Here is a 71921-nt window from a genome sequence, read left to right as displayed (position 1 = left end):
TCTACATACACTTTAACGTGTTATAATTACGTTACACTATATACAATATAGTTTTGCATGGAAATGATGCACCAAAAATACTTTATATTATAGCACACACCTATACATATGTCAACGTTCAAGTGTTATGTTTTCCACCTTTTCATATTGCTATGTAAACCTTTTTATTTGTAAGCGTGTGCAATACTGTGTACCTTTTTATATATGTTAGCTTTGTTTTATGTGCAATTGTATACTCAACAACGAGAATAATAAAAGTTTTGTTATATTATATATTTATATGTTTAGAATTTTTGGTCTATGGATTATTATTTTTGTAATCAATTTAAGTATATGCTTTAATACGATTAAAGTATGTATACTCTTGTGATCAGTCAAAAAGTTGAAAAGTTTTTTCCATCATTTTTTTTTTCCTGAAAAGTTTTATTCTATGTAGCAATTTTTTTATTTTCCTCTTTTGCAATGTTCTACTCGTATTTAGCAATTGTGGTTGCGTTAAATTCTAGTGAGTCATGCAAGCCTATCTCAATCCCTTAATAATATTGGGATGTTGGGGAGGTAGGTATGGATTGATAATTGTTGAAACCCATTGTATTCCACTTGTGAGTGTTCCACATTGGAGAAATAGAAGAGGTGGTTCCACTTTATAAGGTAGAGGAGTTACTCCTACTATTGCCAATTGGTTTTAGTATGGAAGCTCCAAAGCCTTGTTTGTGGACCAAACTCTCCTCCTCCTTGTTCGGGTTGCCCAAGCCCTAAGAGGATTATTGATCTGGCCTTATCCAGTTAGCTATGAAATTCTAAGGACACTAGCTAGGTACTCATATATAATTACACATGGATATGTAGCGATTGCATCGGGTTGCTAAAAAAAAGGATTGGATTACTATCTAAACAAGAAATTTGCCTAAGCATAAAACTCGGGTGTAAAAAAATAACATATATCTACGTAACATATAGTAATAGCTACTATTGATCCAACTGACCCTCCCTAAATTTTTTTTTTTTTTTTTTTTTTTTTTTTTCTAGTGGAGTTTATGTGATATTAGACAAATTTACATATAGTTCATATTTATAGTTTTCTAATGTGGCTTTGTAACTATCTCTTTGAGAGGTTTTTCTTTAAGAAAATTGTCACATCTTGTTTTACTTATCATTTGAAAAGTTGAAAGCAAATAGTATTAAGAATTAGCAAATCGTCATGCATGGCGGGTTGGCTTGTGTCGTGTCACTAATGAACAATTTGAATATATCTTAACCAACACTCATTAATTTATCGAATGAGTTTGAAAGACTAATCCCTAACCTAAAGCTAATAAGATCAGATTGTCTAATGACTTGTTTAACCTATTGATTAAAAAAATTAAAAACACAAATTTCTTTATAGGTAAACATAGAAGTACAAACTAAGTAATAATTAACTCTGTATTTTTTTAAAAAAAAAAATATATATATATATACTTGGCATATGTTTAAAGAAAATTCTACATATAGGAACACTATCTTAAAAATTTCATCTATTTTGACCCACACTTCTCCTTGACTTAAAGTTTTTTAGGAGATGGCACATAAAGCCATTATATGTGTCTTAAAAAGCTAAACTAACTAGGAGATGGTATATAAAGCCATTAAAGGTGTCTAAAACTAAACTAACTAAACCGATCAACCCGATTTTAAAAATCCCTATAAAGTTTGACTTGTATGAACAGTAATTTAGGGCATGTTCTCATTGACTGAACTCAGCTGAACTGAGCTGAACTGAACTGAACTAAACTGAACTGAACTGAGCTGAACTGAATTGAACTGAACTGAATTTCAACGTAAGAGAGCAGGCCCTTAATCAACATGACATGAATTTGCGATAGACCTAATTGACTCAACCCAACCTAATCAAATTCAACCAGTTACCTGAATCTACATTTCTAATCATGCATGCATTAATGGGTTTGACTAAGGGCCTGTTCTCTTCCGTTGAAATTCAGTTCAGTTCAGTTCAGATCAGCTCTTAATTTACGTAATTACGTCTAATGATATTGCTAATGATATAAAACCAAATTTCATTATTTTAAGCTCTTATTACGACGACGACGACGACGACGACGACAACAACAACAACAACAACAACAACAACAACAACAACAACAACAACAACAACAACAACAACAACAACAACAACAACAACAACAACAACAACAACAACAATAATAATAATAATAATAATAATCAATAAGTAATAAATAATAATAATAATCATCAATAAATAATAATAATAATAATAACAATAATAATTGAAATAATAATAATAATAATAATCATCAATAAGTAATAAATAATAATAATAATAATCATCAATAAATAATAATAATAATAACAATAATAATTGAAATAATAATACTAATAATAATAATCAATAAATAATAATAATAATCATCAATAAATAATAATAATAATAATCAATAAATAATAATAATAATCATCAATAATTAATAATAATAATAATAATAATAATATTATTATTATTATTATTATTATTATTATTATTATTATTATTATTATTATTATGTACATTTGTATATACACATATGTATAGTAATAAATAATCAAAGATCACTAATCCGTAGTTAAAAATCACTAATTAATAAGTTCAGTTCAGTTCAGTTTAGTTCAGCTCAGTTCAGCTCAGTTCAATTCAGTTCAGTTCAGTACAGTTCAGCTGAGTTCAGTCAATCGGAACAAGCCCTAATTACTTCTGAGTTGAAACCTGAAAGGAGTTTAAGAACACTTGGGGGGAAATTTTGGAATTGAAAGAATGAATGGTTTTTTAAAAGTTTTTTTTTTTTTTTTTTTTGACAAATATAAATAAATAAAATAAAAGCTTTGATTTTTTTGCAAAAATGAATTACTGAAATTGCATGGCATCAAAATGGATTTATATTGTTTGATTATTTTGTTGTACTATAATAAAATAAAAAATATTAGATTTCATAATAAAAACCGTGGAAATCTAGCTTAATATGCAACCTTAATTTCTCTTGCATTAAACTTAATAGGGTATTTTTTACAGATTTGTAGTCCGTACATTACTAGAGTTGGACATGAACCAAGTCGAAAAATACTTATCATTCTACAAGCTTACGGCTTTATTAAAAAATTAAAGAGTTTCTGAGAGTGAGGGATAGCTCAAGTGGTTAGAGCTTTCCTCCCGATTCCAAGAGATCTTGGGATCGATTCTCATTCCCCGCCCTTGTAGCTCTCTAAACAACAACAACAACCAAAAAAAAAAAAAAAAGATTAAAGAGTTTCTAAAGATTGAAGCTTTAATTAAATAATAAGTCGACATATTTTTTTTTTTTAAGACAGCTAAGTCGACATTCATTTAGATGTTCCATTTGTTAAGTTGTTCGTCATTTGTTCCATCAAATATCGATGGACGTACTTTTTTTTCTTTTATTTTCTGTTTGCTCAAATTATGCTGTTTTTGCACGTCTGTTACAAATTTATAATATCAACACTTCTAATTTAGAGACATTTGACACCTGGAATTTAATTGGATCCACAATGTTATGTAATGTTTGAAGTTTCTATGGCATTATTTGAAAGTCCAATACTTGTTATATTTCCAGCTAGATTTTTTATTATAATATTAATATCTCTGATTTATAGTTATTTTGTCTAGATTTATAGAAACTGATGAAACTAAGGCCGGTTCACTTCACCTCAAAAAAAAATAATATTAAGTAAAATTAATTTCAGTTTAGTTCATCGACAATAATTTTAGTTCAATAAAAATCAGTAAACTTATTGAAAAAATATAACAGAAAATCAGTAAAAAAATAATTTCAGTTTAGCAAAATAATTTCAGTTCGGTAAATTTATTTTTAGTTCAGTAAAAATAATAAAAGTTCGTTCAGCAAAAATAATTTCAGTTCATGAACGAGGCCTAAAGTTACTGATTTTTATTGAACTGAAATGATTTTTTTTAACTAAAATTATTTTTACTGAAATGAACTTATTTTTGCTGAACTAGAATTATTTTCACTAAATTTTTTTTTAAAGTGAAGTGAACAGGACCCAATACGGAGTACTCCATAATTTCAGATGAAGGATCTTCGTTGAGACTCAGGATATCAATAATTGATCCAACCGGCCTAAAAAAAAAGAAGAAAAAAAATCAATTAATATTTTGACTTGTATGGATGCATAACATAACTCAACTTTAATTTGGAATAGACCCGACCTCACAAAACCTAACCAATGAATCCAAATAGACACACTTCTAATCCTCATAATAAAAAATAAAAAAAAAATGATTTAATTATTGCTATAAATATTGATGCTAAGTTGTGTACTTTCTTATAGTTTTTCAACACTAGTATTTTTAATTGGAGGTTGAAGGTCTAAACCTTGGCCCCCTCTTACTTTGTAGTCCAACATTCTCCACTTATACACCTATGTATTTGGTCTAATTTGTGATGTTCACACACTCAAATGATATACATCGTAGGTGTGTAATTAGTCTCCTCATCACACCAATACTAATACAATAAGATTAATTATTCATGTTTAGGAAGATGATAAATGCAATTCTTATAGCTACAGAATAAGAAGCTTTGTAAAAGAAAAGCTTAATAACCATTCTCGTATTTATGTATATATTTTTCTTTAATTAGGTCCAGGGTTACCGATCTAGCTCATACTTTAAATGTGAAATCACCTTTTTTTTTTTTTTTTTTTTTTTTTTTTTTAGGATTTTTTGTGAGAAACTACCTAATAAAATTAACCTAGATTTTGTGAGAAAATACCTAATAAAAAAATGTTGTAAGAAACTACCTAATAGAAGGTAAAATATTGTAAGAAACTACCTTTGACCGAGTTTCCCCCGTTGACTTAATTTTACGACGTATAACAACCCCTCCCCCCCCCCCCCCCCCAAAAAAAAAAAAAAAAAAAAAAAAACCACTGTGATGGACGATGGTTGGCTTATTTTGAAGGTGGTAAGGTTATTTTTGGGGTGGTTGGAGGATATTCCGAGTTAGTGATCAGGGTCGATCTGCGCTTCGGGGTGGTGGTTTTTGGGGTTAGAGGTGGTGGTTTTGGGGTTGAAAGGTGGTTTAGGTGTGGACGTGTGGTGGACACGATTTCAAGCAAGTTGTGTTAGTTTTGGAAATAAATTAAAAACGGTGGTTTCGAGAATGTTTTGAAGTCGGTCAACGGTGAAAATCCGGTATAGGTAGTATCTTACAACATTATTTTACCTTTTCTTAGATAGTTTTTTTACAACATTTTACCTTATTAGGTACGAAGTAGTTTATTACAATGACATTTTTTTTAAAAAAAAATAGGTAGTTCTTTACAAAATCTGGATTTTATTTAGTAGTTTTTGACAAAAAAATCATTTTTCTTATAAACTCACAATTGTGCACACATCAGACAACCCAAATTAAATATACCTAAGTAGAACACAAATAATAACCATGTATCATTAAAGCACAACCAAATCAAGTATTCCAAACTAAAATATACGTAGGTAGTAAGAAAATGTAGTTGTCATTATATTCAACAAATTCAGAATGTTCCCTATGTAAAACAGACACAACAAATTTAGTCAGGCAGTAAACTTTTCTAATTCAAGTGTTGTAGGTCGGTTGGTTTGCAACCTAGTTAACAAACAATTAGTTATGCAAATTAACATGTTAAACTAATTATATATTCTCTTTTAGCATAGCCTAGTGTTAAGCAAGTAATTTACACCGACAAATACTTTTTTGACACTCTATTATGCTAAACTAATTAAAGAAATCGAATGTTTAACATCGGATTTAGGGATTAATAATTTATTTTAACAAAGCCTTAGCTAGGTTTCTTAACCTATGCTTTTATAGGGATATGGTAGACCGTACTTAAATTCATACCTAATTTATTAGTCTACATTTTCTTAATTTTATTGTCTAATGTTTGCCTCGTATTGATCGACCTCTTTTTTTTTTTTTTTTTTTTTTTTTTGAAATATATTGATCGACCTCTATAATACAGTCTAATTAGTTGATTTTCCATTCCAAAGCGAATTTTGATTGCCTTATGTTATGGCGCTTGCTCATTATAATGCTTCTAATGAATATTAGGTTAAAGTGTGGTTTAGGTGACTAGTGGCGGATCCAAAAATAAACTATGGAATGTTGGAATGCTAACTGTAATAAGATTTATTTATTACATGTATGTATAGAGTAGGAAACACTTTTTAATTATTTTAAAAGTGCTAAGTAAGTATTTCAATATAATTAAATCACGATGATCCTTTATAAATTACAAATTTTAGGCATTTTGCTTGAATAGGTTTGAATTAAATTGGTGTATTTTCAAAGTAAGGAAAAAGATAAGAAGAGTTGTACATTCTAACTAATTAAAGTGAAATTTTAAATGGGTCAATTTGCAAATCCGTGTTAGCATGCTAGAACTTAGAAAATTTGGAAAGGGGAGAATAAAGATAAAATAAATCTTCTCCCTTAAAATACATGTTTTTCTGATGGTGATTAAACTCTGAATCTCAAGAATTTAATATTAGAAGGTACAATCTTTATCACTAGACGATAAATCTTAGATTATTGAAAAGATTTAATATACTTGTTGAAAGTATGATTTGTACTATTAAAAAAAAGAGAGAGAGAGAGAGAATCATATATGGATATGGGTCAATCTTTGCACAGCTAACAATAACAATTAAGGATTAATTTAGTTGTTATGTCCACCGACTAACCTAAGATTACGTAGTTTCAATGTTGATGTTTTTTTCAACTGTAAAGCTAGCTAAGTTTGGTCATGCATGCTTTCTTGTTCCCTAATGTCATAACCTCGATACTCTTAATCAAGTTGACTAATCCAACACTTAATAGATTTGACTATTAGAGGAATAACAAACTAACAACTTTTTGTTCTAGACTAGTATTAGGTAAATTAGACATTTAGACCATGTATTATCTGACAGTTTTACTTGTCGTTGTGAATCTTGTACGATTAATATTTATTGTGTAATTGTTAGTCCATTTTTCATTAAGGCCCTGTTTGGTTAGGCTGAAAACCATTTTCAGGAAAACTATTTTCCTCATTTTACGTTGTTTGGTTTGGGCCGGATAGAAAAAGGAAAATTTGGGCTGAAAAACTATTTTCCTAGTAGGCCCTGTTTGGTTAGGCTGAAAACCATTTTCAGGAAAACTATTTTCCTCATTTTACGTTGTTTGGTTTGGGCCGGATAGAAAAAGGAAAATTTGGGCTGAAAAACTATTTTCCTTGTACAAGAAAACGTTTTCCCCCAAATTAGAAGGGAAGCCGTGTTTTCAGATTTTCACCCTCCTTCCATCTTCCCCCTTCTCCTTACGCTGCTAGCTACGAACTCAGGTAGATCTTCCTCACTCAATTTTTTTTTACAAATTTGGTAATATTCTCTCTCTTCTTGTCTTGATTATTAATCTAGGGTTTAATTTGATTTAAAATTCGATTGTTTTTGGGTATTTCTTGTACATATTTTGATTATTCGATTGTATTTTTTTTTACAAATTCGATTGTTTTTGGGTATTTTTTGTACATATTCGATGGTTATAATTTGGAAATTTGTTGTTAGATTCATTCTACTTGCTGCAAATTTTATTTTCTTCATATATATTACATGTTTTTATCATGCCCACAAAGTGTTTGATAAAATGCCTCACCTAAAATTTGTTTTATTTTGATGATTTTTTTTGAAGATTGTAAGCTAGTATGATGTCGGATCAAGGGGTAGCATCTCAAAATTCACTTCAGATATATAATACATCTCTAATGGTTTGATTTTACTTGCTTCATTATGTAGAGAATGTAGGAAAATTTCTGTCATATTCTTCTGGAATCTGGTAATACTCATTAGTATGTTACATATTGTAGAATAAATCTATAACACATTCACATGCATGTTGTTTCAGTAAAATAAACAAATTAATTAATACCAACATGTTTATTGAAATTATGTCTGCAATGTGCATTTGTGCTGTACATAGATCCAAGTAGTCATCTGACCTTCAATGTACTTGGTAGAATATAGTCATATTGCACTTCTAAATGTGTCTGATGAAATGATCAATTAGTACCCATCCTCAATTGCATTAGAAAAAGCACATTTGTTCGCTGGTTAGCCAAATCCAATCTGATTTCAGATTTTTTTGAGCCAAATCCAATATGATTTCAGATTTTTTTTTAGTACCCAGCTGGTTTAATTTTGTAATTATTGATATATTATGCTATTTTTGTATATGTTATGGCTTATTATTGAGATAATTTGCTATTTTTGTATATGTTATTGTAGATGACCCATGAAATGAAAGGCATGATTCTTGGTTCTGTGGCAGCTATAATTGCTTCTGTTCTTTCTCTTGTTGAAGAGTATAGGTTAAGGAATAAAAGGCCTAGAATAATTAGGCAACCTTATGTGAATAGAGATAGTTTGAGGGAGGCAAATATCAATAGTATTTTACATTGTGGTGACACTCATTGTCTAGGACAAATTCGTATGAGGCCTGCTGCATTTTATAGCCTATGTAATATTCTAGTTAGAAAGAGGACTTTTGCGGGAAAGTGTTCGGATGAGTGTTAAGGAGCAAGTAATTATATTTTTACACTTATTGGGGCATAATGTAAGGTTTCGTGTGATTGGGGGAAGATTTTTTCGGTCAACATGGACCGTACATTACTATTTTCATATTGTACTTCAAGCTATCCTTCGATTGTATCCAGAGGTAGTGAAACCACCAACAACTTCAATTCAGCCAGAAATTCAAAACAACCCTAGGTTCTTTCCATGGTTTGAGGATTTCATAGGGGCTATAGATGGAACACATGTGCGTGCCTCCGTTCCCATTGAGATACAAGATAGATTTCGTGGTAGAAAGGGCGGAACAACGCAAAATGTGCTAGCTGCTGTTGATTTTGATGCCAAGTTCACATATGTTCTAGCTGGCTGGGAGGGTTCTGCACATGATTCAAGGGTCCTTAATGATGCGCTAAGTAGGGGTTTCAAAATTCCAGAAGGTAGTTGTCTCTTTTTTGGTAGTTGGCTAGTTGCAAACTGAAGATAAATTGATTATAATATGCATTTTTATTTTTGTGTGCAGGGAAGTATTATCTTGCAGATGCGGGTTTTGGTAGTCGCAAAGGTCTTATGCCTCCATACAGGAGAACCCGTTATCACTTGAAAGAATTTACAAACAATCCTTCAGAAAATGAACGGGAGTTATTCAACCTTCAACACTCTTCAATTAGAATGGTTGTAGAGAGGGCGTTTGGAATTCTAAAGGCGAGGTTTCGTGTTTTGGATGCTGAGCCTTTTTGGTCATTTAAAACCCAAGTTGATGTGGTTTTAGCATGTTGTGTGATACACAACTTCCTTAGGGGTGTGGATCCTAATGACCAGATAACTAGAGAGGTAGACTTGGAGATGGATTCACATGATACAAGAACATTGCTTACTCGAAGGGAAATGCGAGAAGAAACAAATGAGTGCATTAATAAAAGAAATGCCATAGCATTAGCCATGTGGACTATTATAGTATTAGTAGTACGGTATGAGAAAGAAGTGATAAGATCTTCCTTATAAATAATATAGGAAAGACAAAGAATAATTTTATTTTAAAAAAATGTTGATTTTCTATTGAACCAAACGACGGAAAATGCTTAAAAAGGAAAATCAGTTTACATGTAACCAAACAAGGGAAAATGTGTAGGAAATTACATTTTCTTATGAAAAAGGTTTTTCATGGAAAATCTTATTACTATTGTTTTCAATTTTCAGGGCGATTTTTTAAAAATGTTATTTTGAGAGTTACAAGGTCGAGTATGAGAATCAAGGCGAATATTGACTACTAGTTTCTACTAAATATATCAATTTAACATATTAGTAGAATCTTTATTAATTTTTTTTTTTTTTGAACGGAAAGAATAATACCGTTAAATAAAAGTCATACGGCATTTACAATAATAAGTATCTGTAAACCACAGATTTAGAGAAAATATCATAACTTTTACTATCAAAATCATAACTAATTTGCATATTTGGCATAGCTCATACTCCACCGCTTCAAGCTTGACGCGAGCAATGATTTTCGATGTCTTTGCATCTTTCCAAGTTGAGACCTCCGCAATCTGCGCTGATGTTTTAATCGACCGGTTGATGACAAATCCCAGACCCATAAGAATCCAAATCACCTTCAATTCCCAATTATTGTAAGAACCCTAAAAATAAAATTCTCATCCATAGATGAGAATCAAAATCCCAGAAAAATTGGAAAAAACCCAGAAAATTGGGACAAACTCTCACAGATGGAGAGAACAAAATAAAACAAATAAACCAAAAAGTAAAACAAAACTAAAAAACTAAATTGAATTAAAGAAAAAGGGTCGACTATTTCCGGCCTACACGGTCAAGAAAATTAAAACCCTAGAAGAGAGAAGAGAGAAAAAGGGGCGGCATTAGAATCTTTATTAATTAATGATCTAAGTAGAATATAAAAAATAAAAAATAAAAGTGAGAGAGAGAGGGGGGGGGGGAGACACATGAATAAATTAAGGCACTAAAATTTATTTCTTTTTTTGGAGGGAAAGATTAAAAATATAATTGAAAGCCGCCTCCCTCTTCTCTCTTTTCTCTCTTCTCTCTCCTCTCTTTAGGGTTTTAATTTTCTTGGCCGTTTAGGTCGGAAATAGTTTAATTTCTTCGGAAATTAGACTATTTTCGACCCTTTTCTTCAATTTAATTTGCTTTTTTGTTATTAGATTTGTTTTGCTTTGTTTTGTTCTCTCCGTTTGTGAGAGTTTGTCCCAATTTTTTTGGGATTTTCCCAATTTTTTGGGATTTTGATTCTCATCTATGGATGAGAATTTTAATTTTAGGGTTTTAATAATAATTAAGAAGGTGATTTGGATTCATATGGGTTTAGGGTTCGTCATCAACTCTACGATCAAAACATCAGCGCAGATTGCGAAGGTCTCTACTTGGAAAGATGCAAAGACATCAAAAATCACTACTCGCGTCAAGTTTGAAGCGGTGGAGTGTGAGCTATGCCCGATATGCAAATTAGTTATGATTTTGATTGTAAAAGTTATGTTATTTTCTCTAGATATGTGGTTTACAAATCTTTATTATTGTTGTAGATGCCGTATGGCTATTTATTAATGATAATATTCTTCTTCTTGTCAAATAAAAATAAAAAAATAATTAAAAATAGTTTGTCTTGTGTGAAGTTAGTGACCGCTTATAAAAGAGCAAAACAGTCCTTATAATACTAACCAAGTTATCCTTTTAACATTGACCGAATAATATAATCCCTATAACACTGACAAAGTAACCTCTGTAACACTGACCAAGTAACCCCTATACCACTAACAAAGTAACCTCCATGATGGCATATCATACAGTGTGGCCACCACATATAAGAATTTGTGAAAAATAAAATTATTGATCCCACTAGAAGGAGAAAAAAAAAATTAAAAAAACATAGGAACTAACAATTTAAAATATATATATATATAGTAGCTAAGGAAAAGGAAATACAAGTAACTTATAAATACAAATTCTTAGCTTCTAATAGAAGAAAAACGCGCTCTCTCTCTCTCTCTCCCCCCAAAAAACCCCCAACCGTCTTCTCTTCTTCGCTCCGGCCATGAGGCTCGCCGGCGGGTGTGAGGCTCACCGCCCATGCCATTATGTCGGCGAGCCTCCGATCTACCTCCTAGAGGTGTCTTTTTCTTTTTTTGCTTTGGTTTTTTGTCTGGTCGTCCTAGCTTTTGGCGCCGCTTTCACTTTCCGGCCGCTGCTATCCCTCACCGGCCTTGTTGCCGGCTTGCCACCGTTCTTTTTCCCCGCTTCCCCGCCGTGTCTCTGCTCCACCGCCGTGGCCGTCGTCGTCGCGACGTGTTGCAGGAGAACGGGGAGGGTGTTTCCTCTGAGTCCCTCGCGTAGGGCCGGTCTCAGTCTGGTGTTTCCAGACGTTGTTGCCGCGGTTCAAGGTTGTGTGGGGTTTGGGCTTCTCGGGCGGGTTCCTGCGGGTCGGGCTTCCTTGTACGGTGGTTTGTGGGTCGGGTTGGTGAATCTCGGTGCTTGGATGGTGGCTCTAGGATTGGTTGCGGGGTCTTTTGCTAGGGTTTCGTTTGTAGGTCTCGCTTTTAATTTTCTGTCTTTGTCTTATTTTAGTCGTTGTGTGTGTTGTTCTTTAGGGTTTGTTATTTTTGTTTTTTGTGTGGTGCGTTTGTGTGCTATGGGGTGTGCAGATCGGTGTGCCGATCTTCTGGTGCATGATTTGAACCGGGTGTTTTGGCTTTGGGGCTTTGGTTTGATCTTCTGTTGGTTTGTGCTAAAGGGTTATGCTTCCAAGCTGGGGTCCGTGTTTGAATTAGAGATTGTATTGTCAATGGCGAAGTGTATGGTACCAAGTTTGAATTCTGGTCGAGGAGTACGGGATTCTGAGTCAATGAAGGTTCACGTCAGAAATTGCAACATATCGCCAGACCCCCTTGCAAGAGGCTGCATAGGACAGCGTTATATGAGCCAAGGGTATTTAAGAATGTCATTTTGCGCGTGCAATTGTAGTTTCCTTTATTTCGAACTTGTAATTGGTTTTGTTGTCTCTGTATTGTTCGATTACGATCTCTTATGTAAGTGTCGTATGGCTTATTATTAATGAATTTTATCTCCCCCCTTCAAAAAAAAAAAAAAAGTAACTTATAAATGGTAAAAAAATAATCTTTTTTATATTTTTACCATATTGCACACAAAAATATTGCGTATGTTTCTTAGCTAGTACTCCCTCCATTCTTGAATAATTGAGTCAATTACATTTACCACACATGACAATGCACTAGTTTGATCCTAGATAGATATGATCAAATATAGTAAAATAGTATAAAAGCTGATATTATCAAAATTTATACAAGTATTAATGATGGTCAAACTTTAACAAAATATTTCATAATAAAATTTGTTTTTTATATGCTACTAAAAAATGATGGTCAAAGTTAATAACTTAATATATAAACAGTGAAAATCTATCAAAAATGTTAATTATTTAATAACGTAGGAATATAAGTAATTGAATAACTGTACATTTGTAAATCGTTCTCAACTATTTAGAAGTATAATGAGATTGATGGGTCTGCTTAAAGATGGCTTTGGGCCTTGTCGGGTCATGCCTCGTGCCAGGTCCACGTGCTTTGAGGCTTATTAAGTTCAGCCCATGGCTCGGTCCATGAGTTTCGTGCCGGGACAAATTTTTTAAAAGGTTGGCCCTTGCACGATCCAGGCTCTCGTGTCGAGCTTGCGTGCCTAAGCAAAATTGCATTGATTTTAGTATGATTTTGTCGTGTCGATCGTGATTGCTTTATCGTACTTCTCTCAAATACAGGCGACCCAAGCCCGGCCCACAGCCCACACGCCCAGTACCATGTTGTGCTTTTTTCGTGCCCGTGTCATGCTTTTTTCGTGTTTGGCTGTGTCAGGCTTTTTCGTGTTGAAGCCCGGCCTAGCCAGTGCCATCTTTAGAACGTATGCTCCCACATTAATTCATTGTGGAAGTATATGGTACATTATGTGCTCTCAAAATGGATTCGATCAATCTGGTAATTAGCAATTGCAATGATTCATGGTCTTCTATTTCCATAAGTCTCAATAGTAATAGATGGGTTAATTGTGGTTGTTCGTAGTTTTTCTCTATGGGTCTGTTGACTCTGTTCTTGCAAAGTCTTGTAATTTTAGTAGATTTTGATTCATAATAAAATGCCTGTCTAACGTTTCCTAAAAAAAGCCTCAAAGTAGTAATAGAGCAGTTTTGTTATATACTTCGTATTTCATAACTTCACCTTTTATACATTTTTTTATAATGAACAATCAAAGATAGAGAAAATTCAAGTTGATCTTGTTGATAAACAATCAAAGTTTATCCCATGGCAAAATTGTAATTAAAATGCATTGCGTGCCCTGACAATAAAAAGTATTATTATTCAACAAAATTTCTGACATATTGCAAGTGGGCCAAAAGCAAAGAAGATGGAGAAGACGGAGATAATAGCAACTGTTATCTTGTCATTTTCTTCTTTTTTTGGCTACTAAAAAATATTGAACTTTGGCGATGTTCTTCCTTCTCTCTCCTCTACAAACCCACCAGCTCAGTCTTCTTCTTCCTTAAGATCAACCCCACCGTGACTACCAGACAACCCACCACTATTACCAGACAAACCACTGCACAACCACTAGCAGTCTACCACACCGTAACCACGATAGCTGTGATTAACCACATCCATCTTTGTCATCCCTTCCCCTAAAGGGTTGATATGGCTCCACTTTACATATTTTGCTAATAGGGTGTCTTTTGTTCGGTCGGCCATTATTGTCTCGAAGCGGCAATTTATAGGTGGTTGTGGCCATGGGAGGGGAAGGGAGGAGAGGAGAAGAGCATCCCACCTCATTCACTGATTTCAAGGATGTTGGGATCGCAAAGGTGACATTGACTATGGGGACTTAACGCCACCTTAACAGCACAAAACCGTGATATTTCTTTTGACATTAATACCCTTTACTTTCCATGCAAAAAGACTATTTTACCCCGAGATAAACAACTTGCCTACAGTTATCTGCACCAAACGTCCTTTTTTAGACTGCTAGTTAAAATTTCTTAAACAAGATTATTGAAAATTAAAAGGAGAGAGAAGGGATAATTGATCAAATTAAAAACAAAACATAGTTAAGTAGAGGAGAACCACCACCACTCACGACATCGTTGAACCACCACGCCACCCCACGAACCACCAACACCCATGCAACCCCCACTCAGGGACGCAAAACCATCAAACTCAGACCACCGAAACCCACCACGCCACCCCCACTCACACAACCACCACTCACGCACAAGCCCCACGAACTCAAACCACCGAACCCCCACTCACGTACCAGCCCCACTAACTCGGATCACCGAAACCCACTCACGCACGAACCCCACAAACCCATGGCTCCAGATCTTCAATCGAATCCACCACGAAACCCACTAACTGTGGTGGATTAGTGGCAACGGAAAGGGATATGGAATGGTCGGAGAATGACGCAACGATCTGGGGTTTGGTCGCGGTAGGGTTGGTGCTATGGGCTCGTCTGAGCTGGTGGTAGGGGCGGCGAAGTGGCTGGGTTAAGGTGGTAATTAGTTGGTAAGTAAGTGTAATTATAAGATGTTAAACAAAGTTAAACAAAGGGTAAGGTGGTCATTTAACTCTTTAAAATTTACTAAAAACGAAACAAAAAATTTTGTTACAGCTAATAGAGAGCAACCATTTATAGCAAATGTTGCAGAAAATCGTAGGTGGAGGGAGTATATATACTATTGCAATATTAAAGAAAATAACTAGACGAGCAAATTGTCTGCAAACAATGAGATACAGCAGCAAATTATACATGACCTTGCCTTCTCTACGAGTCTGATTTCACGAGGGAAGTACTACCAAAACCTCAAAAAAAAAAAAAACTGAGTGATATAGCCGAGAACCAGAACGTCATTTTATATTTTCTTTCAACAACTAATGCAGACTCTAAGAGATCAAACATTATTTTCCACGAAAATTTGGGCATCTTGCCCTCTAATTAAACTATGATGGCAAAGGAGAAGGTAACAGTGTCTACAAGACTACAACTAGCATCAGGGTTAGTGACGGAAGTGCCTCACTTCAGTTAAAACTAATGAGACGCCATATTTATTGCAACAGTCTACAGCATCCTTGTCTCTTATACTGCCACCAGGCTCTGCTATGACACTTACGCCACTCTGACAAGCTTCTTCCACTGCATCGTTCCAAGCTGTTCACAAAACATGGTATTAAAAGCCCGTCATCTGACCTTCCACTAAGCTAAAAACATGTACAAAGTACATTCCGATGAACTAATGATACATTAAGATACATGATACTGAACTTAACTACTTAGCAACAACTTATCATAGCAGCTATGGATAGCAATTAACAATTAAGACTTGAGAGCAAGCAGGCTAACTTAGCAAGAATATTTTCTTCCTAAGAGACAAGAAAATACAGACTATATGAAAGATAATTACCAAATGGGAAGAAAGCATCGCTTGCCAAAGATGCTCCTTTGATCTCATCTCCAGCTTTTCTCATAGCAATCCTCATACTTTCAAGGCGGTTTGGCTGCCCACTTCCCATGCCTAGCATGCAATTGTTCTGGAAAATAAAAAATTAATATACAGATAAAATGAAATCCAAAGAAAGAAAGAAATATACTATGTATATAAAACAACCATTTCAGTTCACTTAAGGCAGCATGAACCAAGCAACGAAGCAAGCCTAGCCAACCTATAAACCCACTTCAAAGAAGTACTTGGAAATTGAGCAAGAATAGTGCAAGTTTTGAATGTGATACTCGTCTGACTACTAGTAATAATCCATTGGTGCAATTATGCTTAGTAGTTGAAAAAATTATAATTAAAAGGAAGTCACCTAAGACATACATGAGTTCACAGAATAAATAATGGTATTCACCTTAGCAATCACTATAGCATTGCTCTTTACATGCTTCACACAAACCAAGCCTAGCCAACCTTAAAACCCACTTCAAAGAATTACTTGGAAAATTGAGCAAGAATCATGCAAGTTTTGAATGTGATACTCTTCTGACTACTAGTAAGAATCCATTGGTGCAATTATGCTTAGTAGTTGAAAATATTATATTTAAAAGGAAGTCACCTAAGACATGCAAGAGTTAACAAAATAATATTCACCTTTGCAATCACTATAGCATTGCTCTTTACATGCTTCACACAAAGCCAGGCAAACTGTGCATCACTTAGCTCCTTCTCTGTTGGAGTGTTTTCAGAGACAACTTTAAACTGGATATCCTCAGGTGTCAAATCATCAGACTCCTGAGCTAACCAACCACCTCCAACTTGTCGCAAAGAAAGTTTCCCTTTGTCATTCTTCTTTGCCTCAAGGATTCTCAAGGTCTTTGATTTTCCACGTAGTATCTCAAGTCCTTTTTCTGAATATTTGGGTGCAACCACAATTTCATAAAACATCCGAGTCTCACCATCAGTAGGGCTTCTAAACTCTCGAATATCCTTTGCAAGAGCCTTCAAAGTGTTTAAATCAAGAATGGCAGTTAGAATCAGTCCTTTATTGCTACAAAAATGAGTTTTACAGAAATCTTACTAATATGAGAAGTTCAAAACCAAAAGAGAAGCAGTTACATTCCTAATATTAGTTTAAGACAAGTACAGTTGTTTCCAGAAGATCACCAGCACAAACATTTTTAAATTAGCAGTAGTGAAAAGTGTTAAAAGCAGCTTTTATACCAAAGAACGGTTACATAAATTGTTGGAAGCATGGTTAGAGACAAATTAATGACATAAAAAAGTTTGCAAAATCGAGACAGTTAAACTAAAAAGATTTATATATTTCATGATAGTAAGTCAGTAAGTTTAGATAGGCCTATTATTTTTCCGGACGGCCTAATCATGAGTCGTTAATTATTTAGGACAATGACACTATAATGATAGGAAGAAAGATGCTTTTTCTCAGTCAAAACGAATTTAGTAGAATAATTGCTTTGCCTTATGATAAATAGGCTTAAGTTCAATTTACAGAGCCAAGTCCTTAATGATATGATACTATTGGCATGATCAAATCTTATGCGTATAACAATATATATGTATATTCCAATAACCATAACTGATTCAACTGGAACAGGTGATTACCTCATCAACTTCTACATTGAAGGCTACAATGCCGCCAAATGCACTAACTGGATCTGCTTTGACTGCTAGCCTGTATGCTTCGATAATGTCGTTACGTGAAGCTACTCCACAAGGATTTGTATGCTTCACCACCACGCAAGTTGGATCATTGAATTCAGAGACACAATTCCAAGCTGCATCAGCATCCAAGTAGTTATTATACGACATTTCCTGCAAAAAGAAAAAATATGATGATTTTTTTAGGTTGCACAAAATCCTCAATTAGATGGTGAAACCCAAAATTTATGAGACGTCATGAAAATCACAAGGACTTAAGTTATCAACCATATAGATGAAAGAACATCTAGACAAAAGCATTGAAATTTGAAGTTTGAACTACCCAAGACACTTGGACAATAACTCAGTGATGCCATATGATTCTCCCTCCAATTAGGAATTTGAGAAAAAAAAGAAGGAAAAAAAAAAAAAAAAACCCTTAATTTCTATCAAACAAAGGTCAAAACCCTGATCTTCCTTCTTTCTGTCTGCAATGTAGTGATGTACTCAAGCTTCATGTGAGTAAGGGTTTACACAATGGGAGTAGCCCCACACCTGAAACCACTACCCAAATCTCATTGAACTACCAATGAGTGAATTTACAAATGCAAAGTCATGTATCAGCTTTAAAGTATTAGATATTTCTACAGCATATCCTTTGTCAAAAGTGTTGTCAATTTTAGGTCAAGTTTAAAAGAACTATGTTCCAAACAATAGGTCAGACACTAAAAGGCAGCAAAGGGTAAACAGGACAACCCAGGTATAAAGACCAGGTTAAAATTACTTATACCCAGAATAAAAAATAATAAAAATAAAAAATAAACAAAATAAATAAAATAAAATCTCTCAGAATACCTAATGTTGACTGGAATTTAATTCTTAAGAGACAGTCATTCCTTGTAAATGATTCAATGCTAGGGCACGAGATAACTTCTCAAGGCATTAATTCAGAGCACATAAGCATTCTATACTTGTCTCACCTTCCCATGGTGTTGAACAGCTGTAGCAATACCACCAGAATTAACCTCAGCAAGACTCTTGTCAACATAAAATGCAGCTTTTTGATGAGGATTCTCCCCATACCGAAGAGAGCTTTTAAGGGATAATGGAACTGTAAACCTGGGTGGGAATTTGTCTTCAACAAAAGAAAAAATATTAGTCAAATCCCTAATGATGATTATAATAATGGGCTAATGGCTTATAATTCTTTATGATGAACATTATAGACATATGATTGTAGAGGATACACATTCTGGTTATGACATGCGAATAAGGGTTCACGATAAACAAAATTACCATTAAGGATGAAAGAGGAATAAAGCACTAGCAATTCAGCATGATCACGATGTTCTCTCATAACATTTGTAAATGTGATACCCTTTCCAGTATAGTAAATCAAAGAGATTAACATGCAAATGTGATACCCTTTCCAGTATAGTAAATGAAAGAGGTTGACGTGTAAATGTGATACCCTTTCCAGTATAGTAACTCAAAAGGTAACAAATGACAGTGAACAGTGCACAATAAGGAAAATTTCAAAAACTAGGTGTCTAAACAACATATTAGGTAATGAACTGAAAGCCTTTTCAGTCTATAGACAACCACATCAATACCCATAATGCATTTGATGAAGCTCCTGCCTAGGCAGCAATGCAGCATTTAACTACAAAGAGGCTAAGCTTTGCAAATGCAAAGGCAGCTGATTGCCCTACAACTTACACAACAACACTAAATAAATTTGATTTTAGCCCACCAGAATCCTAATTTTAAAATGTATCCATGAAGATTCTTTCAATAGATAGTGTTGTCCATAATCCAAACATCAAGATTTACAGGTTCATAGACATACCTCCTCCAGTTTGCTTCCACAGCCACTCTGAAACTGCAGAATCATAAGCAGCTACATGCTGAAAAGCCTTCCAGGCAAGCCTCCTCCTGAACTGCTCATCATCCTGATCTCCCTTAAGATAATCTAACAGAGAAGCATAATCTTGTGGATCAACCACCACCAATACATCCTTGTGATTCTGTTTATCAGCAGTTAAAACACTGATGTAATTAAACTTTAAATCAAATCAACAAAACAAAACAAAAAGAATTAAATGGGGGACATCACATGATCCCAGGAAAGATATGACTGAACCCATAAAGGCATAATATCAACTAGGGGTTCAGAAGTCAGTAGATAGCACCGGATAAGATTAGTCAAATTAGAATTTGTATGTGAACAACATTTTCTAGGTTTTATAGCTTGGTCTGCAGCTAAAATTATAACTTACATAGCAATTTCCATTTAAGTTTCACTAATTATCTAAAGCAACAAATGACCAAATTTCTAGCATACTCCAAGCAGTAAAATTACCTTTGCCGCAGCTCTGATCATTGCAGGTCCACCGATGTCAATATTCTCAATTCCCTCATCAAAATGGACTCCTCCAGAAGAAGTCACTTTATCATAAAAGGGGTATAAATTTACAACAACAACATCAAAGGTTCCTGCAAGTACATTGTATCAAACTATATAAACCATATAAACATCACAAGAAAATAAAGTCAGTAATCAACCTAGAGTGTAACTGACCAATTCCATGTTCCTCTAAAGCATCCATGTGATGCTTAAGGTCTCTTCTAGCAAGGATGCCTCCATGTACGTAAGGATGCAAAGTTTTTACACGCCCATCCAGCTGTAAAAGGCAACACAATGAATTTTCATTATGATCAGTCTGTTCAGGGCATGAGTGTTATACCCTTTTGTCCCCATAGTGTGTGCACATATGTGTTGGGACATATCTTTCTAGAAAACAAACAACTGAAAGATCTATCACTCTCAGAATCAGGATGCACTTTTATATAGTAAGCTTTCAATTAATAGGAAAAACAAAATTCATTATAAGGTGGTAAAGACAATGGAGTTTGAATGACCAGGTCATATTTGATTCAACTCAGAACAGAATGCATGCCAAACTTCGACTTTCAAGAAACGTGTGGAAACAAGTAGAACAACAAAAAGCAATTTATGAGTTACCACTAGGGCATCAGTTTACAATGGTAAGAAAGATAACTGATACAACGCTAGATGGATGTGTCATAGGATTGTATGGTCTGTTGCTTGTAACACTTGTCTCATGAATCCCTTAGCATTAGTTATCCTACTTTAAATCTCTCTAGAATGAAACTTGTACAACACTAGTCACTAGATGGTTGTGTTATAGGATTGTGTGGTGTGTTGCCTATATGGTCACATGTCCCATAAATCCCTTTGCATTAGTTATCCTACTTTAAATCTCTCTAGATGTAGCTAAAAGAATAGAAATTACTAGAGATTCCTTTTTTTTTCTTTTTTCTTTTTCTTTTTTTTTTTTTTTTTTTTTTGTGTGTGTGTGTGTGTGTGTGCAAATTTTAAAAAGGAAGTAGATATCATTCACTAATTTGGACCTTTTGCAGGAACCTAGGGATGAAAGGCATCAAACATTAGAATACAAGAAAATTGATTCAAACAATGCGAAAACATGGAAACATAAAATCTCTAAACAAATGAGAAACATGTGGGAATACAAAATCGCCTAAAGTAATCAATTCTTTTGGCCCGATATTGAGAATCTTGGATCATCATCATTATATAGATAAAAATTACAATTCTATGTTGGCTTTGAAGTTACAAGTGAGATTATGAGCATAACCAAGTTTCCAGTTTTCAAAACAGAAAATGTGGCTTTCATAAGCATTTTCATGCACCTAAACTATTGAGAACAAGTACGGTATAGGCTCAAAGATAATAAGACGTACATTTGCAGGTACACAAACTCCCTACAGCAGTCCTTCAAAGTTTATTTCATGGAATTAGACCAATTAATTCCAGTGATTTACTCTGTCTATTTCTTTTGTTGGATGCAATGTGGGAATAGGAACACAGGTCTACTTTTTTAGTAGATAGCCTGGGCAGGGAAGATACTTGAAACTGGGTAAAATGTTGTTTTCTCCTACTTGTGCCTAACTTTAAAGTAGGAAGAGAGATCATATAAAAAAAGGCACTTAAACAGCATATGTACCTTACTTAAAGACCAAGTACTATGCCATTTATACATCAAAGTATAAAATCAGCAGTTGGGAGTAAAAGCGAATACGTTGAAGATAAAGATTAGGAGCTTTGTGCAAAACATACAGAAGGCTCACCATTTCAGGAAAGCGAGTTATCTGCTCCACTTTAGTAACAGCCACACCAGCATTTTCCAGAGAAGTTGCAGTTCCTCCGGTCGAAACAATTGTGTATCTAGAGGGGGGAAAGCCACATTAAATTTATGGAAAGCTTTTATTTATTTATTTTTTTGCAATATCATCTGTCAGGTGGATCCAACAGAAAAGCAAATAAACACTAACAATGAAAAAAAAAACACACACGCACAGATTATGAGACTAATTTATCTTCAAATCTCCGAAGACTTTTCTGAAGCATAAATAGCCATTATACAACTTGTAAAAGTAATACTTCATAACACAATATAGTAATAGAAACATGTATAGAGCCCTTGCTTTCAAAACAAATTTGGTTACCTGTGAAGGCCGTGATATCTGAAAACTTATAACTTGCATTACAAGCCATGGATAGCATTAATTAAGATTGCATATATTTATAATTACACCCAACAAATTCAACCAGGTTCCACCTCTACATTAAAAGATAAGGCAACAAATGTTAACTATTCATACATTGTTCATTATTCTAATCTAAATTAATTTGTTAGATATCCTTTTGCACTGAAACTATTCCAAAATTTCGGAAGCTTCAGAATAAACAGAGGTTCATCTTCAGCTTCTGACAGTATATTTGTTTCAAGCATAAAGTAAGAAATATTAGCCTAGAAACCAACATAAATAATTCAAGCATCAATACAGCTGGAAATAGTCAGTTTTAGGTTTTACTTTAAGTTTTTTTTTCTTAAAGTGACCACAACTTGGAGAAAATGACACTAACATTTCTACCTCTTTTATTTTTGTGTGTGTGTGTGTGTGTGTGTGTGTATATATATGTGTGTGTGTATATATATATGTGTGTGTGTGTGTGTGTGTGTGTGTGAGAGAGCTGTAATCAGCTCACTCTTTATATAAATGTACAAGTGGATAAGATATATTTATTGATATATGCCAGCATCTTGGAGAAGGATGAGAATAAGATATACACTAGATAAATTTTAGAGCATAGACAGTAAACTGATTACCCAGGCGGATAGGACGTCCAATCAAGCTAGAATTGATTATAAAAATTAAATTAAATTCAGTAAATAACTGGAAATAATAATTCATACAGAAGTAACATAGGTTACTTGGCTCTTTTGCCTATCTAGCCATACTTGTCAGACATGGGTGTGACCCTTCAAAATAATGCAGGTTACCTAGATAAAAACAAGATGTATACTTTTGGCAAGAACATGTAACACATGGTACAACATTTATGAAACATAATTAAACATGGCATGCGTATAAAAAAAATAGAGAGCAATGTTCTAAAAAGAGGTGGTGACAGCGCAAAACTGACCCTAAGCTTTGTAACCCACTTCCAAGCAGAGCTAAGTCACTTTTATCGGATAGTGAAATCAACACCTGCTTTGTCCCCGAGCCTAAAAAAAAAAAATCCAATCAAAAATTATGCAGAATTTTCTCAAATTCAGAAGAAAAAACTCTACTAGACTCAATCATGAATGCATTAATCCTATATGCCCTCGTAGTAACATTTGTGCAATAAAAGAACAAAGGGTGAAAGTACCTGAACTTGTAGAGGCAGACTCCAACTGTGATGTAGAAATTGATTCGGACACAGCCATAGCTTTAACTTTCTTTGAGCTTGATTTCAGCGACAACAACTCAATGTCAGTTGAAACTTTTGCAGCCTGGTACCATATCAAAATTAGATAAGCATAATTCTATAACACAAAAAAAGGAAATTTAAAAAAGAGGTTTATGAGTTACCGATAGAGCGTGTAATTTTTGGGAGCTTAAAGACTGAAGAAGTCTAGAACGATTGAAAATCGAGGTCGACGGTGCTTTACATGCACTAGCCACAGAAAATGCAGGCATCTCCAGTAAGATTTGAGACGCTCAAAATATATGAGTGTTTTTTATTTCTGATTTTTATGCACCCTAAAATGAATTAAAATAAAATAATAAATCAATTGCCAAAATTCAAACAGTGACTTCAAAATTTATACGAAGTATATTAAAAATTTGAATAAAACCAAAGCTAAAATTATAATCAATCAGTCCCAAATTCAATATCTTAAAGCTTGAGTTTTTATACAATGCTCAAAGTAAACAAAAGGTCTTTTGGCTCAATCCAAATTAATGTTAACAACCCAAATGCATAATTAATGGTTCATTTTCACAGTTCAATCCTAAAATTAAAGGCTTATAAACAAAACCCTGTTATCAATTAGCGACCAAATTAGACAGAAATATCAAATTATAGCTCGAAAAAAAAAAAAAACATAATATTATTCTCTCAAGAATATCAACATGAATTACATATAGAAAAATAGTAGCAATAAAATCGCTAGATAAACCAATAGTTCAATAAAACACAGCTTAGAAGAACCCTAAATTGATTGTAGTCAGAGTAGAATAAACGATAGTGTTATTGTGACACCAAACCCTAGATTGTGAAATTGATTAAAAGAGGGGAAAAAATAAAGTTACCTGGGAAGCTGGTGTTTCAATGGAGCTCAGAAGCAGCTTCAATGGAGGTGGAGGAGAGAGAGAGGGAGTGAGCAGCGCAGAATGCAAGCTAAAATTTGCAACGGGGATTTATATGAAAAAACATTGGAAAAATATTAATGATTCGAATACGAAGGGCAAATGTCAAGTAAGAATAACATCTACGGTCATAAATTGTTCTCTTTTTTTTTCTTTTTTTTTTTTTTTTTTTTTTTTTTGTTAAGTGTTAGGAAACATTTAATTTTGTACGAACGACTCAAGACATTAGATAACCCTTTAAAATAGTAAGCTTAACGGAAATTTCACCAAATGCCACTGACAAATTTAAAAATTCATCAAATGCCATTGCACTTTTCAGAATTCACCAAATGTCACTCACAAACAGTAAAATGTCATGTCGTGCCATTAATGAGGTATGGACGTTAACAGTCCGTTAATGCGAAATGACCATTATACCCTTATTTGGGGTTAATGGCGCGTGAATGATCATTGACTCTCATACTTCTTCAATTTAGATCAAAAAAAAAAAAAAAAAAAAAAAAAACTCCATCATTCTTCTTCTCTGTTCTTCGAACTTTCACCCTCATTCAAACTCTCAAATCTATACTCAAACTAGAAGCTTTCGTTAACACTTGAACAAAACACTCCTAAAAATTTAATTTTTTTTGCGATTGAAGTTGCGCGAACCAGTACAGCAGTGACAAGTAGGGGAGGAAGTAGAAGCAAAAAGCTCTTGAATTTGAGTTTGGGGTGTTCGACATAGCATTCAAGGTAATAATCGCTCTTTCGCTTTTCCATTCGCGTTTTGAATCTGACATTTTTTGCGAAAATTGAGTTAGGGTTAGGGTTTTTTGAAACGTTCATGTTAAATGTGATTACTTGAATTGACTGTGTGAATTATTGTTACATTTGACATTAAAATTGTTATTTGTTGGTATTGATTTGACATTGTTATGTTTTGTGATTGTGAGGTCTTTGAATTCCATATTTCGCAATTTTGTGTACTGGTATGTTAGGGTTTGGTATGTGGTTGTTGATATGAATCATATGTTGTTGATGTTCAGTATAGTAATGTGTCTGTAATTTGTTGTTTATAGGATGAGTAAAGTGTGGCTTGATGTCCATTATATATAGAGATCTGGGGTTTGATGTATTGGTTGATGATACTGACAGAACAAGTTTAATGGACTTGTATGAGTTTATGTTTGAGGACTCTGTTAAGCAAAATGTGATCCTTCCAAAGTACTTTAGTTTGTATGTACTGCCACCTAGAACTAATAGGAAGTTGGAGTTGTGTTCTGATAGGGATATGCTGAAAATGTGGGAGTGGTTTGGACATAAGGAAACAATAGTAATCTATTTAGAGGAAAAAGAAAGTCCTAGTCTGGTGTTTAAGGATGCTGAGGATAATTGGCAAAAAAGGATTAAGGCCATGGCTGAGAAGGCTAGGTTAGAAGCTGAAAAGGCCCAGGCTGATAGAGAGTTAGAGGAACTGGAACCTTTTACAGTTGCAGTTGAGGTTCCTGTTGCTAATGTGGATGGGGGAGAGGATGAGTATGTAAGAGTGTTTGAGACTCCATTAGCTGATGAGGTTTTTCCTGGGCAATCTTAACCTGAGCCTGAGAAAAATACTCAACCATCTACCCCACCTAAACACTGTCAACCAACTTCTCCTCTCAACCAACCCAAAACCTCAGGTGTGAGGAGGAATATGACCCCAAGGAAAAGGAAGAGAACACCCAAAAAAAAAGCCACCACCTCAAACCACCTCACCAGCTCAAACCACCTCACCACCTCAAACAACCTCACCACCTCAAACTAACAACCAAAATTTCCAAACTGACTCACCACCTCATTCACCTGAAGCACCACATTCACCTGGACCACAACCGCCATCACCACCTCTTTCACCTAAAGCACCACAATCACCTGGACCACAACCACCATTACCACCAGTTCCTCAGGCAGAATCAGTTCCAGCTCAAACTAATGTCAATCAAACATCAGAACCAGCTACTACTATGCCTAAGAAACCTAAAAAAATTGGTAGATCAAGGCCACCAGGATTTAGAACCAAAAAGAGCTGTGGAAAAAGGGTTGTTGGGGGGAGTAATGATGAAGGTGTGAGCTTAAGGAGATCTGAAAGACACAAGAAGCCACCAGCTGGGGTTGAAAGTAGTGAGGATGAGTGCTCTGATGATGATGAGAGTGAGGATTCAGATTACATTCAATCTGGCAGTGAACAATATGATGATGATTTGGATCTTGCTGACTTCATAGAAGATGAGGAAGAAGTACAATGCCTGTATGATGACATCCCACCCAAAGAATTTGAAGATTACCTTGATGGGACCCAAGCAATGGATAAGACATACAAGAATGGCAAGGTTTGGAGAGATTGTGAATTTGGAAGCATTAAACTGGAGCCATGGTTGATTTTTGCAGACAAAGAGTCATTCTATGAAGTGTTTAAGGATTTTTGTGTACAAGAAGGTTTTGGAGTTTTTGTTGAAAAGAGTGACCCTACCAGGTTTATAGCAAGATGTGCTATGGATGGTTGCAACTGGAGAATCCATGCATCAAGCATGGCTGACAAAGTGAGCTGGGCAATCAAGACTTTGACAGGGGAGCATGCAACTTGTGGCAGTCTTGAGATAAATCCAATTGTTGGTTGTGATTGGCTTTGCAGACATCTGCAATCAGATATTCAAGCCAATCCAGATATCCCAGTTGAGTCTCTGCAAAGAATCTGTATGGAAAGGTACAGAATCCAAGTGAAGAAAAGGTTATTTTACAAGGTGAAAGCAATTTCTAAGGAGCTCATTCATGGTGGATTTGGAGAGGCCTACAGTCTCCTTCCAAGATATGCTGAGATGGTCAAGTAGACCAATCCAGGGAGTTATGCACTAGTGACATGGACACAAGTTTGTGCAAATGTCCAACCTAGGTACAAAGCATGCTTCTTTTCTTTTGCTGCACAAGTTAGAGGTTTTTTGAGAGGTTGTAGGCCAATCATTGGCATTGATGGAGCCCATCTTAGTGGATATTATAAAGGGATACTGCTAACAGCTGTTGGAATTGATGGGAACAATGAGATATTTGTGTTTGCTTATGGCATAGTCAGTACAGAGAGTGTTGAGACTTGGGGTTATTTTATGAGGAATTTAAAGTGCCTCTTTGAGAAAGAGGGATGCAACAGAGATGATTGGACATTTCTTTCTGACATGATGAAGGTAAATCAGTCTCTTTAGCATACACTTGTTTTCTTTTTATTTTTTATTACTTTACAGTACTGTTTCCTCACTTGTAATATGGTTTTGCAGGGAGTTGATGCAACAATTATGGAGACATTTCCCAGAGCTAGTAGAAGAATATGCTGTCAACACTTGTACAACAACTGCAAAACAAAAGGCTTTAGTGGAACAACATTTCACAAACTGTTTTAGGTTGCTGCTGATGCTTACAATCCATATGTTTTCAACAAAGCAATGGAGAAGATTCATGCCTACAATCCAGATGATGTTCTCTATTTGGAGAGTACCACTAAAGTTTGGTCAAGGCATCAGTTTGACCCAGTTGTCTGTTGTGACCAAAACACAACAAATTTTGTTGAATCATTCAACTCTTACATCAAGCCATACATAGATCTACCTGTGTTAAAGCTTCTTGAAGGTTAAACAAGCATTTTCTCATGTTTTATCACTTTGCAAATGCCATTTCAACCTAGTTTAATTTTGTAACTGGTTTTAATTTTGCAGCTATAAGGCAATGGCGCATGAAAAGGATGGCTCCAAGGTTTGATAAAGCAACTTCAATGGGGGATGGGGAACTCACTGAGTATGCAACAAAGATCTTGCAAACAAGATCAGATGAGTCCAGGTTATGCTATGCTACACCATGTGGGTGTGATGAGTTTGAGGTGAGAGATGCACATGTGTACTATCCCATCAAACTAGGGGCTGGAACTTGTGGTTGTGGGAAGTGGCAACATTCAGGGATCCCATGTAAGCATGTGCTCAGGGTGATTTACCACCAAAGGCTGCAAGCTACAGATTTTGTATCACCTTATTTCAAAGGGAGGGCATACAAAAACACTTATGGAGAGCATATGCACCCAATGCCTGACCAAACTCAGTGGCATTTGGTGAATTCTGAAAAGTGCGATGGCATTTGATGAATTTTTAAATTTGTCAGTGGCATTTGGTGAAATAGCCGTAAGCTTAAATATGGTACGGAGTATTAACTTGGGAATGCATGTCAAAATCACGTGTTGATTGGTGTCATTAATGTAAATTTCGAGTTAATATTTTCAATTTTAGTTATCTTATTCAATGTTCCCGAGACGTTCGTTAGCTTTTACCAATTTAATATAATATTTTCCTTTTTTACTTTATCATTATATTTAGAGAGATTGTTATAACCCGAGTGCACCATATATCAATGAATATTTTGTTCTCATTTTGATGATTGGTTTTTAGTATATGGTACACCCGGGCCAAGCTTCGTACCCGATTACATATTGCTTTAAAATTTGTGCGTTGATTTAAGCCTGTATAGATATTGTGTTTGCCTTGTTTCAAAGCATCCCCTCCAAACCAAGAGAACCTCAAAAAACACCCTCGTTGTCGTCGATCCCGCTTATGCCCGCTTCGAAATATCGGTCGTCACAAGCTTCGACTCCGCACTCATTGTAAACGCGAGCTTCCTTTAGATACACTTGGCCCGTGGTGTTGCTGTGTGCTCACGTACCCTTTCTACTCTAGGCTTGCGTTCTTGTCGACAAAAGACAAGAGTGCGCCGCACGATCTGTTGTAAAAAAACTTCGGACCGTATGAAAAATTCCATTATATTCAAGCTATGTATCATTCCAAATCTTTCAAATTATATTATTAAAAAAAAAAATAATTTAAAATCAATGTAATGATACTCTTTTCCTTCCATTACTTTTAATATATGTTATTGAGAAAACTAAAATTATTATGGAAAATTGAATTTTTGAAGAAAAGAAAACTATTTTTGGGGAAAAGAAACCTTAATGTATTTTTTTTTCAAGCTACTCAATGTTCTTTCCGCCTTTTTTTTTATTTAACCGGGTACACCATGGTGCACCCCTGGTGTACATATCATGCATTAATAATTTTTATATAAAATCTCTATATCATATGGATATGACCATATAACCGGTAAATAAAAATTGTTGAGCTACTTACAAATCATTGTAATCATTTATAATATTTGGTCTGCATTACACGGGAGTTAAAGTATTTCATAATTATATTTGGTGAAACAATAGTAATTGTATTTTCAAGATTTTATGCTTCCTCACAAAATGATTTGGAGTTATCTAACATGCATTGTGAGAGTGAGGGATGGCACAAGTGGTTAGAGTTTTCCTTCCGGTTCCAAGAGATCTTGGAATCGATTCTCACCCCGCCCATGTGGCTCTCTAAAGAACAAAAAAAAAAAAAGCATTATCAAACTGTCTAAAAAGAGGAAAAAATATACTCCAAAGATATACTTCCTCCGTTTTCTTTTAGATGCAACACACCCTTTAGCGCGTTAATTAAGAAAGGTGGGGTTTACATGATATAATAAACTTTAAAATAGGATGAGTGGTTGTTGGGAGTATAATTTAGTGGGCCATGTGCTTTAAATAAAGAAAATAATATAGTTTTTTCCTAAAATAACTTTCCTTTTATAGTGTGTTGCAAGTATTGTAACATTTCCTTTTTAGGAAAGTGTTGCAAGTAAAAGAAAACGGAGGAAGTAAAATTCTTTTGAGCTTCTAGGCAGAGCAGGGTAAGACCCTATTCTTTTGAGCTTCTAGGCAAAGCAGAGCAAGGTAAGGTTTCTATAAACTACAAAGCAGAGCAGATTACAGCAAAGTAGCTTAAAAGAACAGGGCCTACAAAGAGACATAAAATTGGGATTACAAGACTACAAGTGACATGAAATTTTTCTTTTAAAAAAAAAGTCAGACATATTTTATAAGGGTGGGATCCTAGCTTTGCAAAACATTGAATTATTGAAAGGGTCATCTATGTTATTTCTCAAACTATGAAGAGCATCCCCAGTTCAAATAGTTGAGACAGTGCAAAACAAACAACCAGCAGAAACTAGAAAAATCAGCAACACCATATTAACAATTTCAACAGATACTGTAAAAATTTCATCTTCAATTCAAAAACAATGAATGAAGAAAATGTTCCAAACCAGAAGAAATTCAAGCACAATTAGTAATAACAGTTTACATGCCTGTTTCTAGGTTGATCACCATATAGTCACATACCTCAGTGGATACAACTTGAACGAAGTGCTTATACACGACTGTAGGAGTTACCACGGTTCAGCTAGCAAACAATACACAGATAATAAATCCAACATACTTCTAGCACAATCTTTCACGGAAAAACCTTGAATAAATTTAGTGAAAAACCAGGCATCAGAAAAAAGGCGTAACCAAGAGAGAAGAATCTTATGATCCATCTGTAGTCGACCCTGGAAAAAGTAAAAATAAGCATGAAATTGCAACAGAGACGATTACAATCATACTTAGCATTAGTTTGGAAACAAACAACAAGAAAAACCATCAATGTAACAAGCCAAATATGCATCATCAATTTAGAAGTTCCTGTGTATTCTGAAAGTTTATTAGCTTTCTATGCATGAATCATCTTTAATGTTCACAGGCTACACAAAACTATTGTTTAATCTACATAACAGGCCTAAAAGGCATGCCACCTTCTATTCAGATACCATTAAACCTTATGACAGCATTTCAAGTGCAACAACTTGCTCTCATTGGAATTATTTACCTACAGGATACAGATAATCTGCAATTCAAGCATTAGAGACTACCAAAGAGTATTTCGTATTACCAAGGAGGGATGTCCGATCAATTAAGAGGTGGACTAAGAAACATAAGGGTTGAGATTCAATGAGGATCCTCCATACCTTATACAAAGTTAATACTACCTCCGTTAATTATTATCTGCAACTTTGGAATACTTTATATCTCTCAAATAATACTCCAAAGTTGCTGATAACAATTAATGGAGGTAGTATATATAAATAAATAGAGAAATATCAAATGGTGTAGACTCGGTTTCCCCTTCACAAAACAAACCTGAAAAATAGATGTTTACAGTCTGAAATGAATTGATGGACAGCTAACATGGCTGAATAATTGATTTGAAACAAATTGATAACACAAGGCAAAAGGTACAATTCAGAAAAAAATTATAATACTAAGAGGGACATGTTCCAAAATTCAGACAAGGTTATAACTCAACTAAAGTCATCTATCTAATAGGAACACAATCAAAAGATATTCACTAAATTTTTTTAAGCCAAAATTGGTGTAACAAATGTCAAGAACCACTCTATTCTAATTGTCTACTTCATCTTTTCTTTTTCTTTGATTTATGTTTCTCCTGTGAATTCTCTAACCCTTCATCTACAACACTTTCATGCTTCCTCTTTCTCTGTCGGTTGTTGGCTGCCTCAATTTCAAGCTTGCCTACATGTTCTATATCTCTTTCTTCATGAGTTCGTTTTTTCTTTTGTTTCTTTTCCTCTTCCGTATCTAAAGGATCATCACTTTTTTCTTTTTCACGCTTATCTCTTTTCTTTTCTTTCTTCCCATCTTTACTTCCATCAAAACTTTCTACCTCATTCTTGACCTTAGTCGAATTAACAGCAGCATGATCAGATTGATCACCATGATGTTTATCCTTCTTGTGTTTCTTTTTCTTGCTGCTTTGACTTTTTTCGTTCTCAATTGCTTGCTCATCGACTTCATCTTTCAGAACTTCCTTCTTAATATCTGCAGCAACATCATGCTTTCCCTTCTTAAGACTATCTCTTTTTTTCTTCTTCTTTGATTCCTTATTCTTCAACTCACTCGAATTGATAGCATCATAATCACTGCAAGGTTGATCTTTGATGGTAACAGCGCCACTTTCACTATTTTCCCTCTTTATCTTTGACTTCTTCCCAGCCTCTCTTACAATTTCCCCATTTCCATCCGCAATCCCATCAGTTTCCGGAACTTCCATCTTCATTGCACTCCCCCTTGCAATATGTTTCCCCTCATCTTCCTCTCCCCTGTTCTTGCTCCTATGCCTCTTTGTCTCCCCATCATCCTCAATACTTCCGGCTTCTCCTTCACTCTTATTCACCCCTCGAACCTCTTTCCTCTTGCTCGTGCTTGACTCCTTCCCCAGCAACCCATCTTTACTCTGAGTCAATACAGACTCAACAGTCCCTTCAGTGACAATACTATGTGAATGTTGCTTCTTAACTTTGTGTCGACTTCCTGAACTCTTCTGCTCTTTATGAAGCTGAGCAAGTTCACTAAATGAGGCTGAAGCGCGCCTCAAATATGCAGCAAACGCAGGGGATGCTCCATTGTCTGTAGACACAAACTTTGACAGAACTTTCGCAGCTTTCGAAATAGAGACGGGCTTACAAGATAATACTTTCCCCGACACCGTTTTCATCTCACACTCCTATAATCAGAACTTCTAATCTTCCTGCATTACATCGAAAACAATTACAAATTAATACACAATGCCAATCAATCCAAGCGATGGATGCTTAATAGCCGAAATTCAAATACATTTAACATAAACCGAATCAAACACAGCCCTAGACATACATAAATCAAACGCGAAATTAGGAAATCAATCACATTTGTAAATAAGGCTCTGCAACACATTAGCAGCCAAATTTGATTCAATTATCAAATTAAGCTCATAATTTTGGGGAGAAATGGTTCAATTTTACAGTTCCAACCTAATACTAAACGCAAATTCGATTCAAATATCAAATCAAGCAACGAAATCGAGTTTAATAATTATAATGAATAGTTGAATAATCGAATTAAGAAGAACCCTAAATTGAGAACACTGAAGATTAAATTGACGGTAAACCCTAAAATGTGAAATTGAAAATTGGTGATATGAAAAAGAAAACAACATAATACCTCAAAAGCTGCTTCAATGGATGATAGATGAATCAATGGAGAAGGAGGAGTGCGCTCCAATGGGAAACTGCGAGAAATGGAAAGAGAAAGAGGACATATCTAGGGTTTTGGCAGGGGTTTGTATTCCCTCATTTTTATTTTTTTATTTTATAATTTCTAATATTCCGTATTTGCTCAAAGAAGGCAATAAAGTGGGCGATTTTTTACTCTATCTTATAAACTTTTATCTTATTTTTTTAGAAGAATTTAAATTTTTATCTTTTTACAAAAAAAAAAAAATAGTTTCATACACAAATCCTATTGTAAATAGCCAAATACGTAGTATATAATTTGATTCGGATTACGTTTTCTAAAAATAATCGAATATCTATAAAGTAAACAGATTTAACTTCCATCTAAATTCTAAGAAACCTTTCATTACAAAAAACTCTTTATCCTGTGATAACACCAAGCAACTTGAGTCAAACACTAGAGAATTATTAATTTAGGATGGATATAATAAGCGAAGAAGATTATAAGAAGTTAATCAAGTTAGACGGTACTCATCGTTCTCTGTTTGATTGTTTGGTTGATGTTTGTGAGAAGGCTTTTGACCATGAGAAGAAAAGGAAAGAAATATTAACGGCGGTTAAAGTTGTTTCACCACAAGTTCAACCTCATCGTAATCAAGGTGATACTAGTTGTCCCTTGCATGCTAAGAAGGCTCTACCACAAGAACGACCTCAACTACCAGATCGAGTCAGACAAAAAATTAATGAGTTGGGCGGGTTTGATATTAAATTTGTGATCCAAAGGGAGTTGAGTGACTCTGATTTAAATAAGAATATGCACCGGTTGTCAATGTCCAAAAATAGATGTGACGTAAATCTAGATTATATTGGTAAAAACGTGACAGTAGATGTAATACAACCCAACTGTAATTTGATCGTAAGCCAGCTAAATTTCACCGAGTGGGAAAGCCTCGACTGGTATGTTCTGAATGGAAAAAATTGGAATAATTTTTTTTTAAGCAGTAATAATAATCTTAAGGTTGGAGACATAGTTCAAGTTTGGGTCTTCCAATTACCAGTCAATAATTATCAAGAAGCTGCACAACATCGCGGTCCCGAGCCTCCTCCTCTTGCTACTCGTCCCGGTTTTGTTGTTGTGAAACTTTAATTACGTAGTATATTCTTTTTTTGCTTAGCTTATTGGAACAATTTTGTTTTATTACTTATATTATTTGTTTGGTCATTATTATTTAATTTGTTTTTATTTATATACTTCAGTTTTTGGTGCAAAAATATTACGTTTACATCCTAGGATTCTTAACCTAGTGCCATCAATTGTAATGGTTGAAGGTCATTATCAGGCTTGGCTTTAAACATGTTTTTTCTCACTCACAAAACAAGATCCCTAAAAATTATGGCCCCATAATTTTTATTTTTTATTTTTAAAAATGCTAACTCATTAAAAAAAATAAAAATCATAATTTATCTGTTCACCTTCTTCCCCGTAAAAGATCACTATTTCCAAACTAAAACCCAAAAATTCATCCTAAATGATTATGAAGATATTATTTCAAAAAAAATTATGAAGATATAATTACGGATTTTGCTTCAAAGAATGTTAGAAGGATGGCATTTTTTAAATAAAACGTTTTTATTTGTTGTTTTATTAAATTATTATTAAACTTAATAAAATGATGAATATTTTCCTCTATAATTTGAAATAATGTACTAAAAAAAAGACTTTTATTAACGAAAAAAGTCATTTTATATTAATAATATTTTTAACCTTTAAAAATAGTCCTTTACAAATTTAAGGGCCTAAACCCATGTTATGTAGTTAAAATATGGATACAAATAGATATGCTTGCCCCCTTAATATAATTTTCTAGTTTAATAATATAAAATTATCCTAGAAAAAAGAGAAAAAAAATAAAAAAAAATAAAAAAGTCCCTTCCTCTCTCCTCTTTTCATCTAGAAATTAGACAATTTTTGCCCCTTTTTTTCTTTTTTTTTCTTGTTTTTCTATAGCGTTGCATTTAAGGTTTCAATAAAAATCTACACTAGTGTAGATCGATATTCGTCCATCTCCCTGTGGTGGTGTATCTTCCTATGATGACCTGGAATCGTTAATTTTTGTTAGTTGGGCTTGTTTGGCATCATTTTTTATTTTTAGTTTTTAGTTTTTTATTTTTTTTTTTTAAAAAAAAAACAAAAAACCAAAAACAAAAAATAAGAAAAGGGTATTTTCACTTTTGTGTTGTCAATTTTCAAAATTATCATGATCTTAACAAGTTTGAATAATTTTTGATTCATTATATGACATATATCATATGATTTTGAAAAACAAAAAACCAAAAAACAGAAAACCACAGTGATGTCAAACGAACAGTTGTTTGTTTTTCGTTAGGGTTTATTTGTGTGCTAGAGCTTATAAAAAAAAAACGTAATCATCTTTTGCCCTATTATCATGGTAAAAATTTGTTTTGAATCGTTACGGTTGTCCAATTCTTAAATACGTTCAAGTGAATCATATAATAATCATTCTTGCGGATACAACAAATCGTTAGACCGTGTATCCAAAAAGGCTACCTATTTTAGTGATGAGTGCAAGGGATATACCATAGTGTAAGATCTTTTCAATGATCATAGTTTTGATGAAGGAAACCTTTAATTGATTCAATTTTATGTATCTGTTAATTTAAATTTCATTTGTAGATGTCTGATGTCAGAAGTCCTTTCTTATTAATGAATTGATTTTATTCAAAAAATTTATACTAATAATTATTTTACCAATGCACAATTAGAATAATAAAATTCTATAACCAATAAAAGTATTCATTTTGTGTGTTACACCCATCAAAGCCAATTTTTGCAAATTACAACAAAAAAAGTCACCCAAACATTTTAAAGTACAACCAAAATTCGTTTTTAGCCACTTTTACCTGATATGACGTTATTATATCAATAAATAATACTTTGGTATAAAATATTGCCAATATAATTAATCTTATACACATATTTCTTCTTTTTTTTTTTTTTTTACTTGCAAGTTGCAACATACCTTTTAAGCACAAAGTATAATCTATGGAACACACGTACTTCTTCCGTTTTTTTTTTTTTTTAAATGATTAGGTAAGGTAAATGAGCGAGTTTATCAAATAGTATAATCTATGGAATTAGCTATGTACAAGTTCATCAGAGTACTCCTACATTAATTTTTTTTTTTTTTTTGACGGGACTCCTACATTAAATTAAGCTAAAAATTTAACTTATGGTAACACATACGAACTTATGGTAACACATACGAACTTACGAAGTATAAATTTCGATAAATCTCACACATAACTGATAACTACACAATATTTTTGGGTAGGGGTTGTCCTTGAATATAATCTCTGCATATCATCATCAGATCATATACACAATCACAAGCCATAATTCACTATTCACACGCACAACTGAAAATAAAAATATGATGAACTACTGCATCATTTTGTCTCAATTAATAACTGATGATGCCAAGTTATTATGAGATTATGTTTTTTTTTTAATCGAACATTACACGCCTACAAGAGAGGTTAGGGCACGGTGCTCCCAAGGATATCGCGAAATTATTGAGCTGGGAAAGACACATATGAAAGTTTGTGGCACGAAGAGAAACTTGTAGGCACGTACGTACTCGTAGTCGTAGTAGTTAGTTTAGTGAGTTTGACCTCCTTTTCCAGTACTAACTCCAGGCCTTGGTGGAACCCTGATTCTACTCTGCTTTGGTTGCGGCACTAAGCCTCCCTCCTGCACATTTTATTCAAACAAAGTGTTAGTTATAAAGTTGTTATAATACAGAGTATATTCTACTTCTTACAAATAGTAATTATAAAGAGTCAAATCAGTTAATGTAAAATTAAATTGATTCTACTGGTGTAAAGGGAAGACTTTTCAATGACTACTTAAAAAATTGTACTCCGTAGTCATTGTAACTTTTTTCAATCTCAACCATTTCAATATTCATGAATCATGATCAATCCTGTCATGATTAAAGATAATTTTTTAAAACTGCTTTATTTTAGCAAAAAAAAAAAAAAAAAAAAAAAAAAAAACAAAACAAACCAAAAACAACAATAATCTACATATTCATTCTAGAGTTTTTTTTTTTTAACTTTCAACCACTATTCTAAATCATCCATGCTCAAAATCCATGGGTCTAAATATTTGTTTTTATTTTTTTAATAAAAAAAAAATCGATCTTGCAATGTAACATCTATCTCCATATTTTTCTTTTTGGATACTTTCCCGGCCAATAACTTCTCCATACTATATATATTTTTTTTGTGATGAAAATCGATCACAGGATCACCTGAGACCGGGAGGGGAGCTCTAACCACTTGAGCTATCCCTCATTCTCTCTGCATACTATATATTATTGTCAAGATGTTTTTTTTTTTTAAAAAAAATATATGTACTATGATTTACTTTAATTTGTCTTGTATGGTGCATAAACACGAGTACAATATGGTAGTGATAATAATAGTGGATTAATAAATAATCTATAAGACCATCTCCAATGGTGAGACTCAAGTTTGAGTATCAAAATACAGAATGAGTTGTTTTTTTTTACCCTCAATGGTGATACCATACCCACTTCTTAATTTAGCAACTCATGAAGTCTAAATTCTCAATGGTGAGACTCTCTAAACATAAAGACTTGCGTGGACCTGGTCCACAATAATATTATTGTGGACCCGAGGTTTATACACACGCAACTGACATTATATTGAACATAGTGACCCTTATTTTGGACATAGTAACCTTATTTTCAACATAGTAACCTTTATTAAAACTTGTATAATGTTTAATGGTATTGTGAATTTAAAATACGACGTTATGACCCTAATATTAACATAGTGACCTTTATTATTCACATTGACGAGTATATAAAATATTTTATCAAAAAGATTAACCTCTTATAGCCTATATATTACCAAAATGACTTTTATTTCAACATCGTGACATTTTTTATTATTATAGATTCCCTTTTTATATTAATAAAACAACCATAGTTTCTCTTATGTTAGTGGTCCACAATAAATTAGTGTGAACCAGGTCCATTTAAGAATTTGTACTCTCTAAAATATACAAATGTCACTTTTAATTTATGACCCATTAATTATTATAAGATTAAAAAATAATTAAAAAAAGGTAAAACTTAAATAAATTACAAAATATATTAGAATATTAACAAGGGCCCACACTTTTTATCAAATGAGACTCAAAGTTGAGTATCCAAACTTAGCAACTTTCTTTAGGAGTTACTAAGGGTTTGTTCTCATACGTTGAAATTCAGTTCAGTTCAGTTCAGCTCAGTTCAGTTCAGTTTAGTTCAGTTCAGCTCAGTTCAGTTCAGTTCAAATCAGTTCAGTTCAGTTCAAATCAGTTCAGTTCAGTTCAGCTCAGCTCATGTGTAATGATATTGCTAATGATATAAAGCCAAATTTCATTCTTTTAAGCTCTTATTACAACGATAATAATAATAATAATAATAATAATAATAATAATAATAATAATAATAATAATAATAATAATAATAATAATAATGATCAATAAATAATAATATTAATAATAATAATAATCAATATATAATAATAATAATAATCAATAAATAATAATAATAATAATAAAATAATAATAATAATAATAATAATAACAATAATAATAACAATAATAGTATATTTTTCTTAAATTTTTAACATGTATATTTGTATATATACATATGTATAATAATAAATAATCAATAAATAATCAAAGATCACTAATCCGTAGTTAAAAATCACTAATTAATAAGTTCAGTTCAGTTCAGTTTAGCTCAGTTCAGTTCAGTTCAGTTCAGTTCAGTTCAGTCAATAAGAACAAACCCTAAGTTTAGATACCAACTTATTGGTATACATTGCAAAAAATACTCTATCTTTCTCCTAAAAATACTCACTTGAGTCTCACCATTTGGAGAGGATCTAATAAACCTCTTGATGCCTTTTAGTAATATAGTATTTGTACCAAAACGTTCAAATATGAGAATATAAGATGAGTAATAAACTAATAATGCATTTTTTTTTTCACTTTTTCTTATTACTTAGCTTCTTAAAAAAAAAAAAAAAAAAAAGTATGTACTTTACAATTATGCATTTGGGAAAAATAAATGTGTTCATCTTCATAAGTTTTTTTTTTTTTTTTTTTTTTGAAACAAGCTTCCATAAGACATTAATTAGGACCATTAAATTTTTTTATTCTTCCCTCGCTCTCAAATTATATTAAAAAATGAAAAAAAAAATTAAAAAAATCCATTACTTTATATTAAATTGGAGTTTTTTTTAGAGGGAAATTTACACTCTATTTTTTTTATTTTTTATATTTGCATAGGAAATTCATTATATATATATTTTATTTTTCATAATTAACTATTATGTTATATTTCTCTAGAAACTATTATATTTCTCTAGAAACTTTTATATTTCAATTGTCAATAATTTACAAAACCGAGCATGGCTTGGGATCAATCTAGTAATTATGAAGCTAACTAAAATTTTGCTTTCAAAAAAAAAAAAAAAGCTAATTAAAATTTTATACACAACCATTTAAACTCTAGTTTTATTCTTTTATTTTATTGTGTTTATTTCAATCAATTGCTGGTTTCAATTAACCACAACAACCACAACCCCCCACCCCCTCCCCGGAAAAAAAAAAAAAAAACCTAGTATTTAAATTCATTGTTACCCTTAGATGTACAGTACAATTATAATAATTATTAAAGATGAGGAATCACTACTTGGTAACTTGGTTAATTATAAAACAATAATAATGGGAGAAATAAATTGAAGAATCATATGTATACCATCAAATCCTCCAATAGTCCAGTACATTAGGGCATGTTCATATTTACTGAGCTGAACTGAACTGAACTGAACTGATTGGAGCTGAACTGAACTGATTGGAGCTGAACTGAACTGAACTGAACTGAAAATAAGTAAATATGAACAGGCCCTTAGCCTAATAATAGAGTTGCATATACTACTATGATACTATTAAATAAATTCATATAGAAATTAAAGAAAAAGAATAAATAATTAAGTGGACTTACAGTGTCTGTAGGTGGAAAATAATCACCCCCTCCTCCTGCACTTCCACCACCGTCATCACCACCATCATCGCCACCACCACCACCTACATCTGGTGTTTCCGGAGTCGGACAAGTCGTCTCATCTTCTCCTTTTTCACCATTATCCATCACAGGCGTTGAACTCGGAACAATCACAAGAACTCCACTTGAACCAACACTAGTACTTATTGTTGTCTCTTCACCCCCATCTTCACCACCACTATCGTTGTCGATCACGGTAGTTGAGGATGAACTCGGAATAGTCGTAGTAACATCAGTACAAGCAGCAACAACATCATCATCCGTTGTAGTCGTAGTAGGAGGTGTAGGAGGAGGAGAATGATCTTGTTGAAGGCCTAAACATCTAAGAATTGTTGATATTAATTCATCAAGAAATTCACAAGGACCTTGTAACAACATGTTACTAAGATAATAATTACCAAAGTTTTGTTGTTGTTGTTGTTTCTCTTCTTCCATGTTTTTTTGTTGAGTTTTTTCTTCTTTCTTTTTTTTTTAGATGGATTGTTGTTTGTGTTTGTCTAAATGCTATAAATGAGGATTTATGATATGGTAGGTATATTCAGACAGTGTTATTTAATGTTTATGGTAATATCATTTTTATATGTTACACTATCTCAGTTATGTGGTTAAACTGGTTATTGCCTTCTATTTTTATTTTTTAAATAATGGAGTAACATAGATTCAATGAAAGTTTTTATTTTATTTTTTATTTTTTTTAATATAGAACAGCTGTTGATATGAATTTGTTGGCAGTCAACTAAAACTAAAGACTCTTTCTCAATTGTATTTTAATGGATTTCAGTATTTCACATTTACTAGTACCTCATGATCTACATTTTTGTTTTTAATGAAAAGAAAATTGGGATACTTCAGATCTACATTAAGTCGTCACACAAAAAGATATGGGCGAACTTATTTTATTTGTGGATGAAAAGAGTATAATCTTCGTAAATAAAATAATAAAATCAATAGGTAGGGTTCGTTTGACATCATTGTGATTTTTTTTTTTTTTTTTTTTTTTCAAATTCATAGGATGTATGTTACATAACGAATAAAAAATTAGTTAAATTTATTAAATTCATAATAATTTTGAAAACTAACAACAGCAAACTGAAAACAAAAAACAATGTCAAACAACACCAATGCATACCACATACTAATAAGTTTAATCAATAAATTACGTATTGAATCTTAATTAACTTTGCGTACTTTATTTAATACTCCGTATATTTTAAGTTTTACACAAATTCTTCCTAGCTAGATCATGTTGACACTTTGACTCAAACATCATTTTACATAACCTCCTAAACGGTTTACTGGTTTAGAAACATGTCAAAAATAAACTCTTCAAGAAACTGAAACTTAAAATAGCTCTACAGTACTATGTATTTATATTTTAAAAAAATATATAAACAATGCACAATTTTGTACAATTTTAAAATAAATAATTAGTCCCAAATAAAATTTTATATGCATAAATTTTATGAATTGAAGGTGAATACTATTAATAGTACACATATAGTGGTGTACTAGTGTTTAATTGTTTTAAGGCATATATAAAGTTTTTGCTAGAAGATATTAAAATTTTGGTGGATCAAAAGAACAGAAAAAGAGAATTGTGGATTAAATTTTGATCAATTTAAAGTGAATAAAAAAACCCTACAAATATTGATTTTTAAGGACACGATATATTGATGATATGCAATTTTTAATTATTTGAAATTATATTGATAGAGTATCATTTGAAAAAGTCTTGAAATAACTTATAACTATATCATTGCATTAAATCTACAATGACAATACTATATAAGATACTCTAATAAACAATATATTAGGATCATGATAAAGTTTAATTTATATTTGCAAACTGATAATAATATTAAATTAGCAACCTAATAAACCAACTAGTATTTCAGGGAGTATGTTACATTGACATTTAACTGCATGGAGGTTTATACATTGTCTTTTTGCAGCTAACTCCTATCAACTACCTATATATAAATATAACCATATATTATAGACTTTATAGTAAGAGTTAAGATTCTTAATTTAAGAAGATAATTTATTCAAATATTCAATTGGTGAGCCCAACAAGTGCATAAATGTGTGTCAAAGTTATGAGTTCCTGCATCAAGTCATTTCCAGATTAACATGTTACATTTATGATATAATATACTTTTGGATTTTTATTATAAAGTTGCTAAATTACAACACTCTTCTTCTTCCGAACTAGATAAGACAAATAGACAAGGAGATTTCAATACACACCGAAAATGCAAAATTGTTTTATATAGGCTATTATTCCTATGAAAATGTAATAAATTAAACGTTTGGTATCATTGTGGTTTTCTGTTTTTTAGTTTTTTGTTTTTCAAAATTATATGATATATGTCATATAATGAATAAGAAATTAGTCAAACTTATTAAAATCATGATAATTATGAAAACTGACAATAAAAAAATTTGAAATACCTTTTTCTTGTTTTCTAATTTTGGTTTTTTGTTTTAGAAAAAACAGAAAACAAAAAACAATGTCAAACAAGCCCTTTGTTTTTGTTTTCTTTGTCTGAAATAAGGTAATACATGACCCAACATACTATTGAGATATGAATGTATATTGATTTACGGAAAAAAAAATTGGGTGAGTCGGACAGTCGAACTCACGGCGAGTCCAATATATCAGACATTAATAATCTATATCAGACATGAGATTATCAGATTATTAATGTCATATTAAATTATTAATGTCAAATATTAAATTATTTAATGTCAGATATTAAATTATTAATGTTAGATATATTAGACTCACACAGTTAGTCCGATTTTAAGCAAAACATTGTCATTTATTTATATGAGATATAATTTCACAATAATATCTCTTTACGATATTTACATACTATTTTTTATGATTAATACAACAATATCCATGGAAAATTGGTCATATAAAATTCTTGATAGATTCAGTCTCAATTTCTCAACTCTCAAACTCTCAATATATATGTTCATATATCAACTTATTACGGAGTATACCTTTTGTAATAAGAACAAATCCTAAAACACCGTGCAAAAGGCACGATGCAAGGAATTTATTCCATTAGGTTGCTAGTGCCAAAGGCAAAATACAAAGAATTTTGAAAAGAGTAAGACTCAACATATTAACTTTACCTCTACATTTAATTTTATTTTTCTTATTGTTATCAATGTTATATGCCACTTTTATCTCACATAAAGCGCTAATGGTCTGTTCACATTTACTGAACTAAGCTAAGCTGACTGAACTGATTGAAGCTGAACTGAATAGAGCTAAAATGAATATTTTATGAGAGATGGAAATTAGAAGCTGAAGTGAACTAGACTAAACTAAACTGATTAGAGTTGAGATGGGCTGAACTGAGATTAAGCTGAAGTGTACAGGATCTAAAAGACAATTCAAAAAGACCTTCAGCTAAGGTATTCAAGTTCTTGCACTACTTAAACGGATTCAAGTTAGGATAGTCTTCTATTGAGTTAGAAGCGTTTGCATATTTGTGTATGAATGGCAAGGTTTTGTCACAACCCAAGTTTTGTGTCCATGCAAGAATTTATAACAGAAGTTGTTGAATCTACTTTTAATTGATCACTTCTGTCAGATGGTCACAAAATAGTCCCATAAACAATATGCAATCTCCAGTGAAATTGCCCCTCCAAAACAGGTCCATGTCCATATACACAAATAAATATGTAGCCCCAAAAAAATAGGCACTCGGGACGACTTCCCAGTTACAAGAACACGCCTAAAGATGAAGAGAAAAACAAAAATTATAATAATAATAATAAATATAATGAAAAAAAGGAGTTAATTAAATTAATTTCTTTTTGATTCTGTCACTTGGGAGTGGCATTCATCTAGGACCAGATAATTCAACTGCATGCAGATTGTCAGTTGAATCGACGATCCAATCTGAGTTAGAGTGAGGAGCTAAATCCACCTCTTGCCGAAGAACTTCCACCTTTTGCCATTCATCCCACCTCTCGGCCAAACCATCACCTTCAAGCATCCTTACTACCTCTGACATTTTGGGTCGTTCCAAAGGGTTGCCCTGTGTGCAGAGAAGCGCAACTTGAATAAGCTGCTCCACCTCTGCCTCAATGTAATTATTTTGAAGGTCGGGATCAACAAGCATTTCTAATTTCTTTTCTTTGAGAAGTCCTTTAACCTGTGGAGTCATTAGTTGATGAAACAGCCAGATTAATGAGTGCATAAAAACTTGGATTTTTTTTTTTTACATCATGAACTAAAGATATATAGTCAAATTCCACTAATAATCTACCAAAAGTTGCAAGTGGCATACCCAATCAAGTAACATGACATCATCATCATTCGCAAGTCGAGCAAGATCGAAAGCCCTCTGTCCAGTGATTAATTCCAGAAGCATTATACCATAACCAAAAACATCTGTTTTTTCTGAAGATTTTCCAGTAGACAGGTATTCAGGAGCTATGTGTCCTATGGTCCCACGTACAGCTGTAGTCACGTGAGTGTCCTTGTAGTCCATCAGCTTAGCCAGGCCAAAGTCACCAACAACTGCTTCAAATTCCTCATCCAATAATATATTGGCAGCTTTTACATCTCGATGAATGATCTTTGGGTCACAATGGTCATGTAAATAGGAAAGTCCTCTTGCAGATCCTAATGCAATTCGTTTGCGTGTAGGCCAATCCAGTGGCGGTTCATTTGGTGGACGTTCTGACAAGAAACAATGTTAATGTCAGTAATAAGATCAGATATAACCTCAAACAAAAATAAACTACCAGTCAGATATGGTTTATTTCCCACTACCACACTTCCATCCTCCAACCCAACCCCCCAACCCACCACAAAGAAAAGGTTGTTGACTGAATCGCAATCAGGGAAATGAACATATTATTTGAAAGAGCAATAGCACACCAGATTGCATTACCTCGTAAACAGGAGGCAACACTCCCGTTAGCCATATAGGGGTAAACAAGCAACCGTTCTGTTGGTGTCATACAAAATCCACGCAACCGGAGCAAGTTTCGATGCACAGCCATGCTGATCATTTCCACTTCTGTTTGAAATTGCAGCTCACCACCAGGAGTACGTTCTTCCTTCAAACGTTTTACAGCAACTAATGATCCATCAGCAAGGCGTCCTTTATACACCTTACCAAATCCTCCTCTCCCAAGTATGTTTTTGTTGCTAAAACTATCAGTAGCGACCTGCAGTTCTCGTAAAGAGAATCTTTTAAGCTGCCCCAGATGTACTTCCGGATCCTCCTCAGCTGCAGAATGGAAGCAATAAGTATATTTATGGTAGGTGATGGCAACTTTTAATGTGAGCCTAAATAAAAGGTTGAAAACTTTGAGGACTTACCAGGGACATCAAAGAAATACTCTTGAGGCTTCCTACGCCGCCACCAGGCAAATAATATAGCAGGGGCAGCGAACAGTAAAGCAGCACCAGCAGCCACTCCACCAGCAATTGCTCCCGTGGCACTGACACCACCTAAAAATCCAAACGATGAAGAATCAATAAGGGCATAGTACATCATAACAAACTCAGAGCTATATCCAATAAGTGGAAGTGTGGGCAAGTAGATGAATCAAATCACCTACAACTGAGTAACAATGCATTAGCACTAAAGAAGAATTCAGTTCACAAACAAAACCACGGCAAGTAGCAGCCTTCCTATGAGCTAAGACTACAGTTAACGACAACATAAATGATATACCCACAGAGTACTATCAAGATGCATGAGCACATTCAAAGAACCAAGGTAGAAGTGATGTCTATCAATCAAGAAATGGAAACCCATAACTAATTGGTTTCTGATTCAGAGCAAGAACCTGCCTTGATTATTAATTGGTGGTGGTGGTATGAAAGGAGGCGGTGGTGAAAAAGGCGGAGATCCAGGACATGGCCTCCCAGTGACAGGACCGCATAGATTTAAGTTATTAGCAAAACTGCAATTACAAAAAGAAAATATTAGAAGTCCAACAATATTGATGTCTATTCCACATAAATTCACATCCAAACAGACCTTATTGGCGTAAACAAGGAAAAGGAACCATTGTCTGGAACAGCTCCCGAAAGACGGTTGTTTGATAGATCCCTGATCAAAGAAAGGATTCCATGTCTCAAAAATTCATAAAAACTGAGTAACAGGGACAATAAGACTAGACCAACTAAGTGAAAGTACAAAGAAACTTACAAGACCTGCAACGAGGTGATATTTGTCAAGGACATAGGAATGGGGCCTGTCAGACTATTGTTGTTTAGCCGACTATCCTTGCACAGAAATTTCAAAATTAAAATAAAATGTTAGGACCTTATAGTTCTTCAATCAACTGAGATGCACTCTAATTTAACAGATCTAATATTCAAAGTACAAAATCCAAAAGCAAACTTCACTAGCAACACTCTTGGAAGCAAATTTGAGTCAAGTAATGTCCAATGTCCTGAGTCATATGAATTCTTTTCATGTCAAAAAATACATACACAGGGAGTATCCTAGAAGAGTTCCGTTAAATTATGCAGAAAATAATTGTACAGCTCAAATGTTACAAAATTATCAGACATATGTTTGGTCCTTGTTTTGGCTCTTTTCCGCAGCTTCTCTATCACTTTACAACCTTGAAATGAAATAATTAAGAGAGAAGAAAAAAAATATATATATGTCCAACTACTGCAACTTGGCTTGCATTTCACTCACATCAATATATTTTATACTTCTGGCAAAGAAACTGAAAAGAAAGCCAATAAATTAGCACACCAACCTCACTTGTCTCTTATCCCTCCACAACTAAAACTGATAGAACCACTAAAGGGTCTCCTTCACATATAAGATGCCCCCCATAGGAGATCCTAAGAGTCAACAATGATTAGTTCCCATGACCCATCACACTCTGCCTTGCCCCCTCTTCTCTCACTACTCTCATTCAAGAGTTTCAACCATCCAATTTCAAACCTCAAGTTTGCTTTAATAAGAAGATGTGAAGATTATTTGACAGGCAAAGAATTTGACTTTCAAATGCAACTAGTGCAAAATAGAACCTTAAATCATCAAATCAAGCGAGAAAAGCTAGTGAATAGAGAGGAGGAAGAAAATGGTAAGGATAAACACCAAAACAAGATAAGAGACCATTAATGAGACCTCGAACTGCTGATGGTCTCATAAAATAAGGTAATTGTCATCAGTTCATCAAACTTACTATTATGAACAACATTGTTAAAATGTAAAATCATATTAAAACCAGGACAAATCTCTAGCATTAAGAAACACTTCTTCAACACTCAGTCAATAATTCATCACCAGCCATAATAAATTAAGCAAGAGCAACTGCGAAAGCCAAATCAACTAGCAGACAGATAACATAAGATCATAAGGTCACGCAGAAATTCAACACAGGTACATATCAATATAACTGTCAAAGGCAAAGAAGGTATAGTCTTCTTGTACAAAATAAAGTCAGGCAAGAGATTGGTATACATACAGAAAGCGCAACTTTGATAGCCTGCCCAAAGACTCGGGAATTGGACCGCTGAAACTGTTCAAATAGAGATCCAAACTGACCAAGTTTGTCAGATTGCCCAGCTCACTAGGTATTGGCCCACTGATATTGTTACTGTACAGTTCCCTAAGAATAAAAAACATACTCGAATAAGTACATGATAAAAGTCACATTCCAATGAACCAGAAAACAATTAAATTTGTGCCTGATTCATATTAAAAGCGCAAAAGCAATAATAATTCAGTTGATTTCCCATCAAACCAGGCTCAAGGATTAGAAATCCCAATATAATTAGAAATCCTTCAACCTATGCAATGTTATCCAACATAATTAGAAATCCCAATATATAGGTTCCCCATGCATTTTTAGTGAAGGCTTTATCCCAACTTTGTTTAAGCAAGCCAGTCTGCCTTCCACTACACAGTATAATAATGGCATTCAGCTCACAAGACTACTCAATGGCCCGGATGCCCAAATAATTGTAATATGAGACTTAATTTAAAGGATAACAATGATGGAGTATTTATGAATTTGTTAATCAATGTTTAAAATTTTGTTGTTCTATTTATTTTTTAAAAACAATATTTACCTTTCAAATATAGAATAATAATGGTTAGTTTGATTAAACAAATACAAGAATAGCATAGCTTAGATGGTCAGCCATTGTACATTGCAATTGAATGGTTCAAATCTTGGCAGACACTATAACCTTGGATACACATATACAGGTCAATGTGTTTAAACTTTGATCTTTTTCCCTCTTCATTATATTGTCCTTCACCAGTCTTGCATTTACACTAACTTTGGGACACTTGCACTTCACTTGTCTAGTCATCAAGGATTGGAGAGTTTCTTTTGTGACTATCATATTTACACCCAACTACCCAAGAACACATAATAGCTATGCCAAATAGCTATTGAATTTATCTCCAACCTTTTGAATGTGTACCTGAATGAGCAGACTCATGGCCATCAATGGTTGACTTATTTTGGGGTTCACTTCACTATAGAGCTATAGAGAGGTTCTTTTAAATCAAAAACATGCGAGTCAGGTTTGGGAATAACTTCACAACTTCTATGATCATTACAAAGATCTTAATACTCTAAAATTTGAAAAAAAAAATGCAGTTATTACCTTTATTTTTCTTTTTTCAAAGTACACATGTAAAAGGTGTACTTTGAAAAACTTAAATGGCTACACTATAAATGTGGTTTTATATTATAAGCCTTTTTTGTGAATTCACCCACACCTCTAGCTTTTGTATCAAGGTTCTCTTTCAACCCAGATATAGACAACGCCTATTAAAACATTGGCATTACATAGGAGAGCTGACTATTTTATAGGTCCTTTGAGCTTGAGCTCCAGTGGAAAGATAATACCAACAGAAATGTGGTCGCTGATTTTCTAATTCTTCCCCCATCAAAGCTTCTATGTTTGTGGTTAGCCACTCTTTAGTTTGTGGGTCACCCTTTAACACTATGCCCATCCAGCTCAACTAGCGACAGAAGTCCATAAAAAGTCCTTTAGTTGACAGTAAAAAGTATAAACCCATCCAAGCTGAAAATTTAAACCAGTCCCATAACCCAATTTCCTGATTTACAGTAAATTGTTACAAACTTACAGCAGTTCACATATTTGGATGATGCCTCCAAACACCACACTCATACACCTAGTGTGAGGCCAACACAAACAAACATAGATGACAAGATTAAAATCTCTTTATACACATTTTTTTTTTAAAAACTTCTGGCTACGTTTTCCAATTTCAACGTGATGTTGTAAACCAGTTCTTGGCAGTTTGGCATTCAAAGTTAGGCTCTATTTAAAATTCCATGAGAAAACATACCAAAGAATGTCAATCATAATCACAGCTGATGTCATCATAATATGTATGATTGTATGAGTAATAACAGAATAAATAAAAGATCATGCAACTATCATGGTATATTATACATAGCTAATATCAGCAGAAAAAAAGCTCCAATATATAATAAAAAGAAGAAAGCTTCTGTCTAAAGTACAAGTTATGACTTACAAGTATTGAAGATTTTTAAGTGAGCCAAGAGCTGGAACCAGTTGACCTGACAATGCAGCATTTCCTAGATCTCTGAGCAAACGCAGAAGAGAAAATGATGTAAGATAATAGATTTTAATTTGTAAAATCTAGGATGGAAGCGTGAATTATACCAAGCACAACCATGTAAGGTGGGTACTTACACTCTTATAACACTGTTATCTGGGTTACAAGTGACATGAAACCATGTACAGGGATTTACAAGGGTGGGATCCCAGCTTTGCAATACATTGAAAGGGTCATCTAGGTTGTTTCTCAAACTATGAAGAGCATCCCCTGTTCAATTAATTGAGAAAGTTCAAAATAAGCATACAATTTCAGTCATTTGTATGGTACGAAGTATTAGAATTGCACCTAAAGAGCCAGAAATATATACTACAAAAGCACAAGCAATAAGAGCAACACACATATAAAATTCAGTTAAGTGACATATATAGTAATGAAAATGGGCATTGATAACAAGTAGCTGATAAAGAGAAGTGTAAACAAATGATGGTTACAAGTCCATTTCATGATGACATGACAAATAAATAAACCATTGAACTCAATGTTAATCAAGTGAAACCCAGCCCCACTGCTCACAAGCCACAACCTTCCCTTTTGAAATTGCCACTTTATTTCAATGATCTTTGATGGATGTTGACAAAGATATGAGCAGAGAGAATGCAAAACCCCCTAAATCACATTAACAACAAACAACTAGAAACAGTTATATATGCCTATATAGAACTCACAATGATGTATAACACACTGTCCTAAAGTCAAAAGGAACTCTTAATTCTCCAATAGCCCCAGAAACACGATAAGTCAACACCATACCAGTACACACACCCATCACACCCAAGAAGAAAGGTCAACACACGAGTGAATTAAAGGACCATATATGGAAATCCAAGCATCATGTACTATTACTTCGTCCAAGGGACGAAACAAGGTACTTCAAAGAAAATCAAAGACAACAAGTGAGTCCACATTGTACTCGTCACTTTCGGTCCATAAGAAGTCAAGGTGAGCTATTCGCAAAAACTAAACAATGATCAGCAAAGCAAGAAGTCATAACCAGCTTTCTAACTTCAATCTTTGACAATTCACAAACCATCAAATACCCAACAAGCTGATTGAGGGACCACCTCAACTATAAACTGAACAAAAAAAGTCCCATATAAATTCAAATTTTAGCAAGTCAATTTAAGGACTTTTAACCATCAATTGATTAAAATGACATTCAAACAAAATTCCCTAACTAAGCAAACACAAATTCTTATATGCAACACTCCACACCATTCAAACAAACAACATAAAAAAGCATACAAAACCAGAAAATTACACAAAATCCATAAAATCAGAAACTTAATTTATCAAATTTGACAGATTTTAACATAACCCAGAAAAATTCAGCTGCAAAAAAATAAAAAAAATAAAAAAAAAAATAAAACTAAAAAAGAGAACAAAATACCTTCCACATTAGCAGAAGTGAATTTGAATGCGAGAAAAATATACAAAAGAGAAGCTAACACCTCCACCCACATGATTCTTGTACAACTTCAGAATTCACCTCAGCTCAGATCCAAAAACCCAACATTCTCAAACCATAAAAAATAAAAATTTTAAAAAAAACCCTAAAACCCCAAATGAAGAACAATCCCCAATTCCACCATTGTCAACCAAATACAAAAATTTCAAAAAAAAAAAAAAAAAAAAAAAAACCCAGAAAAATCAAACAAAAACTTTGATCTCAAAAATCAAACAAAACCCATTAAAAGCAACATTCCATAGTTTAAGAGCAATCAAACTACTTTCCCTTCCTTTGAGCAAAAATTTCAACTTTATTTTCTCTCTCTATGTAATAATCTCACATTCCAAGACCTTTTACACTGTACACCTTTTCCCAGTTTCTCTCTCTAAAAAAATCAGTTTCTCTCTCTAAAAAACTCTATCTAAGAAACAAACAATGCATGAAAAGGTTAGTTTAAGCTTCTCTCTCTAGAAAGGAGGAGAGAGAAAATGGGGGAAAAAGGGGAGTGAGAGGAATGAGTGAAGGCGTGCAGGTAGGCTGGAGGGCTGCCCGAAACGGGAAAAGGGGAAGCTGACCGCTGCCCGAAGACAGTCAAAACGGGTTCCCGCTACTCTCTGACTAACTGGCAAACCTCCGTTAAGGATGATAGGGGTAGACTGGGCCCCGTTATGTGACACGTGAGATAGGGTGTGTTTGGAAAATACTTTCCGTCGTCCCCTTTCATAATAATCGCAACATTTTAACCTATTTAGATACCATTATTAAATTTGTATTTGTAATTATAGGCGTATTACTAGGGCTTGTGTCTAATTGACTGAATTAAGTTGAACTAAACTGAACTTATTGAAGCTGAAGTGAATTGAACCGAACTGAATATTTTATGAAAGAAGGAAATTTAAAACTGAACTTAACTTAACTTATTGGAAATAAACATAATTGAACTAAAAATAATGTGAAGAGAATAGACCCTAAGAAGGAAAAAAGAGGATCTATATAATATGAGATTACAAAGAAAAAAAATAGTAAATTTATTAACTTTCAAAATGATGCATCTAGTTTAATACAATCATACATGTGTAGTATTTAGAAAGTGGTACACCCTCTATTATTTTTTATTTTTTTAAATTTATTTATTATTATTTAAGTTATAATTAGGTCTGTGCATTTGTCGAAATACTATTTTTTGCATCAATTCCTTTAATTAGAGGTTAGTAAAAATAATGAAAAATTAATTTATAAAAGCTGACATTATGATAAATCCAACAACATACGAAATATATATATATATATGTGTGTGTGTGTGATATATTGGTTAAAAAAATAAAGTCAATGATGATATATGAGTAGTGAAAAATTCCAACTCTAGTAGCTTATTATAAAGAAAAAAAAAAGAGTATATCTAAAAAAAAATATACTTCCTCCGTTTTTTTTAGCTGACACCTTTCTATTATCACGATTGTCAATGCATGTTTTTAATGATTAATATCTCTAATTATCAACATGGTAAAATTATAAAAAGTAGATATTAATAAAATATACATTAAAACGATTCAACAAGATTCCACATGAATATGTTTTATCATACTCCGTATCTATAAACCATAAAAGCGAGTCAAAGCATATTGTGTTAATAGTGTAAAAGTCTAACGGTGTCAATTAGAAAAACGGATAAATTATTAAAAAATAATAATTAAAAAAAAAAAGATAAATAAAAAAATGGCAATTTAAGTCTACGACTTTGAAGATAGAGACATGTGTGTGTTAGATGGTTCCCCACCGTTTGATTCTTTTTCTTTTGCTATGGAGATTCGAGGCAAACGGTCCTTTTTTCCTTGTTTAAAAAGTAGTCTTCTAAATTCTAACCTCTCATACAGTCATACTAAGGATTTTCTTATCAAGTGAAGCTTAATTTAATGGCAAATACATCATCTTTTGGGTAAAATCTCTTCTGATTAAGGCTCTATTCTTAATACTACCTCCGATTTTTTTTAGTAATAACTTTGGAATATTTTATATCTCTCAAATAATACCCTAAAATTGCAACTAAAAAAATTCGGAGGTAGTAGTAATTTTTTTTAAAGAAAATTACTTAAGCAAGTTTAAATGTGTTAGTTATTATAGTAAAATGTAATGAACTTATACGAGTAATTGTTATTACAGGGAAAGATTTAATATCCTTTTTTCTAGACAAGTGAGTTGTGATGGACCTGATGGTACATACTTCTGCCTTTCCATTTTATTATGTGATTCATCTTTAAGGAAAAAAAAAAAAAAACATAGTCGAGTGAGAACTTGTTTGATTCATTACAGTAATATTTTATTTGTTTTTTGTCAGTGTAAAATTATAGTTACAGTAATGAAAATTATGGTCCAAGTAATGAAAACAACATAGAGGATTGGAGGGATTCATATAATATGATCTTCAGTTAAGCTAGTATAAAAGAAAACAAGAGAAATGAGTAGGCTAATCACATTGCTAAATTCTACTATGACTAACATGAATAAACAGACTCCAGATTGGAAGAGATCAATACAAGAATAAATTCTACAGCTACAAGATGTACAATCTGCATGATCAATGGTAACAAATAGTAACTTTTTAGCCATTAATTAATAATTAAAAAATGGGAAAAAAAAAACATATATAAAAATTAATTGCTCAAGAAATAGGAATAGCTCAGTTACTTAGACTACAGGCCTGTTCACAAGGTATGAGATTGAATCCCTTCTGGCTGTTATATGGTTCTTCCAGGGCTTTCTTCTCTCTAAGCTACACAGAATACAGCACATGGAAAACACGCTTGTTTGTCGCAAACATTTTCCTGAATGAAGCACAACATCCATTCAACTGAAGGAGAAATGAGGGAAATGGCAACACTAGATGAGATTCATCTTCTTAGATATAGGAGCTACTATTCCCCCCTTGGAATCAAATCAGAACTAGAAACCAATGGCTAGAAACAACAAACTATTCAGAAGGCTTTCTCTTCCCAAGTACAGAAGGCATTTCAAATCGAGAGCCTCCCATTCTCCACTTCTTGAAGGCAGTCATTGAGGACTGAGCTGCATCACACACTACACAAACACAGAGAAACGGGTTCAGTACTCAGATGATTGCTCGGGGTGCACATGCTGTATTTAGTGATGAAGAAAAAAGCTTACAATGAGTTTCTTCCTTAGTTAGCAGAGTTAGGGGCTTTGATGCAGCAACATAAGTAGCAGTATGGGCCTTGCTAAGCACTTCCTTATACCTATTCTTAAATGCGTACAAGAGGAAGGACCCAATTGTTCTATCACCAACCCTAATCATTGTAAAACCAAACAGTAAGATTTCTGCCAAAACTTGCAAGACAACTCCAGCAGTTTGTATGATAAATTTTTCAGAATATAATAAAACCCGCCATTAAAGAAAGATTTACGGCCTTTAGGCTGAGATAAAAGTGAAAAAAGTGGAATGAGTAAAATGAGAGTCAAATTATCCATCATAAGCATCAGTAAAAAGAAAAAGACCCAATTAGGCAATTAGCCAATTTTTTTTTTTTTCAAAGGACAGCCAACATTAAATCTCACTTTACCAAACAAGGCCAAATCATGCTGAACAATCAAAATACATAGTGTTTAATGCCAATAGTGAACACCTAATCAAGTAAACCTTGATGATTACGACTTTTCTCAAACCTAGATGAAAATTATAACCTGAATTTGTTTTGACTCTTGATGGCAAATAGAAACAATAAAATATCATGACCTTCGGGAATCTAATAGTCAATCCTCAGAGCGGGGTAATATGCCGATGCATGAATGCTCATTTGGGCTTTTTTGCCATATATTTTCTTAAGAACAAAGTAGCAAAATATTTGTACAAAGCTATTTGAAACCACATACAGGGGGAAAATAATGAGGTGAGGATTTGCAGTATTATACCCTATAAAGCATGAGGCAAAGTTATTCGGCTGACCAAATTGTTACATCACAGGGTTACCAAGTAGCAAGTAGATACAGATGTGCAATCTTTTACAAAATTAGCAAGGATAGAAATCATATACATGTGCAAACAAAAGGAAGGAGAGCTTACATAGGTGCTAGCTTGCATCCTAATTCATAAAAATATTGACATCGATTTCGAAGATCAACAGATCCGGGATCAGCCTGAATTTCCTTCCTTGTCCTGAAATAAGAAGGAAACAGGTAACAAGATCTAAATTTAGATTAAATCGCATGCACTACAATAGAACACTACATGTTAAGTCATGCAAAATCTTAATACCAAGCAATAGTTAACTCGATTAAGCAATAACACAAAATATCTATAGATGACGAGACTACGAGAGTACGAGACACAATGCAGCACTTATTAACTCAATAATGTAATAATGCAAATTTCATTTACATTTGATTGAAGCAGGGTGGAATGTTCATAACCACTGCTTGTCTTGAATGTAACTCATGAGCAAGCCAGAAAGGCAATTCCACTTTTGCTCCCTGTTCAATCTGGAAATATGTCAACGGCGAACAGTCAGAAAGAAACGTAACTTTTTTCCTTTAATCTAAATTTACGACTTCAGAAATCTTACATTGTTGGTTTCAGCACTGGGGTCAAGGAGTCCTACTCCAGTTGCTGCCTTCTGGAACACCACTGGAATGAACTTGAAGAAAATCAAAACAAAGAATCAATAAGGATTCTTAACACTGATTACTTTATCAATAGAGATTGATTATCTGTACGCTAATAAACGAGTACTCGAATTTACCTCCTCTTCTGCAAGAATATCATCAATGTCATAGTATTTTTCCATAAACAAGTTTTCAAGATTCCACTAATTAGTAAAAATCAGCAAAGAAGTAGTGTGTCTGACTGCAGTCCCAGTATTTACGAGTCTGAAAATTAAACAAAAAACACATAAGACGGTCTACAAAGAAAACTTAAATCTAACACATACACAACAAAGTGAATCAACATATGTTTCCCTAATCGAAACTACGATTGTTGAAACTTGAAAGAGAGCATATATATTAAATACAATGTTGCACATATGACATTGCTATTAATGCATCATGATGAAGTAAAGTCAGGCCTATCCCCTAGCCAGAGCAGAAGGGGGCGGCCGGCTTCGGCCGAGGAAGAATTGATCCATTTTCATAGTTCCATATTAACATTAAAGCTTTATAAACAAAAGTATGAAGTAAATTAGCAATTAAATTGACTCAATTATCAAATTAGGCTCAAAAAATTGCATAAAAATCTTCTTGCTTGAGAACAACAACTTTAAATGCATATCGAAAAATTCTAGCAACAAAACTGCTGGTTATAATCTTAAATAACATGAGTACTTATTATTAATAATACAATAGTTCAATTTGGAAGAACCCTAAATTGTTATAATAACAGTTAAATTAAGGATGGTGTAAAACAAAACCCTAATTGTGAAATTTGAATTCGATGATTGATAAAAAGAGGAAAAGAAAATGTTACCTGAGAAGTAGTTTCAATGGAGGAAAGAAAGCTCGGAAGTTGGTTCAATGGAGAATTCAGTGTACTCTTCGATGGAGGAGAGAAAGAGGGAAGGTAGCGGACAAGTTAAAATTTCAAACGGAAAAACCAAAAAAAGTGAAAACAGAGGAGTAACACTTTTTTTTTGCATTTTTTTTTTTTTTTGACGAAGAGTTGCAATATACATTTATACATATATGTCAAACGTAAATTTACGAGTAACGGAGTGAGTAATGAATACTACATTTTAGAAGGTCAATTGACCAATTTGGTAAAAAAAAAACACCTTATGCAATAAATTGGTAAAAAAAAAAGGTCAGGCGACAATTTGGTAAATAAAAAGCACTCCGACGACAATTAAGCCAATAATTTGATCGGAGTATCATTTAGTCAACGCGTGTTACACACACTACATACTTGAATTTATACTACTACCAATTTTCTTATATTCTTCTCGATTTTCCCTCTCATTAATGCTCTCAACTTGAACCCTCAACTTACCCAGTTCATCTTCCAAAATATTAAAAAAAAAAAAAAAAAAAAACACTCACATTTCTTTAATGGTTGTCCCTTTCCCTTCCATCCCGTAGACTACAACTTGTTTTGATACCTTTCCCTATGTCCTTTACCCATCTAAATTGAAGTGATGACAAGGAAAAACAATTCAATTTCTTAAAGAAAGAGCACCAAGTCAACAAATTGAAGACCCATAAACTTTTACTTACAGTGAAGAAAGGTGAGTCCTTGTAATTGACATAAATTACTTGAGAAATTTAATTGATAGGTATAATTAATTAAATAATTAGAGTGTAATTTGCAATTTAGGTTGTGCAATTAGAAATATATGATATTTGACTCAGTTCAGTGGGATGAAATTCTAGCCGAGGAGTTAGAATATGATGATGATGAGATGATTGCAATTAGAGAAGAGGTGCTTGAAACGAGAGGGTTCAATTAGCATCTAAATGGCCTGATAATGATACTGAAAGGATTCATAATAATTTTGATGATAATATTCCACAAGCCGAAGGGGTCAATGAAACAAATGTCGATGATGAGGAGATACAACCTGAAAGTGACAGTGGACATTTAGCAGGGGGGAGTGGGAAATGGCCAGCCTATTGGACAACCTTTGAAGGCGGGTATGAATCTGATCAAAGAGTTTCAGATAATGAGGATCCACTACCATCATCTGAAGACGAAGATAGGAATGATACTCATGTTCAAAAGAGAAGAATGCTTAAAACAAGTGTGTATAACACACGTTGACTAAATGATACTCCGATCAAATTATTGGCTTAATTGTCGTCGGGGTGCTTTTTATTTACCAAATTGTCGCCTGACGTTTTTTTTTTTACCAATTTGTCCCATAAGGTGTTTTTTTTTTTACCAAATTGGTCAATTGGCCCATTTTAGAACATCATTTTGAAATGGAGTAAAATTTACGAGTGAGAAAATCATTTTGAAGCGAAAGAAGTACTATACAATTTTTATTTAAAAATTTGTGAATTACTAACTCAAAAAAGAGGCATTTGTGAATTACTACCCTAAAAAAAAGTTGCTAATTACTAGCCCTAAAATCAATTAATTATACCGATTACTACCTTCTCCTCTTTACGGTCACTTAAGCTTACTAATGACATCATTTTCCGGCCAAATTATAATTAGTGACTTTAAATACTAATTAATTAAATAAATTCTAAATTACCACCTATCCACCTTCACACCACCGTCGCTCCACCTTCGGCAACCCCTTTACCCCATCCCCACCACCAGAAATTCACCCTTCCCTAGCCCCACCACCGAAAATCCACCCTTTACCTTACCCTCACCGCGAAACCCATCCCCTTCCCTTCCCTTCCCTAATGTAACCCCCGATTACCGCCCTCCACCTTCCCGTAACACCTGAAAGTTGTCTTATCACATCTATATTGAACAGGACTATGAAGGGTTTGTATGAAAGAAATTAATGGGACTTTGATTTACCTTTCGAAGGGATACATCCATCTATATTGAACAGGACCACATAACTTGCCCTCATATGGCAAATGAATAGGTAAATGCTCCATAGAGTTGAAGAATGCAGGAGGGAAAACCTTTTCAAGCTTGCAAAGGATTTCAGCTATGTTTTTCTCTAATCGCTCCATGTCACCAACTGTGATTGTGTAACAACACAAATCACGGAAGAATTGACTGATCTCTGTAACCGCATTCCAAATATGGGTAGGGAGCAATTCCCTCAAAGCAGTGGGCAACAACCTCTCCATGAACACGTGACAGTCGTGGCTTTTCGTTCCATGAAGCTTACAGGCTTGTAAATCTACGCATTTGCTCAAATTGGAGGCATATCCATCTGGAAAACGCAACTGTTTAACCCATTCACACAACACTTTTCTTTGAGCCTTGTCAAGAGCGAATGGGGCTTTTGGCATAAACTCTTTTCCTCTATCATCTTCATCCATATGAAGTTGTGGCCGTTTACAATATTTGGCAATGTCATTTCGAGCCGATGGCGTGTCACATGTATGCTTTTTCACATCCATTATCGTGTGGATTAGCTGATCAAAGAAGTTCTTTTCAATGTGCATGACATCCAAGTTGTGACGGATGAGCAAATGCTTCCAATAAGGAAGTTCCCACAACGAGCTTTGCTTGAACCACCCCTTTTTTGCTTTTTTTAGGTGTTTCAATGCCTCCGGTCCATCAGTTGTCTTTGGAAGGTGTCTCACACATTCCCACAATTCCTCACCTGACATGATGTGTGGCGGTGAACCTTTTTCGACTTTGTTTTTACAAAATGCAGTTTTGCTTTTTCGAAAAGGGTGTTCTGTTGGAAGGAATTGGCGATGGCAATCAAACCAAGAAACTTTGCCACCATGTTCAAGCCAAAATGCTTTGCTTTTATCCATACAATAAGGACAAGCCTTCTTACCCGCTGTGGTCCAACCAGACAACATACCGTAAGCTGGGAAGTCACTAATGGTCCACAAGATGGCTGCTCGAAGATTAAAATTTTGTTTCCTTGAAATGTCATAAGTATTTGCGCCAACTTCCCATAAATGCTTCAACTCTTCTACCAACGGTTGCATATACACATCCAAATTGCCCTTAGGGTTCTTAGGACCAGGAACGAGCAATGAAAGAAACATGAATTGTCTTTTCATACACATTGAGGGAGGCAAGTTATAAGGGGTCAATATGACAGGCCAACAAGAATATTGTCCCCCAAACTTGCCATGAGGAGCAAAACCATCTGTACACAAGCCAAGTCGAACATTACGAGGCTCATTGGAAAATTCTGGGAAGCAATTGTCGAGGTGTTTCCAAGCTTCACTATCACTAGGGTGCGCCATTGTGCCTTGAACTCGAGGATTTTTCGAATGCCATGTCATTTCCTCCGAAATGTTCTTGGTTGCATAGAGCCTTTGCAATCTCGGTGTGATCGGAAAGTAAATTAAAACATTCAAAGGCACTAAGCTACCTTTGGAAGTCTTCTTGTATCGGTCGCTACCACACACCCGACATGTAGATAGCTGAACATCATCCTTCCAAAATAGCATACATCCTTTCGGGCATGCATGAATCTTTTCATGAGGCAACTCCAACCCCTTTACAATCTTCTTCACCTCATAGAATGTATCGGCCATATGGTTGTTGTTAGGAATAGCCTCATTGACCAAAGAAGCAAACCCATCAACACATCTATGGGGCAAATTATACTCGCACTTAAGACTAGTAATTCGGGCAGCCATCTCTAAGACAGACAACGAACTCCCTTCATATAATGGTTGTTCGGAAGCTTTTAACAAATCCAAGAAATGCTTAGCTTGTGCATTAGGCTCCTCCTCTGCCTCTTCAGAATGCCCTTGATCTTCATTATGACCAAAAGCATCGAAAACCATTTCACGGTATTCATTTGACGGCCCTTCAGGAACTCCCGGAAACCCTTCCCCATGACACATCCACTCATAGTAATTAGGCACAAAACCCTTGCGGTACAAATGAATTTTAACCGTTTCCGCATCCCATAGCCGCTTGTTCTTACATTTAAAACATGGACACCTAACTTCATTCGGGTTGCTGCTCTCGGGATGATCTTCCACGTATTTAAGGAATTCATCTACCCCTTTCACAAAATCCGGATTAATAGAATGTCCAACCTTCCTTTCATACATCCAGCTACGTTCTGTTCGTTTCATGATTACAACTTCTACACAACTCACGAATATGTATAATTACATTAGTCACAATGCGTATTGAATATTCATTATCCATAAAAATGTTTTGAATATGCAAATAAGATTGTAAATGATGTCCAAAGGTCCTTATCACTCCAACCTAACCCATCCTTGGACATTTAATCTCACTAGCGAATGTATGCCAGGTTTTCAATTCTATGGAAAATCCGGCAGCATTTCCCTTAAGTTCTCCAAGTACACGATCAAGGCTATTAGATAACCCGTCATATGTACCCAGAGAACATTGTAGAGAAATGACAAAGCAGGATAATCCCTAGAATCAATAACAAGGCATACATTCACAACCTAAGTGAGAATAAACGTCTAAGGACAGTCCCAACCGGGGACTATTCAAGACATACTCCTAATGAGTATGACTTGAACGGGTATCTAGGCAAATGATTATGCAAATGATTCATTCAAAAGTATATAAAGCCAAAAACACATCCATTGTTATAACACATCCATCATTATAACACGCTCATTTTAAAATATGTCAAGCAAATAACACAACCATTATAAAGTAAAGAACACAATTAATTAAATTAAATTAATAGTTATAAGTAAACCAAATATATCATAATCATCATTTAATTAATATAAATAATCATATATAAACAATTAATATTCATAATTAAATTGATACAAAAAATTATTAATCATTACATTAACTAAACAAAACTAGTGAACATTACATTAAATAAAACAAAACTAATATACATTATAAAATTATCACAAATTAAACTAAGCTAACATACATCATTATACTAAACAAAACCAATATAAACTAACATATAATCCCGTACATTATTATAATAAAATATCAACCTAAACTAACATATCATGTCATACATTATTATACTAAATCAAAGCAATTTCACATGTCATGTCTTACATTATTATGATAAGCCAAATTAAACTAACATATCAACCATTATTATAATAAAATAAACCAAACTAAAGTAACTTAAAATTATCACAAAATAAACTAAACTAAGAATTTTTAAAATTATAATGTCACTAACCTCAAGATCTGCACTATTTATTGAGATTCAAAGCAAGTAAATGTTCAAATACTACAAATAGTAAAAATTAATATGTCAATTTTTATTCATATATATAATAATAATAATAATAATAATAATAATAATAATAATAATAATAATAATAATAATAATAATAATAATAATAATAATAATAATAATAATAATAATAATAATAATAAAGGTACAATTATTTTTTAAAAATAAAATATATATATAATAAATGTACAAATACTGGCTGTAGAACGGCGGGTGGTGAAGATGGTGGTGGTTCTGGTCGGAGCGAGGACAATATTGGAGGAGGAACCTGTCCAAAATGGGTGGTGGTGGTTAGGGTTTTATAAAAAAAAAACAGAAATTTTTAAAATAATAAATAAATAACCAGAAATTTAAAAAATAAAAAATAAAAAGCAAAAGATACCGGCGGTGGTGGCTGATTGTAAAGGCGCCGACTTGATACCGCCGGCGGTGGTGGCTGTACAAAGCAAAGGTTACATTTTCAGACTAAAATTTTTTAAAAAAAAAGTAAAAAAAAATAAAAACACAAAACAACACTTACCGGCGGCGGAGAACGGCGTGGTTGGGCGACGCGGGACCTCTGACCGGCGCAGTGGTGGCTGTTCACAGCAAACGGTGGTGAGTGGAGGCGTGTTTATAATTTAAAAAAAAAAAAACCTACACTTACCGGCGGCCGACCAACTCCGGGCGGGTCGACCAACGGAAGGGCGGATCTCCGGCTGCGGCGAACGGCTGGGCGCGTTTCCTCTTCGACGGCGGCGAAGGGCGGATCTCCTTTTCTTTCTTTCTTCCTCTCTCTTCCCCTTTTTTTCCTTTCGTAGCAAATGGATTCAAAAATCCAAACCCTTACTTTGTCTACCTAATTTTCCGACAGAATTAATTTCGGTCGGAAAATATAGTTTGCGACGGAATATTCCGTCGTAAACTATATTTTCCGACCGAAATTAATTCCGTCGGAAAATTTGCGAGGAATTTTCCGTCGGAAACTATAATTTCCGACCGAAATTAACGACAAAATTAAATCCGTCGTTGATGATAGGATTTGCGACGGAAAATCGTGTCCGTCGGCATAATTCGGTCGGAAATTGGCCCTTTTCTAGTAGTGTACTAAGATGACAAATGATGTCATTAATGAGTTAATTAGCCGAAAAATCCACTTAGGTATTTTTAGGGGTAGTAATTCACAAATGCCCCCTTTTAAGGTAGTAATTAACATTTTCCTTTCTTTAATCTTTAAATTTAAAGCTTTAACCTCACTTTTATACTTCATATTAAAATTTATGACTGATATTTTTTTTTTTTTTTTTTTTTTTTTTTTTTTTTTTTTTTTTTATAAAAAAAGCCTTGATGATCAAAGTAGCAAAGTAACAAATTCTTACCAATTTTTGTAACATTAACAATATACAGATTACAAAGTACTACATATGATCAACTCAGTCACACAAAGTGTCGTTATTTTGATGGAGTATGATTTGAAATAAATGGCCTGCCTAACAATTTTTTTTTTAAACAAGAAGGGAATAAATTGAGCCTATAATTGATTTCATACTACTATTTTTAACTAGTACTCTGTAAAACTAGTTTTATATACAGTATTAGATTAGCTAGAATTAAGTCGCATAATATTGTTTCTTTAAAAATGTATTCATATGAAATTAAACACCCTTTGTCTCAACCTAATAGTTGGATCATTTTTATATTCTTTCTATGGTGTATCATTCAATCTAAAAAAATTCTACAAATACTTGTATTATACAATGGTTAATGGACCAAACCATCAACCTATGAAACACAAAAGGAAAACCCTTATATTAGCAACATTAATTTGGAAACAAGAGCTTATAGAGCTTATACGGAGTACAATAGTGTAAGGTTCTACAATTAGCACAATATTCAGAATAAGCAAAGATAATGATGCTGCATTTTTTGTAGCATGAGGAGTTGAGCTCTTCAGAAGTCTTGGGAATGTAAATTCGACAAACTATGAAACCACTAATCTCATGGCCCAAATATTGTTCCCAAAATCAGAGGACGGGTTCCTTTCTTATGATCGCTCTTGAATCATACACCCGCTTATTGACTTAAATCATCCACATTCACCAAACAATTTGTCACTCTTTATTATCGAATATCTGATTTCACTGTGAACTCTTTGACCTTAAGGCTCTGAACAACTCATCAACAGTGACAACCTTACACGGGCTAAGACAGGTTCATGCAATTATGGTGAGCTTTAGCTTGACATGTGTTAGATATGGAATCATCTTTGTCAAGATCCTTTTTGTTCGTCTGCTAGCTGTGTTCAAGCGTATTAAGAATTCTTCCAAGTTTCTTGCTACAAATCAATCAAAGCCTTAATCCCATAAGCGGGGTCGCCTATATGCTAAAATAGCACATGATTAACTAACAATTATGAAAACCCTCAATTTTAGTAAAATATGAGTGGCTTAGAAAAATAGCAGATTCTAACAATTGAATCGGACTATTTGAGAATTAACTATGTGTGTTAAAAAAAGAATTAACTGTGAACTTATCATCTTAAATGGGTTTTTCCCATTGCGACCCTTAAACAAGGATAGTAATTAGGGTTTTAAACTTTAATCTTCTACTCTTTTTTCTGTTAGTAACTTGTTTTAATCCTGATATATTTCTAATTTTTGTTCAAGATAATTGTGCATTCTAACTCCGCCAGTGGGTTTCCTGCTACCAGTCCCAAGCCTATAGATCAGATAAAGGAGGAGGGTTACGGTAGGACAATGACAACCAGTGTTAAACTTTGTCACATCGCTTAACATGAGCCACAATGATTGAGAGTAGTAATAGGATGGGTGACCTCCTATTGACCAAGACAAACAGGAAAGAAGAAAGACTTGAGCAAAATAATAGTTTGGAATGCTTACGTTGAGATCATGTTGGCCAACACAAATTTAGTAAAATTGTTTAAGCCTTTTTGGAAACACCACTTTTACTAAGCTTCCTAAACCATCCTTTATTATATGAAGAGCTTCATTTTTGTGTACCAAAAGATTAGAGCATCATTATAACCCACAATTCTCTCACCAACCTACCAAAAAAGAGGACCACATGTTAGTATTGTATGTCTCTCCTCTCCCACCCCTTCGAACTTTGTGTTTGTCAACTCCTGGCCATTAATGGAACCTGTCTACTATTTTAGCAACAGAAGACCTTCTTTGGGTCACTTAAAAGTTTTTAAATTAAATTTTTGTGAAGTTCAAAGAAAGGTCTTATTGCTAGAGAGGTTCCATTTACTTCTCAATTTTCCTATTACAACAGAACATAAATACAGCAGAAAGAGAACCACGAGTCCTTAGAATAAAGCTTATGAGAATCATCAAAGTTTGTCTTTAACAAACATCACTTAAATAGAGAGTTGTCTTGAAGATAAGGAATAATATTCTAATAAACCTTAAATAGAGAGTTGGCCTTTTGGTTGTGTGTGTGTGTGTGTGTGTGTGTGTGTGTGTGTGTTTGTTTACCCACTTCGCCTCCTCAACCTCATAGATTAAATACTCCCTTCGCCCACAAGTAATGCCTAACATATGCAAGAAGGAGTGACTTCTTGCCTCCTCACAAGTAAGTACAATGAGCCTAAATTGGGATATAATATCTTTTTTGGCCCCTATACCGATAAAGTAAGAATATTGACCTCTCCAAACTAGAAATCTTAAAAATGTAAGATCCTTGAACTCCTTCAAGAAATAAAACACTCATTCAAATCCCTACCAAGAGCGATAAGAAGGATAAGCAAGTGTATGATGGACCCAAATAACCTACAAAGGCTGGGAAAAGGAAACTACAAAATCGATCCTTTCCAAAAATTATAACCATAAAACAACATGTTCTTTACCTACCTTGTATTAAACCAGATAACAAACTTCTAAGGGCTTGGATTAGGACTTAGGAGTATGAATCTCTCGTAACATAGCCCACCCGTTATAAATTACTTAGGACTAACACCCTTTCAGGTTGGTAATATATAAACATAACAACAAAAGCTCACTATGAAAGTATCTATAATATCAACCCAAGGGTATGATATGATTGATTCATATTAGAGATTTAACCTCCATACATTCAATGGAAGGAGCAATGTTTTCACATTTGACTGTATTCCTAAAAATATATACTAAGGTTGTAGCAGATGTACATCACAAGTTGATCAACAAAACATAGTTTATGCAAATTTTACTAGATGTGTGAAATGTTCTGTGACATAATACATGGAAAGATAGAAAAGATATTTCATCTCAGTGAGACAGTGAGACACTGAGTAAAGGAAAAGTTTTTTTACCACATCTGAAACTCTCGTCACAGACCAGAGGTGAATCATCCTTTCCAACACATTGAGGGTGATATGATTTTAAGCAGTCCCTAGAAGTGAAATATTCAACCATTTAGAGTCGGTAACTTGGAGGAATTACCATCAAGATAAAATCATCAGCGAGGCATGGAAAGCATGATAATATTGATAAGGCCATGAAGAAGAAACCAATCAAGAAGTTTAAAAGGTGTCCAGAGGAGCATAAAAGGAAAAAGATGCTTTCAAAGAGGCAAACAATATAATTCAAAGTATGATAAATGATAATTACATACAAATTGTTAAGTTTAGTTTGCAGGCAGTAGAGTAAGTATAGGCTTATTGTCATGTCGTGTGAATTTTCTATTCACTTCTACACCAGACGTATAAAAAATCTACAAGAATATCTCACTAGGGTATTCTCTAATATGGAAAGAAAAGATTAGAATGCTTCAATACCATCAAAGAAGCATCAATGTACTTTCAAAACAGAAATGAGGGGGGGGGGATAAAAAGAGTTGTAGCGCAAAGGAGTAATAAGGATTGTCGAAGCTTTTCAAAGTTGGTTCAGTAGAGAGCTAGAGACTAGAGATAGGAGACAAAACCTCTAAAAATCGATACCCCCTCTGTAGGTCGAGACACTTGACCATTAATTTATGTAATTATATATCAATAAAATTATAGAAAAGTTGATATTACGAAAGTATATATTATAACAAATCTAACTATGTATTATACAATAATATTTTTTTTTATATTGGTAAATTAATCAAGTCAAAACCATTATGTGAATAGTGAAAAAAGTCAAACTACAACACTTATTAAAATACTGAGTGAGTATGTGTGGATTAGGTTTAGGAAATTTTGTGTATACGCTGTTTTGTGAACAAGTACTCATTTTTTTTCGGAAATTTTATTAAAAAAAACTTTTTTTGGCCATTTATATTTTTATTTTATTTTTGTTGAAGACAGCCAAAGGCTACTTTTCGATGTTGACTCTTGTTTTTTTGGCGTTGACCACTGTTTTTCCCATATGTGCGTGTCACGTGATTTCTAATTTTCTAATCACACCCCCTTTCCAATTCACTCTCTTTTCTCTCCAATTAAACACTCGATCTCCTTCTCTCTCCTCTTTCTCTGCTCTCACACGCCATTATTAGACTTGATTAAATTTGAAGCAATTGAAGGCTTTCCCAACAAGTTTCAACTAGAGGTAATTGTTTAATACTTTAATTTGTCCATCCATATCTCAGTTTTTCGCAACTTGATTACAAATTAGGGTTTTTTTTTTATTATTTTTTATGTGAATTTCTTACTCATAGCTAATTTGAGAGAATGTTAATTGACAAAAGTATACGTATTAATTTGGATACATATATTCAAATATTAATTTGATATATGTGATGGCTTCAATTAAAGGGATTCTCTTTGATGACTTGGAAAATTGTTGTTTAGGGTATTTTTACCCTAGACACGTGGACCAATGAGAGGTCTCCACGTGTCGAGCTCAGGATGGCCCATGTGGCTCTACATCCTCTTGACACTTGGCGCCCTCAGATATGCCTCTGAAATGGCGGCCTTCAAGGGCCCAAATTCCTAGGAGCGCCGTAAAACGGCGCAGCCCACTAAAATCTAGGTCAAGTGACCTAGGTAGGGGCACATTCTCCAATGACCCTATAAATAGGGAGATATTTCCCCATTTTGGGGACACATTCAATCATTTATTACACCTGCATTCTCTTACATCAGAGAAAGACCTGAGCTTGGAATCCGAGCAGATACCCACCTAAATTTCCGTTTTCTTTTATTCCGTTTCAAGTTACTAACTTGACCGTCGGAGGCGGAGCTCCAACCACCCGGAGCCTCCGTTATTTTGCAGGTACAGCTCAGCCGGATCAGACTTCGTGACGTAACTCTCCCAAGGGACAAAAACACCCAAAACATTTGGCGCCGTCTGTGGGGAGAGTACCTCGAAGATGGTTCAAGAGTCTGTGCCACCTCCTAACCGTCTGGGCGAAGACCCAGAAGTCTTTACAGACCATGAGGATGAAGATCCTCAGGTCGAAACCTTTACAGCCGAAGACGGCTCACTCAGAATCAAGCGCATCCGGCCCAGAGACACTCTGGAGCGGGGTGCCTCCCAGGCGGGTCCAAGCCGATCCTCTGGGCAGCCGGAAGGGGAAACCCAAACGGCCGCTGGATCAGCCCCTGTCACCCGGGACGAACTCATGAGATTCACGACAAGTTTCAAGGGTGAAATTAAAGAGCTGATCACCCAAAGCCGGGCTGGCCCAAGTAAAGGTCAGTCGGCAAAGAAGACTCCTCTGGAGAAGGGGAAGTCAGTCAGAGACCGGTAGCCCACTCCTCATCCAAAGGAGAAGGCAGCCGGGACCATTGATTGGTAAAAAATTCTCCTTCCTAAGAGGAACAACAACAACACCCGCCGGACTCAACAACCGGTGGGAAGCAAAAAATCAACTCTTGATGCCCGGGAGATCATCAACTGGAAGAGAAACCAATCGCTGTCTGAGTCGGCTTCAACGTCGAACTTTCCAGACAGCTTCAACAACATTTCTGCAGGGAGTGCACCCTCCTTGCATGAGAGCCAGACAGGCGGTAATACCGTTCATTCTGGCCCTCACATGATTGGGGCTGTACCGTATGTGCCTACTCAGGCTTACGGACAGTACTCCCCTCACTTCATGCAGCCGGCCCTTTTTGGAGGTCAGGCGGCATATCCAAATGTCCAGCCATTGGGCTGACAGCTTCGTCTGCTGCGCCTGGGTGAATAGCCTTCTGCGTTCACCCGGGAGATAACTAAGGCGGCCTAGCCGGCCAAGGTTAAGAATGTATTGGTTGGTACCTATGATGGTACCACCAATCCGGAAGACCACCTCTTGGCTTACACCAACCTTATGTATCTGCAGGGGTTGGATGATGCCACTTGGTGTCGGTGCTTCCCGGCTACATTGAAGGGCATTGCCCAACAATGGTTTGGTAATCTGCCAGCCGGGTCCATCGATAGCTTCAGGATGCTCGCCTTCCTGTTTGCTTCCAACTTCTCAATGAACATCCCTGCTAAGAAAACAAGCCTTGATTTGAGCACTGTTAAGCAGGGAGAGAGAGAAGGGTTGCGCTCATATGTCAGGCGGTTCAATCTGATCAGAATTCAGATTCAGGGACTGTCTGATGAGGTAGCTTTTACAGACTTTTTCAAAGGTCTGAGAGACGGGTCGACCTTTAAGTTCGACCTAGTCAGAAAATGGGCTTTCACCTTACAGGCGGCCCTGAGGGAGGCGGAGAGCTACATTCAAGCTACTGACCTCTGCTCGCCTGGCAGCCAGTCGGACTCTAAGAAGTCCGACAAGCAGAAAGACAACCGGCCTGCTCAGCCGGCTAAAAAGAAAGAAGAGAGCAAAAAGAGAAAAGAAATCTGGGCGGTTAGTGATTCTGACCAGCCGTCCCAGAAGAAGAAGAAAGAGTTTAAACCATACGTCCCCAAGTACGAGTTTAACAAGGACTGCAATTCCATCCTCATGGAAATTAAGGACCGGCTGTCCCTAGAGAAGCCGAATCCAATGAAAAGTTCCATTCAATCAAGGAACAAAATTAAATTCTGCCAATACCATGAGGAAGTTGGCCATGACACCAACGACTGTTTCAGCCTTCAAAGGGCGTTGGACCGTCTGGCTGACAAAGGAATGCTAAAGTCCTATATTTCTAAGTCCCCAGCCGGGGCAAAGATGAAAAATAAGGGTCAGTCCTCTAAGACTACCCCCAAGCCTGCTAGTAGCTCGGATACCGACAAGGAGCTGGTCTACACAATAGCAGGCGGGTTCTCCTGTGGTGGCCCTACCATCCGGGGCACCAAGAGCCATTTTCGAAAGATGGACAAGGATGATGATGAGCAGGCGTCTGCAAGCACCTCCTTCCCTAACGTCTTGATCACTGAGAAGGACAGGGGCAGCGTCCGCCGTCCACATGATGACCCGGTCGTCATTGAGTGTAAGCTTGCCAACCAACTGGTTGGAAGAATCCTTATTGACATCGGCAGCTCATCAGACATCATCAGCCTCCGGTGCTTGCAAAAGCTGAAATACAATGTCAGCAGCATGCATCCGGTCACCCACCCCTTGGTTGGTTTTGGGGGTGGGATGGTCTACCCAGCCGGAAGAATTGACTTACCCATCCGGCTGGGAGAGAAGGGCCAAGGACGACATATTGTCGTCAGATTCTTGGTCGTTGAGGAGTTGACCGCCTACAACATTATCCTTGGCCGGCCAACCCTCAACGTAGTCAAGGCGGTAATCATCTCATCTCTCATGCTCATCAAGTATGAGAGGGATGACGACACTGTTGGTTCCCTGAATGGGGATCAGAGGACGGCCCGAGAGTGCTATCTCTCAGCCGTCAGATACACTGTAACCCCAGGCGGCCAGGAACCAATAGACCTTGACAATGTCAAGGATGCTGACCCAGCGCCTGCCCCACCAGCCGCCGGAATGAAAAGAAAGGCACCTATGCTGGTGGAGGTGAAGAAGGAGAAAAAATAGCAATCACTGACCGGTGAACGGTCAGATGAGCTCCGTCCCTAACCGGCTGGAGAATATATTGACATACCTCTAGACAACAGCCGTCCGGAGCGTACCGTGAAGGTGGGGACGGTTGCCTTTGCTAAGTTAGGTGCAGACTTGCACCTTCTGCTGAAAGAATTCAAAGACATTTTTGCCTTTGAAGTGGAAGAGATGTCAGGCGTCAGCCCGGATCTTGCTATCCACAAAATCGCCGTGGATCCTAAAAAGAAGCCCATCCGGCAAAAGAAAAGAAATCACAGCGAGGAAAGAAGTCAGGTGGCAGCTGCCGAAGTAAAAAAGCTGTTGGATGCTGGGTTCATTCGGCCATGTAATTTCCCCGACTGGGTGGCGAATGTTGTGCTTGTAAAGAAGCCGAATGGTACCTGGCGAATGTGTGTTGATTACACAGATCTCAACAAGGCATGTCCCAAGGACAGTTATCCGCTTCCTAAGATCGACAGTCTGGTCGATTCAACAGCCGGGCATGC

The 71921-nt window shown here is 34.6% G+C and overlaps 7 protein-coding genes across 8 annotated transcripts in view; 2 read left to right on the top strand and 5 right to left on the bottom strand.

Annotated features, from left to right (window-relative positions):
* LOC145637970 (cytochrome P450 78A7-like) overlaps positions 1-257 on the top strand; it is a 2444-nt gene extending 2187 nt beyond the window's left edge. The window contains exon 2 of the mRNA XM_081688958.1: positions 1-257. This exon is cut by the window's left edge and continues 681 nt beyond it. The gene's annotated coding sequence lies outside the window, so the exon portion shown is untranslated.
* A 15126-nt stretch (positions 258-15383) lies between these two features.
* On the bottom strand, positions 15384-24623 carry LOC145639089 (uncharacterized). Its single transcript, XM_081690233.1, has 13 exons — positions 24486-24623; positions 23763-23933; positions 23560-23683; positions 23332-23413; positions 21972-22068; positions 20380-20482; positions 20161-20294; positions 19648-19825; positions 18779-18933; positions 17763-17972; positions 16791-17138; positions 16107-16233; positions 15384-15853 (listed from the first exon to the last, which is right to left on the bottom strand). The coding sequence occupies exons 2-13, from the start codon at positions 23868-23870 to the stop codon at positions 15702-15704; spliced, it is 1818 nt and encodes a 605-aa protein (XP_081546359.1). The 5' UTR covers positions 23871-23933; positions 24486-24623; the 3' UTR covers positions 15384-15701.
* A 1901-nt stretch (positions 24624-26524) lies between these two features.
* On the top strand, positions 26525-27949 carry LOC145640356 (uncharacterized). The gene is made up of 3 exons (XM_081691649.1): positions 26525-27384; positions 27511-27736; positions 27827-27949. Exons 1-3 carry the CDS (start codon positions 26525-26527, stop codon positions 27947-27949), a joined length of 1209 nt encoding a protein of 402 aa, XP_081547775.1.
* Positions 27950-31615: 3666 nt separating this feature from the next.
* On the bottom strand, positions 31616-33645 carry LOC145637969 (uncharacterized). The gene is made up of 2 exons (XM_081688957.1): positions 33490-33645; positions 31616-33037 (listed from the first exon to the last, which is right to left on the bottom strand). Exon 2 carries the CDS (start codon positions 33002-33004, stop codon positions 31904-31906), a length of 1101 nt encoding a protein of 366 aa, XP_081545083.1. The 5' UTR covers positions 33005-33037; positions 33490-33645; the 3' UTR covers positions 31616-31903.
* Positions 33646-36820: 3175 nt separating this feature from the next.
* Positions 36821-41100, bottom strand: LOC145637968 (uncharacterized). The gene is made up of 2 exons (XM_081688956.1): positions 40610-41100; positions 36821-37272 (listed from the first exon to the last, which is right to left on the bottom strand). Exons 1-2 carry the CDS (start codon positions 41045-41047, stop codon positions 37180-37182), a joined length of 531 nt encoding a protein of 176 aa, XP_081545082.1. The 5' UTR covers positions 41048-41100; the 3' UTR covers positions 36821-37179.
* Positions 41101-44241: 3141 nt separating this feature from the next.
* LOC145639088 (somatic embryogenesis receptor kinase 2) lies at positions 44242-52330 on the bottom strand. The gene is made up of 11 exons (XM_081690232.1): positions 51692-52330; positions 50379-50511; positions 50197-50268; positions 48143-48286; positions 46861-46932; positions 46690-46761; positions 46500-46612; positions 46023-46154; positions 45589-45930; positions 44980-45374; positions 44242-44844 (listed from the first exon to the last, which is right to left on the bottom strand). The coding sequence occupies exons 1-11, from the start codon at positions 51762-51764 to the stop codon at positions 44530-44532; spliced, it is 1863 nt and encodes a 620-aa protein (XP_081546358.1). The 5' UTR covers positions 51765-52330; the 3' UTR covers positions 44242-44529.
* Positions 52331-54376: 2046 nt separating this feature from the next.
* On the bottom strand, positions 54377-57373 carry LOC145637967 (DNA replication complex GINS protein PSF3-like). 2 transcript variants are annotated; one of them, XM_081688954.1, is made up of 7 exons: positions 57225-57373; positions 56503-56629; positions 56326-56397; positions 56142-56242; positions 55827-55919; positions 54914-55053; positions 54377-54826 (listed from the first exon to the last, which is right to left on the bottom strand). In XM_081688954.1, exons 2-7 carry the CDS (start codon positions 56545-56547, stop codon positions 54720-54722), a joined length of 558 nt encoding a protein of 185 aa, XP_081545080.1. In that variant the 5' UTR covers positions 56548-56629; positions 57225-57373; the 3' UTR covers positions 54377-54719. The 2 variants fall into 2 exon arrangements, with proteins under 2 accessions (XP_081545080.1, XP_081545081.1); XM_081688955.1 differs by having other exon boundaries at positions 56142-56233.
* Between the last annotated feature and the right edge of the window lie 14548 nt (positions 57374-71921).

This window comes from Chenopodium album, chromosome 7, assembly GCF_948465745.1.
Source record: "Chenopodium album chromosome 7, dcCheAlbu1.1, whole genome shotgun sequence".
In the NCBI taxonomy this organism is placed as follows: domain Eukaryota; kingdom Viridiplantae; phylum Streptophyta; class Magnoliopsida; order Caryophyllales; family Amaranthaceae; genus Chenopodium; species Chenopodium album.
This window is presented reverse-complemented; position numbering and strand designations above follow the sequence as displayed.

Coding starts and splice junctions, on each gene's coding strand:
- LOC145640356 (XM_081691649.1), top strand. CDS start 26,525: ATGCCTAAGAAACCTAAAAAAATTGGTAGATCAAGGCCACCAGGATTT. Junction 27,385..27,510: donor AGATATGCTGAGATGGTCAA/GTAGACCAATCC, acceptor GAGAGGTTGTAG/GCCAATCATTGGCATTGATG. Junction 27,737..27,826: donor TTCTTTCTGACATGATGAAG/GTAAATCAGTCT, acceptor ATGGTTTTGCAG/GGAGTTGATGCAACAATTAT.
- LOC145637968 (XM_081688956.1), bottom strand. CDS start 41,047: ATGTTGTTACAAGGTCCTTGTGAATTTCTTGATGAATTAATATCAACA. Junction 37,273..40,609: donor ATTTTCCACCTACAGACACT/GTAAGTCCACTT, acceptor TAAAATGTGCAG/GAGGGAGGCTTAGTGCCGCA.
- LOC145639088 (XM_081690232.1), bottom strand. CDS start 51,764: ATGTGGGTGGAGGTGTTAGCTTCTCTTTTGTATATTTTTCTCGCATTC. Junction 46,762..46,860: donor ATCACCTCGTTGCAGGTCTT/GTAAGTTTCTTT, acceptor TTCTTTGATCAG/GGATCTATCAAACAACCGTC. Junction 44,845..44,979: donor ATGTCATGTTACTTGATTGG/GTATGCCACTTG, acceptor ATGACTCCACAG/GTTAAAGGACTTCTCAAAGA.
- LOC145639089 (XM_081690233.1), bottom strand. CDS start 23,870: ATGCCTGCATTTTCTGTGGCTAGTGCATGTAAAGCACCGTCGACCTCG. Junction 23,684..23,762: donor AAAAATTACACGCTCTATCG/GTAACTCATAAA, acceptor ATATGGTACCAG/GCTGCAAAAGTTTCAACTGA. Junction 15,854..16,106: donor CGATGCTTTCTTCCCATTTG/GTAATTATCTTT, acceptor TTTTGTGAACAG/CTTGGAACGATGCAGTGGAA.
- LOC145637967 (XM_081688954.1), bottom strand. CDS start 56,547: ATGGAAAAATACTATGACATTGATGATATTCTTGCAGAAGAGGAG. Junction 56,243..56,325: donor CCAGTGCTGAAACCAACAAT/GTAAGATTTCTG, acceptor ACATATTTCCAG/ATTGAACAGGGAGCAAAAGT. Junction 55,054..55,826: donor GGATGCAAGCTAGCACCTAT/GTAAGCTCTCCT, acceptor TACAATGATTAG/GGTTGGTGATAGAACAATTG.
- LOC145637969 (XM_081688957.1), bottom strand. CDS start 33,004: ATGAAAACGGTGTCGGGGAAAGTATTATCTTGTAAGCCCGTCTCTATT.